The following is a 72,089-nucleotide window of genomic DNA, read 5'->3' as shown; positions in this document are numbered from 1 at the left end:
TTAAAACCTTTCTCAGATCACATCACTCTTCTGTTCCAAACCTTCCCATGTCTTCTCATCTCATTCAGAGAAACAGCATTTATTGTAATGACCTATCAGGTCCCATGTAAGTTCATTGTCCCCCATTACCTATCTGATCACGTTTCCTATGCCCTTCCCCTTGCTCGTTCTACTCTAGTCACTCTGGGCTTCTTGTTATGCCTAGAACAAGCCAGACCCATCACACTATATATCTATAGTAGATATATACTGCTGAACTATGTTCAGGAACTTGCTTGGTGAGTATGGATTTAAGCAAAGGAGGATATCTGATGAGTCAAATATTTTAATGACATCATCTTAAAACAGAGATATACCTGTCATTGGAACCAGAGTGTTACAGACTGTGTGGCCATGGATTGTGCATTGCCAAGGTTAGCTCTCCTTACCTCCATGGCTAGAGAAATAATTCTCCTGACAAATGAACATATACTTTTGTTCAAACATATTGTCACTACTAGATATTAGCCAAAGCTTGCTTTGGTCTAGGAACTGTTCTGCCTCTTCTATAGGGTCACATTGCATCTTTTTTGTGCTGATTGCATAATTTAACTCTCAAAGAACAACTTCATGTGAAATTCCCAATTTTGAAGTTTTTGAAAGCACTGCCCCTTTGTGAAGCAGGGAGTGTTCATGACTGAGTCTTTCACCTCTTCTTACACTGTGGACATCATTCATCACAAATATAACGTCAGCAATTTTATGATTGCCAAACCCAATGGTTATTTTTAGTCCCAATCTCATCTCTTTCTTTTCTGGATTTGATGCTATTTTGAAGCTCCCTTCTTTTCGAAGTTCTGAATCCCCTTGGCTACTGCAACCCCACTCTCTCATTCTCCTCCTACCTCCCTATCCCCTCATCTATCTTCACTGATAAGTGGTTCCATCCTCAGACCACTGGTTGTCTTACTCTCAACAAAACAGAACTAAACAAAATTCAAAAATAATATTAAAAGAGGAAAAAAAATTCAGACATCATCAAGCAGCTACTTCATAAATATGAACCTTAATGGCAAACATTTTTCCTCACTGAAAAAAAATTCTAAATTCATGTCCTACTCAGGTCAATTTTGTCTTAACAAAAATCGTGGCTAGAATTCTGATTCTCATTATAGGCTTCCTCCTAAGAGAAAAGTACCATAAATAGATTTTTTTTCTTGATCCTGGGGTGGGGGGAGAAATGGGTTAAAGAGAAATTCAATAACTAGGGGCCATACCAAAGAGGTTATCAGGAATAATATGTAAACTCCCATGCTACAGTAGAGAGGCAACTAATGAAAACCCAATGGAGAATCCAGAATAACCAGTATTGAAGAGCTATAAAAGCCTCCCAAGTCAGGATGGACCCCAAACACAGCACATAGTGTTTGTATCAGTTAGTTTTTTGTTGTGTAACAAACAACACAAAATCTAATGGCTTAAGACAACAACCATTTATTCACAATTTTGTGGGTCAGAAATTTGGGCTTGATTCAGTTGGGATGGCTCATATCTGTTCCAGGTGTTGTCATCTTTGCTTGCTCATGTTTTTGTAGTTAGCTGCTGGTTGATGGACTCATTTGATATTCAGTTGGCTATTGGTGGGGACAATGGATATAACTAGGCCATGTACTACTCATTATCTATCAGGCTAACCAAGGCTTAATAGGGTCCTAAAGTGAAGCAAGTAAGGGCAAGCCCCAATGCAAGCACACATTTCAAGATTATTCTTTGCATCATGTTTATTATTGTCCCATTCACCAAAGCAGGTCAAATTGTTAAGCCCAGAGTCAGTGAGGGAGGGGACTACTCCACTAGTGTGGATTCAGGGAGGGTGACTATAGTGGATATATTTTCTTTAGGTTTATTTATTTTGAAAGAGAGAGAGAAAGAGTGAGAGGGAGAGAGTGAACGCAAGCTGAGGATGAGCAGAGAGAGAATCTGTGCTGTTATCACAGAGCCTAATGTGAGGCTCAGTCCCACGAACCATGAGATCATGAAGTGAGCCAGGAGCTAAAGTTGAATGCTGAACCGACTGAGCCACCCAGGCACCCCTATAGCGAATGATTTTAAAAGAACATAGTGTTCTTTAAAAACAACAACAACAAGTTCAGAGACCCCATACTATAATTCTCAAAGTAAGTTTTTCATTATAAGGTTAACACCAGTGGAAGAGATTTCTTCTTGGTGCAATTTTGCAGAAAAACATATTTCACTACAATTTTGGATTGCAGTTCCTTTTTCTGGGAGTGTTCCACAAGACGAGCAAACATTTCTAATAAATTTTAACTTGACAAACAAGTGATGTCTTGCAATGTGAGTGCATGGAGCCAAATATCACATGATCACAACTGAGCCAATGGTTCTTCTCTCTCTCTCTCTCTCTCCCTCCCTCCCTCCCTCCCTCCCTCCCTCTAGCTAGCTGCAGGATGATGGATGATCATCTCCCATGCTTGGATACTCAGTCTTAGGCTGCAGTGTTTGGCAGAAATCAATGATTTTTCAGAACGTTGGCAGGTACCTACAACTGGCACTATTGTATTTTTTGTCACTTCAAAGCACGTATGGACAGTCCTTTGCTTTTCCATACAAGAATAAGCTTAGGAATGCTTTGCTTCATTCTAGGTCATGCTGCCTGCAGATATAGACCCTCTCCCATGCTGCCTTATTGCCAGTTACATATACATTACATACAGTGTATGAGAAGAGTTTATTAATATTGTACTATAGTCATCATCCATGCAAGCACATACAATGGCCCCCATGCAGAAAAAGGTTGAAAAGAAAGGCAATAAGAAGAAGGAGATGATTGCGCCAGAAGTTAAGAAGGAAATCACTGAGAAGTACAAACAAGGTATGTGAGTGGCTGAAATTGCAAAATTTTATAAGAAGTCTACATCCTCATCTTGTCTGCAGAGAAGGAGGAGAAAAAATCAGAGGAACCTCTCACTTCAAATGAGATTAGGGAGATGCATAGCACAAATGTGGGAAACAGTGCAAAATTTTGCAGAAAAGCCCCACCCAAATAAAGCTGTAGCAGTGCAAGTAATGAATTTGTTTAATGACAATGCAATGTCACATTTCCTCAAAGTTCTCAAAAGGAGGCAAAAGCAAGTGTCATTGGATAGGTTCCTTGTTACAGTTGCACAAAAAGAAAAAGATTCTATTGAGCCAATAGATAGTAGTGATTCCGTTAGTGACAGTGAAAGTCATCCTACACAATAATCCTCCTCTCTCATCTCCTTCACACCAGCCAGGAAGGTTTTCAAAGGTATGTGCAGGTTAATTTGCTTATTTTGTTTATATTTTGTATTTTCTTTATTATTTTATATTATGTTACAGTATTGTAATCATTTTTTTATGAATGTTTTTGGGTTGTGGAATGAATCTTCTGAGATTCCATTATTTCTCATAGGGAAATTTGCTTTGATATACAAGTGCTTTGGATTACAAGCATGTTTCCAGAATGAATTATGCTCAAAACCAAGGTTTTACCATACTTAAAATATTTTTTTATTCTGCACTGCTTATTCATGGTTTTGGTTTGGTTTTTTTGTTGTTGTTGTTTTGTTTTTTGTTTTTTGTTTTGTTTTTTTTTTTTGTCTCTCTAGTATCCTTTCCTTTAGAGAACCATTTTTCTCCCATTCAGTGGTTCTGATGGGATTGTCAATTATAGGGCCAAATCCTAGTCCCTTCCACCCTGCACTCATGACACAGGTCTGGTAAGACTCAGAGGCTGGTCCAGAGGTGAACACATGACTAATAGAGTGAATCATATGCCTTCCTTGGTAGTAATAGAAAGATTTGGGGTTGGTTGGGGGAGGGAAGGCATGGTAGCAGGAGGAATGAAGGCCTTTTTCTGCTGGAAGATAAATCTGGAGCTGAAAGTCAGTAGCCATATTTCCCAGCACATAGGAACATCATTCTGCAGAATGAAACTAATCAGAAAAAATGCTAAAGATAAGGAAGGCAGCAACCCACTGGTATTTAATTCTGGTTCCAGTTTGTGAGGTCCTGGTTCCTATAGAAATTCCTTCCATTCTGCTTTACCCCAACATCTTTTTCTGATAAATGACCCAATAAACTCCCTTTCCCTTAAGCTAACTTGAGTTGTTTCCATAATTTGCAACCAAGACCTCTGACTGATTTGAAACCCTATGATAGCTATTAAATAAACCCACCTTCTCATTCTGGCCCAATCACCATCTTCAGCTGTCAACTCTTGAGTGCTTCAAAACTTCACGGGAGAAAATTCTGTCATAAAGGAGACATAGAGAAGGAAGGAAAAGGAGCCTGAAGGAAATGAATGGACCACTGGGATAAGGAAACAGACAGGATGAAAAATCACCACTCAGAATGGCCTGACAGAAGAGAAAGGAGACAGATAAATGGGGGACTCTTGCCAGCCAAGAAAGGAAATGAAAGGATAAGAAAGATGACATCAAATGCAAAGAACAGTATTGCCTGATACACTCATAGGAGTAGGAACTCAGAACAATGGCTTTGGGGTTGTCAGTGGTTGTCTTTTGGAAAAATATACTTAGGATCATCATGAGAAAGAAAAAACAAAGGTAAGAGTGAAGAGCAAGCTACTGTGCAGCACATTAAAATGAAAAATGCGTTGTGAGGAGAATTACTTCTTGATAGAGGCACAGTCCTGTTACTTTTAAACTTTGGTATTCTATCAAAAATCCATTAAGTGATACAGGTTTATCCTCACACAGATGCGATATTATATGCAGCTTTCCCCAAAGGATCACATTGTAAAGTATAATCCAGGACAATTATGTTCCAACTCTGCTCCCTGTGGTATATAACTAAATTCCTTTTTGGGCTGCCTATCTTGTTTTCTAACACCACCCTCAATTTCTTCTCCCCAACTTTTACATTTGTTTGACAATGTTTCCCACAATCTCAGTCCCCTCATAGTCATCAACCACCGGGTCCAGACCAAAGTTTTACTTTCAAACACATCCCCGTTCCTTCCCAGAACCATTTCCATTATGACACACACGATGTAAATACTCTACCAAACTGATTTTCAGTGTGTGTGCTATTATCTATGTGATTTGTTCACAATGCTTTAAGTGGAGAGGACAGGGCTGTTGGGAAGCTAAGGGGAGCATGACTGACAGCAGTTATCAACAACCCCCAACCTACTCTAAGTACAGAATCTTTGCTTATACTATGAATTTGCTTGAGCGTGAAATAAAATCATTTATGCAGAAGTGCTTTGGTAAGTAACTCCAAGTTGAAATGAGTCACAATCATTAATTATAAGGTATTCCCTACCTTTATTTGTTTACTCAGTGTAGTTTATTTCCAAATTATATGGAAGTGTTTCATGACTAGTGACCTGCTAGACTTGCACCGCAATGGTCCCACCTAATGTGTCCACAAGAGGTAACCCTTGGCATCATGGAGATGTGTCTGGCATACATGTCCCGGCCCAGCAACTCCTTTGTGGCTGCTTCTCGCAGATGCCTCCAGCATCCAGAGCTACTCCCTCCAGTTTTATTCAGCTCCCATCAACCCCACTCCCCACACTGGCTTTAGCCTCAGGCGCCCTGACCTGGACAAGATACTTATTCAATAAAATAGAGATATTAATATGAAGAAAAGAAATATTATAGAAACAAATGTCAGAATGAGGGGCAACCTGGGGCTCAAGGGGAAAATGGGAGGAAGGCTTGGAAAACAGAAAATCTTCACAGAGTTGGTGAGAAGCATGGGTCTGAGAATCATAAAATCAGATTCAAATCCCAGATCTGCCACTTATATACTCTATGACTGAGCACATGACTGCTGCTCAGTAAAGAGTGAGTGAATGAATGACAAAAGTTAACTTAATTCTCAGAGCTTCAATTCCTCATATGCAAGGTATGGAAGCAAATATCTACTACAGAGGGTTGTTGTAAACATTAAAGGTAACATCTAGTAAATGAATAGGAGAGTCCCTGACACAGAATTATTGCTCAGTAAAGAGTATCTACTACTACTACTACCATTATTATTATCATCCAAAAATGATGACAGGGGCACCTGGGTGGCTCAGTCAGTTAAGCGTCCGACTTTGACTCAGGTCATGATCTCGCAGTTTGTGAGTTCAAGCCCCATGTCAGGCTCTGTGCTGACAGCTTGAAGCCTGATTCCTGCTTCGGATTCTGTGTCTCCCTCTCTCTCTGCCCCTCCCCCACTTGTGCTCTGTCTCTCTCAAAAATGAACAAATGTAAAAAAAATTTTTTTTAATTATGACAGAAAAACATATCCATGATTCCCTTAAATAGTTGACCCACATGACAAGGTATTCAACATTATAATTGATATAAGTGATAAAAGTGACCTAAGTGATAGCAAATAAATTGCAAGAAACTCCAAATTTTTCATTTTTTGCCTTGGGACAAAAAGGAAATATAAACCCGAAGTAGGTCATCATGATCTTGTTTTAAAATTTTTTTTTCAGGAAAAAAAAGCGAGTTCTATGAAATTAAGTCCATAGTCAAAGAATGAGGTCTAGGACTCAGGAAACTAATGCTCAAGCCCTGATTTTGTCTCTAACTAGCTCTTCCTACATTTTGGTTCTTCAGATGAAGAAGCTGGAATCAGAGAAAGTGACTTCTCAAAAATAGTGAATGCTTTCTAGGTCCGTTTCAGTGTGAATCAGAACATGGTTCTGTGAGTTAGCCAAGAGGTGGTGGGAATCAGCACTGATATGGTCTCCTGAAGCCTTTTTTGCTTCAGGAAAAAAGCAAAATGATGTGGCCAAATTGGTGAATCAACTGATAATACATTTATTACAAACTCCACATGGACCATTTCCACCTGACTGCCTTGGGCTGTCAGTCAGCTTCTGGCTTACCTGGGTTTTCTAGCACTGGTCATTGAAGGAGACTTAGGGGAAAGTGGAGTCTGCCTTCCATAAGGAGGCACCACAAAGAAGCATCAACAGTTAAATCAGTAATTTCCTGGTCAGAATAATCTGGAGGACTTTAAAAATTATGGATTCCTGGGGACAACTTCTTAAGATTCTGACTCAATGCATCTGCCATGTAGCCCAGAGTCATGTATTTTTTTAAAAGCTTCCCAAATGTTTATAATGGGCATCCAGATTTGGGAACAATGGTCTCCATAAAGAATCACAAACTCAAATTCCTACGGGACCCAGGCAAATCAGCTTAAGAATAGTTTTCTAGGTCCATATTTCACTTTCCCACTTTTGAGATAGAAGTGAATTTAAGAATTGCTTCCCTTTCCTCTTTTAATCCCACTGTAAGAAAAACAGGACAAAGAGAATAATAAATGATAACTGACAGTCTGAATGCTGGGGGGCAATAGGGAACGGGGGAAAGTGCAGTAATCTGGAAACTTACACTCCATTTAAGAAGAGTACCAGCACTCAGCCCTAGATAATCATTGCCTTGAAGTAATGCATGCCCTAGATACCCAGACCTCTTCATCCAAAGGGAAAAAAATGTCCGGAATCTGAATTTTGATGTGAAATTTGCAAATTTCTTTTTTTTAATGTTTATTTATTTTTGACAGAGCATGAGTGGGGGAGAGGCAGAGAGAGGGGGACAGAAAATCAAAAGGGGGCTCTGTGCTCACAGTAGTGAGCCTGATGTGGGGCTCGAACTCATGAACCGTGAGATCACAACCGGAGTCAAAGTCAGATGCTCAACTGACTGAGCCACCCAAGCACCCCTGAAATTTGCAAATTTCTAAATGTTGGAAATTCATTATTTTATAAATTGTTTGAAAGAAACAAAACCTATGGGCAGAATTCAAAGAGTCAACAAGCCACAAATTTGAGATATCTTATCTGGATTTGTACACTTACTTCCTCCTACAGCAGGTACAGGGCCGTGGAGGCAGTAGTCGTAGGTTAGCTCCCTGTTCTAGCTCTGTACCGAGCGAGTCTAAAACCTTTCCGAGCTCAGATATCTCATCCAGCAAATGGGAGCAAGAAAACTTGATGCGCACAACTGCTCTGAGGATAAATAAAATCATGAACTGTAAAATGCTAGCTCTCATTACTAAAGTTAAAACAGAGAACAGAGTCGCATGCAGTAAAATGTTCTCAGGGAACAGAGACCGAAAAGTTTTGTCTGCGGGTTGATCCTAGAAAAAGGGTTGTGTCAGAGAATTTTGTGTCCAAAAAATGACAAGATCAGAGACTTCAACTCAGCACGGCCTTTGCTTTTGGCCTGATTTTGTTTCCATCCTCTCTTTGTCATATTGTGAAAGGTGATAGCTTGTCTCAGCAGGAGTCTGCAAGGCTCAGATGCTGGATTCCTCCAGTCTCCTGACATCATCACCTGCCACAGCTGGAGGGAGTGTGGACAGAGAAGGAGTCTATTGGGAGGGCAGAGGCAAGTGAGAGGATACAGGACCTGTGCCCTGAATATAATGAATTCAAAGACAGAGGATGGAATGGGTGCTGATTAAATGCGAGGAGGCTCCAAGTCCAGAATGTCGGATTGAAAGCCATTTCACTGATGTGGACAGTCATCTTGGCACCAGCTCGTAAGTAAAGAAGAGAGGCAAATCTGTCATCAGCTAAGCCTTGCAGAAAAGTTTCAGGCCCCCAAACCCAGTAAGTACTGCTCCTGGTGGAAGTTGTCAAGTCAGACTGATAAACTGCTGGGCTCCTGCAGTTTATTGAGCCTAAAATGAGTGTAGAAGGTCAGATTCTCTCAAAGTTACCTTCTCACATCTTCCAGCTGAGAAAGAGCTGGAAATGAAAAGCTAGGACCTGCCTTATTGCTATCTCGTCTCTTCTAGAGGTGACTTCAGGAATTATGCAAAGTTTAATTAAAACAGAAACTCTGGACCTATTTCATGCCATGAACACCCTTAACTCTCTATTGAAGCCTAATAGACTATTTGTCAGAATAAGGTTTGTAAATGCTCCAAATAAAATGTATGAATACAAAGACAACTATATTGAAATAGAAATTATCAAAATATTAAAGATACTTGTGAAATAGCAGGCACGTGGGTGGCTCAGTCAGTTAAGCATCTGACTCTTGATATTGACTCAGATCATGATCTCCTGGTCATGAGATGGGGCCCTGCTTTGGGCTCTGTGCTGAGTATGAAGCTTGCTTGCTTGAGATTCTTTCTCTCCCTCTCTCCTCTCTCTCTGTCTCTGCCCCTTCCTTGCTTGTACTCTCTCTTTCTCTCTCAAAATAAATAAATAAACTTAAAAAAAAAAAAAGATGTGTGTGAAATAGTAATAATAGCACCATTTTCAAGTAGGCTTCATATCCAGAGCAGAGCCCAATGCAGGGCTTGAATTCATGATCCTGAGATCAAGACCTGAGCTGAGATCAAGAGTCGGACATTTAACTTACTGAGCCACCCAGGCTCCCCAGTAGTGCTTCTTTATTAATGAATTAAACAACTGTATCTAGCAGTAAGTCTAAGAACTTCCATAATTAAAGTACTGATGGGTACTAATGAGGATCAACAATATGTTGAGAGATTTACAGCAAACAAAGGCAACTAACAGTGCTCTGTAAAATGAGCCCTAATAAAGATAGACACTTCATGTCAGGGGAGACAGAAAGAGGAGAGTTAACTCTGCCTAGGGAGGGGGAGTGAAGGGGTGGGTTACGGGGAGTAGCGGGGTGCCAAGTAGAGGAGGGGAGAGTAAAGGGGTGATCAGGAGTTTCCAAAGAAAAGTGGGGAAAGACAATCAGCTTTGGAGACTGAGTAGCAAGATGGGATTGATATTCAGACATAAGGATGCTTATAACCAGAGGTTTCAGAAAGGTAAGTTGAGATCCATTTGGGAAGTTCAGAATTTGTTCTTCATACTTGAGGAAATAGGAATCCACAAGAGGCATTAAGAGGAGGCATAACGTGGGGTACTTGAGTGATTCAGTTGGTAAGTGTCCAACTCTTGATCTCAGCTTGGGTCTTAACCTCAGGATCATGAATTCAAGTTCCACATTGCGCTCAATGCTAGGCATGGAGCTGACTTAAAAAAAAAAAAAGGCATAAAGTGATCCAATTTACATGTTAGTAAAGCAACTGGAAGCCATGTGAATTTCTTGTGAGAAAGGTTCAGTGACTGAGAGCAGATGGTAAGATCATCAGGTACACCCCATTAGACAGCTTGCTATAAAGACCCAGACAAGAGAAGACAAGGGACCAAACTTGGAAGGCTGTAAGAATGAAGAAGAGAAAATAGAATCTTGTAAAAGATTTGGATCCAGACTTGAGGAGTAAGAGAAAAAGAGATGTGAAAATAATTTCAGGGTTTCCAATGGGTGCTATTAAGATAAATGGACAGCACAACAGAAAGAAGTAGAACTGAGAAATCAGGTAATTAGGCAGGTTAGGAAGATGCTGACTTTTAAGTGTCTATGTGTAATCTAGGAACAACTGTATATTCAATAACTGGAAATATATAAACTAAAAAAGGTAGTGATGAGTGACAATGAAGATCAACAATATGTTAAGATATGTGTATCAACCATACTGTTATATGAAAACGTATGTGGTTTCTATTATTGATGAAATCATAGGTATCGCTGATACTCCTGTGGTTTGCTGCCTACATTTGTAATGGAAGGGAATTCTATATCTCAATTAGAAGTTAGTAAAGATGTGACCTTTTTACCTTCCAAGTTCAGAGATCACTTAGGGGGAAAAGCTCAAGTTAAAAACCCCTATTTGTAAGGTGATAGACACTGATTCAGTTGGCCCCTCTCTTCCTCCCTCAGCAGACAGGCAAATGAATATAGTTCTTCAAGTCCTTTACTTTGGCAAACTACAAATTTTTGTTGACTGTTTGACAAAATATTTGTAAAGAGGGTAGATCTCATCTAAATATAGAAAACGTATTTATTTTCTACAAACTAAATTTCAAATTCAAGACTCCGTATGACCAAGTTGGTAAGAAACCCCATGTCAGCCATTCTTGGCAATTCTCCTATTCACCCAGCTTTGGGAATCTGTCATAATTTCTCAGTCTCATATCATCCAGGAGGAGACCTGTGGGTTGATCATCTGTCCACATAGGCCACCCATATGATGTCTGCTGTCCCTTTCTGACAGCTCCTTCGGGTTCAATGGTTCTTTGTTGCTTAAGACATAGGAATTTTCCTTTAAGTCAGCCTAAGTCCTTTCTTCTGAAAGGCACCACATGGCTTTTCCTCTCTAGAACTTTCAACCTCTCTGTCATTGTTCTGCCATGTATTTTATCCAAGGCCATAAAGCATAGGGCAGGAAAATGGGGGAAAGGGAAAAATGAACCACAATAAGAAAGTTAATATTTAAAATTACTATCCACCCACATATTTCTAAAATTCCACTTTGGACACAATTTCAGAAGAAAATTGATGCATTTTATATATTAAAAAAATCTCTACATAGAAATTTTATGATTTAGTCAAAATTGCCATTACTCAATTTGTTGTCCCACCTTATTCATCAGATTTTATCCCAAATAATTTTAAATGCCATAGGCAAAAAATAAAATCCATTTTCAACAGGCAAGGAATTATAGCTTTGGGGATATTAAAAATATGTCACAGGAAGGATCTTCTCAATATGACTCAAAATCCAAATGCAATAAAAGCAAATATTGATAAATTTGACTACATAAAAATGAAAGTAATATACATGGAATAAAAAAACACCATAAGCAAAGTAAAAACATAAGATGTTGGAAAAAGGGGAGGTTACAAAATTTGGGGCTTACAAAATTGGGGGTTAATTTCTATAATCTCTGAAGAGCTTCTAGAAGTGAAGAAGGAAAAGACCAACATCCCAATGAGGGAAAAAGAGGAAATAGAAAAATATACAGGAAAACAAAAGAAATATAAATAACCCTAAATATAATACAAAATTCTCGATCCCACACATAGTAAGAAAAAAACAAATTAGAATCTCACAGAGAAACTCCCCATCTGGCCACTATGGAGCATAGGTTTATCCTCCTACGTGAAATTTTAAAAACATTAAAATTTATGATACAACAATTTTTAGGACAGTTGTCCCTGAGAGAATGGAAACAAATGAGATGAGCCCTCTGATTGTTCAGGCTTACTGTTTGGAGAGAGCTTCCATACTGCCATGCAGAGAGAAGAAACCCAGGTAGAGCTTAGGAGTCTCCCTAAATTGAGAAGATGGAGTTGGTAGTCCTATAAAGTCACATGATTAGAATTCACAGCACTACCTGTGGGAAGGGACCTACACAAAGAGCTTCTGCATTTTGCAGATGGTCCCCCTTAAATCTTCAGCTGAATACTACTCACTAAATGCATGTGAGCAAACTACTGAGACAAGAGAAATAATCACACAAAAGCAGCAGGGTGTCAATATACCCAGAGATCACAAAGGGAAGTGAATAGTTTGTGTTCCATCAACCACAGTGGTAAACCCTGTAATGAAGGGAGACTGGATAGAATCTTCAGAAAATTATTGCCTCTGCAGTGGGGAAAAGTTAGTCTGATACTAAAGACTGTTTTGCATAGGTCTGATAAAGTTTAAAAGCAAGACTTAGAAGGAACAAACTATTTCCAAGGAACATAACTGCATCCCACTGAAAAAAAGCTCAAGAATATAGGAATACAAAAATATCCAGGATCCAACGACATAAAACTCATAGTGTCTGGGAGCCACTCCTAAAATTCCAGGCATGCATCAACGGAGGAAAATGCAAAACACATAATGTGTCATAAATTACAAAGATAGAATTAGTGGACAAAAATCATTAAAAAACTGTTATTATAAGTATATGCCTTATGCTGAAGAAAGTAAATTGAACATGGTAAGTAAAGACATGTAAGATTTTTAAAATATTTTTAGAAAAGAAAAAAATATAATTATTGTAATAAAAAAATCGCTAAGTGAGATTAACAGATTATTAGACCCTATAAAATTAAAGCTTAGTGAATTTAAAGACCTAGTAGTAGAAACTAGCTGAAATGAAAAAGAAAAAGAAGACTGGAAAAAAATTGAATAGAGCATCAATGTACGCTGAAGAAAATTTAGGCAACCTAATATAGAAAGTTCCTGAGCTAAAGAAAAAAAAAGGTGTGGAGGGGTGCTCCTGTGTGGCTCACTCAGCTCTAATAATTTCGGCTCAGGTCATGATCCCAGGATTGTGGAATCAAACCCTACATCAGACTTTATGCCAAACATGGAGCCTTCTTCAGATTCTCTCTCCCTCTGCCCCTCTCCTCCCCTACTTGTACTCTCTCTCTCTCAAAAAATAGAGGGAGGGAGGGAGGAAGGGAGGGAGAGAGAGAGAGAAAGAAGAAAATACCCCCAAAAAGAGAAGGGGGTAGAAAATATGAAAATATATGGGAAAAGAATGGTCACAAGTTTCCCAAATATGATAAAAACCATAAAGACCTCAACAAGTCCCAAATACAAGAAATACGAAGCCTACTCCAAGGTCCATCACAGGTAATTGTTTACAGCCATGGACAAAGAGAAAAATCTTAAATATAGCCAAAGAATAAAAACACACTATGTAGAAAGGAATCAAGATAAAATTAGCAGCAGAATTTTCATCAGAAACACAGCAAGCCAAAATTCTTTACAGCCTACAAGAAACCCACTTTCACTATAAATACAGAAATTTATTAGAAGTAAAACAATGAGGGGGCGCCTGGGTGGTCAGCTAAGCATCTGACTTCAGTTCAGGTCATTATCTCAAGGCTCATGGGTTTGACTCTCACGCTGGGCTCTGTGCTGATAGCTCAGAGCCTGGAGCCTGCTTCCAATTCTGTGTGTGTGTGTGTGTGTGTGTGTGTGTGTCTTTCTGCCTCTTTCCCACTCATGCTGTCTTTCTCAAAAATAAATAAACATTTTTTAAAAATTAAAAAAAAACGAGATTTTCTTTAAAAAAACATAAAAGAATGGGAAGAGATATAAGAGGCAAACAATCAAAAGAAGACTGAAGTGACTATATTAATATCTGACAAATTAAACTTCAGGGCAAAAAATACCACCAGGGTCATTTCATAATGGTACAGTGGTCAATTGGTCAAAAGGATATAGAAGTCTAGATACTTATGCATGTTACAACAGAGCTTCAGAACACAAGTAAATCTAAGAGAGTTCAAACAAAAATAAGTAAATTCACAATTATAGTTAGAGAATACATCACCTCTTGCATAAAAATTGTGAGAAAAAGTAGACAGAAAATCAGTAAGGATATGAAAGACTTGAACAAAGACTATCAATTAACCTGATCTAGATAATATTTACAGAACTCCCCAACAACAGAATACACATTCTTTCCAAATGTACATGAAACATTTGTCAATATAGACAATATTCTTGGTTGCAAAATAAGATCCAACAAATTTGAAAGGATTTAGAACACACTACACTCTCTGATCATGAGGCCATTAAATTAGAAATCAACAGAAAATGTGATGAATGCCTGCAAATCATTTTGATAATCTACGAGTCAAAGAAGAAATCAAAAGCAAAATTAGAAATTATTTTTAACTGGCAAAAAGAAAACACAGATCATTAAAGTATGTGGAGTTTGGGGTGTTTGGGTGGCTCAGTTGGTTGAGCACCTGACTTCAACTCAGGTCATGATCTCATGGTCCATGGGTTCGAGCCCTGGGTCAAGCCCGGTGCTGAAAGCTCAGAACCAGGATCCTGCTTTGGATTCTGTGTCTCCCTCTCTCTGCCCCTCCCTTGCTTACACTCTGTGTGTGTCTCTCTCTCTCAAAAATAAATAAACATTAAAAATTAAAAAAAAAAAAAAGTTTGTGGAATTCAGCTAAATAAGTACATAGAAGAAATTTACAGGACTGAAGAATAAGGGTCTAAAATCAAGGACCAAAGTTTTCACCTGAAGAAACTGGGAACAGAAGAGGCATTTGAACCTAAGGTATGAATAAAAAAGGAAGTATAAAGATCAGAAAATGATGAAATAGGAGAAAAACATGGAAAAACACTAACAAAAAAAAAAAGAAAATTGCAGGTCAATTGCCCTCATAAACATAGATGTAAAAATTCTCAACAAAATTGTAGCAAATTGAGTCTAGCAACATATAAAAAGTACCATAAACAATTACTAAGTAGAGCGTATCCCAGAAATTCAAGGTTGTTTCAATATTTGAAAATCAGTCAGTATCATTCACCATTTTAACAGATGTTATTTCAGTAGATGCATAAAAAGCATGTATTTGACAAAATCTGAAATGTACTCCAGATAAAAATTCTCAGCAAACTAAGAACAGATTTCCCTCTATCTAATAAAGTGCATTTATAAAATGTAAAAAATCCATGTAAAAAATCCTAAGAAATATATTTTTTAATGATTTAACAAAGTTGTAGGGTAGAAGAGCAATACACAAAAATCATTTGTATTTCTATATGCTGGCAACAGATAATCAGAAAATAAAATTTGTAAAAATATCTTGGACAGTAGCATTTAAAAATACAAAAATTTGGGATGTATTTGGAAAAAGATGTACAACAGCTGTGTACAGAAAACTACAAAATATTACTAAGAGAATTTAAAGAAGACATATTAAGTAGAGAAATACATTGTGTTCTTAGATCAGAAGAATTCTCACTGTTAAGATGTCAGTTCATCCCTGAATTGATCTATAGCCTAGAAGGATATGGAAATGCAAAGAACAAAATACAGCTAAAACAACTTTGAAAAAGAGTAACAATGTCAAAGGATTTACCCTGATTTCAAGGGTTATTGTAAAGCTACAATAATTAATACAATGTCATATTGGATCAGAATGGAAAAATAAGAGAATGGAATAAAGAGTCCAGAAATAAACCAACACACACAGTCAACTGATTTTTGACAAAGGTGCTAGGGCAATTCCCTGGGGAAGAACAATCTTCTCCATAAACGGTGCTGGAGGAATTGACTAACCACTTACAAAAGGCGGCGGGGGGGGGGGGGGGGGGGGGGGAAGAACCTTAACCTTTACTTCATATCATACACAAAAATTAACTTGAAATGGACCACAGACCTAAGTAAAACTAAAAGTATAAAACTGCAAAACGAAAACAAGAAATTTTTAATAATCTGGATTTGGCAAAGATTTCTTAAAACACAAAAAGCACGAACTATAAAGGAAAAGAATCAACTGAACTTTATCCATTTTAAAACTTGTGTTCTTCATGAATCACTGTTAAAATGAAAAGTCAAACCACAGACTAGGAAAAATATTTTATACATACACACACACACAGAACAATGGACTTTATAAGAAACACTTGCAACTCGGTAAGACAAACAACCCAATTAAAAATAGACAAAAGATTTAAATAGACACTCTACCAGAGAGATTTGGAGAATAAGCACATGAAAAATTGTTCAACATGAGCAACAGTTTCACAGAGAGCAATTTCACACTAATGACAGCCCAGTCTTAATTTCCTGTCATTGTTACTGATTATCTACATGAAAGGAATGTCTTAAGGAGGTAAAGTTCAGTCCCCTGCTGCCTGTTTCACTAGTACCAAACTATCATTTCACCTGACAGCATTTTAAATTTTTAATGTTTATTTTGAGAGAGAGACAGAGAGCATGTGAGCAGGGGAGGGGCAGAGAGAGGGAGGGAAAGAGAATCCCAGGCAGGCTCCATGCTGTTAGCACAGAGCCCAATGCGGGGCTCAATCTCACAAACCGTGAGATCATGACCTGACCCGAAATCAAGGTTTGGGCTCTTAACTGACTGAGCCACCCAGGTGCCCCACCTGACAACACTTTTTTTTTAATCTGAATTTTCTTCAGTATCATCTGCAGATACCTTAATCCTATTATCCCAGGAAGATCAAGGGCATGCAACAGGTTCTCTCTCAATTCCTCTGTACTTCAAATATCTGCAGAATTACTGGGAATCACCTCCTTTGCCCTGCTTCATACACAATGGCAGACCTCCACCCTTGCAAGGGGGCCCCTTACACCAAAGCTCAGCTGGTTCCTGCCTCCCTTTGCGGAGCCTTCTATCACCTCCACTCAGGTCTTCCTCTCCACATGTTCCTTCCTCCTAGTCTGCACATCTTTCCACCCACAGACATGTTCCCCCAGCACGAATGCCCCCCTCCAGCTACCATCCTACATTTTTCCTCTCCTGGGCTGAAAATTACTTGTTGACTTCTCACTCACACTTCAGCCCAGAGAAATCTGTCCTCTATACCTAACACCCTACTATGTTTTATTCAAAATCAGAACCACAAGCAGAAGCAGGATGGACCCTGAGTAGCTGTTGGTTCTGATGAGCTTCCAGATATGTCCATAATTCAACCAGTCTCTCATTCAGTGAAGATCAGCCCGCTGCCTACTGTGTGCCAGGCACAGTTCTGCATTTATCAGTAGTTTCTAGATGTACCAGGAAATAGCGATGCAAAGGATACAGCAGTAAACAAAGAAGACCAAATCTCTGCTCTCTTCGGCTAACATTCTAGTGCAGGGGGACAAACCAAAAAGGCAAACAATAACACAGTTAGACAACATACGGCATGTCAGCTATGAGAAATGCTATGGTAAGAAAGTCGGGGTGGGGTATGCAGTGCAGTGCAAGTGGGAGAGATGATGAGGCAGGATTTTATAGAGAATCTTTGCTGTATGGTGGTAAGGGGAGAAGATTCTGAAGCCAAAGGACCTGAGTTCTTATCCCACGTCTCCCATTTTTTAACTGTGTTTCCTTAGGCAAGTCATTTAAACTCTTGGTGGCTTGGTTTCCTCATCTGTGAAATGGGAAGGATGTTTCAAACTATGACATTTATGATTAAATGAATCCTATATAATGAATCCTATATATACATATATATACATATATACATATATACATATATATACATATATACATACATATATACATATATATATGTATATATATATGTATATATATATATAGGATTCCTATTTATTCCATAGGAAACTGACATTTAATGATTAAATGAATCCTATATAATGTATCCTAGGATTCATTATATAGGATTCATTTAATCATAAATATATGAGAACAGTGCCTGAGGTCACAGTAAGAGCTCAAAATGTTGGTTTATTAGCACTATTGTTCATTCATTAAGTGTTTACATAGCACTCATTAAGCTGATAGATGTTATTACGTATATTAAAATAGTGTAAGATGCATTCCTGACCTCTCAAGAAGCAAGAGTGCACACAAAAAAAAACACAATACAAGGTGGGTACACCCTCTAATCTTTCAGAGGGAGAACATCACACGTTGTCACTACGTACATAATATCAAGGTGCTCCGAAAGTATCTGCTCATCCAGGATCTCTCTTTGCCTTCATTACTGTCATGAGAAATACCATTGCCCCCATTATAACTGTAGGAGAACAGAAACACAGAGATATCACCCGAATCCCTACCCAGTCCTCAGTGGCTCAGCCTGGAGGTGCAGTTGAAGTCAAGTAGCAAGCGTACTGGCTCAGAGTATGACCTTTGACACGGCACAAACTTGTGTTTGAATCAAGGGCTACTTATCAATTAACTGTGTGACACTGGACAAATGATTTCACCTCCTAGAAGCTCAGTTTTCTCATGGGCAAGAAAAGGACAATTAATCCTATAGCTGCATCAGTTTCGTACAAGGATGATATGAGATAATGTATATTAGGCATTCTGCAAATCATTCAGCCCATAATAAGCACCCAATAAAATGGTAGATTTAAGAGAAAACAAGACAGGGGCGCCTGGGTGGCTCAGTCTGTTAAGCATCTGACTTCGACTCAGGTCATGATCTCGTGGTCCTTGGGTTTGAGCCCCACATTGGGCTCTGTGCTGTCAGTTAAGAGCCTGGAGCCTCCTTTGGATTCTGTGTCTCCCTCTCTCTCTGCCCCTCCCCTCTCACTCTCTGTCTCTCAAAAAATGAATAAATGTTAAAAAAAAAAAAGAAAAGAAAAGAAAAAGAAAAGAAAAGAAAACAAGACAAAGCAACACATCTCCCTCTTAGGTCTATCAGCTTGTACTTGGTGAGTACTTTGCATGGAGACTCCAAGTCATCTTTAGATTCATGAGATGACACCACACATATATCAAAGTGTATAGAAATGAAATACAGGGATGGGGCTCCTGGGTGGCTCAGTTGGTTAAGTGTCTGACTTCAGCTCAGGTCATGATCTCACAGTTCGTGGGTTCGAGCCCCGCGTGGGGCTCTGTGCTGACAGCTCAGAGCCTGGAGCCTGCTTCAGATTCTGTGTCCCCCTCTCTCTCTGCCCCTCCCCTGCTCACACTCTGTCTCGTCTCAAAAATAAACAAACATTAAAAAAATTAAAAAAAAAAAAGAAATGAAATAAATACATTCCTTCTCAAACCAATACTTGCATGAACTTCTCATTTGCTTATACTCTATAGTGCCAAAAGACCATCTTTTAAATAGAGGTTGGATTTTTCTTTCTTTTTTTTTTTTTTTTAATTTTTTTTCAACGTTTTTTTATTTATTTTTGGGACAGAGAGAGACAGAGCATGAACGGGGGAGGGGCAGAGAGAGAGGGAGACACAGAATCGGAAACAGGCTCCAGGCTCCGAGCCATCAGCCCAGAGCCTGACGCGGGGCTCGAACTCACGGACTGCAAGATCGTGACCTGGCTGAAGTCGGACGCTTAACCGACTGCGCCACCCAGGCGCCCCTCTTTCTTTTTTTTAAATCTGCACACAAGCTATGCTCGCCAAAGATTTTAAAACAACACAAACTAACAGTGCTTCACTCAAAATAAGAGCTCTTGAAATTTTCTGTATAAACTGGGTTTCATAAATCATCTCAAAGTTTAAGGGAAACCTTCAATATAAAGAATCTTGGGAGTGAATCCTTTCAAAAAAGCAATGGATCTTTGCTAGATTGAACGAGTGTATCTATTTCAGCTACTCCTAGTGTATAGATTTTCAAACATCCAGCTGAGCTAAAGTGGCACATGTGACAGGCCGGAAGCCAGATACCTTTCTCTAAGGTAAACTAACAGGAGAGACTGTAGGGTGGGGATGCAGGGGTGGGCAAATAGGTTTGTTTTCAATGGCAGAATCAAAGCTTAGGAAATTCAACTTCCACAATTTTGGGAAAGTTGTTCATAGAAGACTTTTGGGCTAGAATAGGTTCTTAGAAAGAGGAATCTGCTCTGAAATTATAACAATGACCTGGTACAAACCTCTCAGACTGCAGCACCCTGGAAATAACCGACATCAATAACTTTGCTCCTAAACTCCCCCTACGTGTCTCGGCTTGCAATTGAAAAAGACAGTGTGATTAGTAATAGTGCACATTTGTATGGAACTGCCTGTGATCTTCGTGCGTTAGAGAAGACTTCGTCAAAGATGGCAGTGCACTGGTCTGAACCAGCAGCAGCATGTGAGGGAACCCAATTAAAAGGCAAAATGAAAGATGAGGCCAGATATTTTTAGCAAGTTGCAACAAGACGTAAAGGCACTGATGTAGAAATGGATAAGCTGAGCACACAGGAGATGTGTATTCAAAGTAAATTCTCCTCTAAGTGGCTTTTATGCTCAGTTAAATGCAGTTGAGGCACTTGCCATTTAAAATAATCTTTTCCAGATCAGATTCTTACCATGTTTTGCAACCTGCTAACTTGGATCTTTTTTTTTTTTTTTTTTTTTTTTGCCCCACAGCTTCTAGAAGCTGTTCTAAATCCCTGAAAGAAAAGGAGGAGGAGGGGGACTTGATTGGGGTGGGCTAGACGGCTGAGGGAGGTGATAAAGGAAGAAGCATAATCATTCTCTTACACACTGGAGGATACCTGCTAGGTTGCCCTGCATCATCATGAGTTCATTGGACTGGGCTCGTAGAGAACCAAGGTGGCTCTTGCTGTTGGAATAGTGAGGCCCTTCCAGCCAGTGTCCTCCTAGAAATGGGTGGCTGCTCCAGTCACTAGTTGCCCTAGCAATAGCTTGGATCATGCCCATGGGTATTAGAGCCTGGGTGTTTTGATCCTAGTTCCTCTATTCACTAGCTGTGTGATTTCAGGCAAGTTACTTAACATCTGTGGTACCTATGTCCTTTTCTGTAATACTACAATTGTTACATAGGACCTCATAACTCTGTTGCGCAACTGAAGGAGGTAATACATGCACAGCCCATGGACAGAGCCTGGCACAGAGCAAGAACTCTGCATGTCAGCAATAAACAGATGCCATTCAAGCGGCATCAGGGCCCCTTGCCCTATGGAGGTGTTCTTGGCATGATAAGAAGAGATGGCAATCATAGAGCACTTACTACATACCAGGCAGTCCAAGTTCTAAGTGAGTTACCACAAATCGACTCATTTAATCCTCATGATGCCCCTAGGAAGCAGGTGTGATTGTTGTAACAATTACCCCAAATTAGTCTCCAAGTGAAAGACCGAGGCAGGGTTTGCTCCCAGTCCTCCCAGAACTCATGCATATGACCTCAACACTGTGATGCTGCAGTAACATGCCATTAAAAAAAATAAAACAAAGTGACATCCATAAGCGGGGGGGGGGGGGGGTCAGTTAAACAAGTGGTGTCAGTACACGTGCCAGGTCAGTATACATATGCAAGTACGTATGTCCAAACTATAGCGTTAGCCTAAAAAGACCTGCACAAGTCAACCGTCATTTATTCACACCATGGGCGGTGACGGTTTCTTCAAACTGCAACGTGAAAATTAGCAAAGGAACAGCCAGGGTAATTTCCTATGGTCCCCAAGGCATCAAGTGTCAACTGCTTAAGTCACTGAAACCAGAAACCTAGCCGTCATTTTGAATTCTATCCCTTTGAAGATTCCTCATCCAATGCTCCAACATTCCATAGTTCTATAGATTCTGTATCCAACATTTCTCTTGCTTCCATCCCTTCTTCTGCATTCACAACATTACTTTCGGTTCAAGCTTATCAATTCCCTTTTGGATAACTGGGTCAGACTTCTGACCTTTCTCCCTGACAACGTTCTTGCTCAGCCCTACCCCCAAGAAATCCATCTTCTTTATGGCTGTTGAAAATCCTATGAAAACACAAGACTTATAATATTCAGCCTCTGCATAAAGCCCTAGCATCTACAGAATAAAATCCAAACTCCTTATTAAGTCCCTTTATGAGCTGACCTTTTCATCTCTTCTCTCTCCCCCAGATATAACCACACATGCATCAGTAGATGCTGTTTCCTCTGAACAAAAGCCCTCTCTCTCCCACATGTCCTTCCCCATAGTTTCCACCTCCCGTAGGCTTCATTTGGAAAGCCCCTACTCAATCATTAAATCTCACCTCAAACATCACTTCCTCTAGGAAGTCTTCTGTGACTCCCCTAGGTAGAGTTAGCTGCCTTTACCTTTGTGCCTATAACAGCCAAATCTTAACTTTCCCCCTGCCATTAGCATATAAGTTCTTGATGGCAAGCGCTCTGTGTACACAGTGTATTGTCAGCCCCAGAACAGTCTCTGGCATGTAGTAGGAAATCAACAATATCTATCATATTATTATAGCCTTGTCTTATTGCAATATAGTTGCTTGTTGATGTACCTGCCTCCTCCACAGCAATATTAGCTCCTGGGGGGGAAAGAAAGTTTCTTTCGCTTCTGTATCCCAACACCTATCACAGTGCCTGGCAGCAAGTGAGTGCTCAAAGTTTGTTCAATGAATTCATGCACAGATGAATAAATGAATAAAACACACAGCCCTCTAGGATCCCCTTTCTTGTCAGTAGAGCCCAAATCTACTGTTCTAGTAGTGTTTGTTTAGAGGGAGCTCTCTCCAGAAGCAAATCCAGCTGGAAGATGCCATTATAATACAAACCAGATTCAGAGAGACCAAAATTTACATTAGTTGCATGTGTCATGAACATAAAAATATTTATATGTGGAATCTCAATTTTAATTTGGAAAACTAATAGCTTTTTCAGGATGCCTATTCAGTGTTTTTTTTTTTTCATCAAAGAGAAAAACTTCAAAGAGCTGTGATTTGATGAGTGGACTACAAAGGGCAGAAGTCCCACTCAGGTGAGGGTTTAGAGAGAACTGTTTTTCACAACCGCTCCCAGGAAATGATGCTTTCATTACATCATCTCCTTGTGAGGTGGGTATTAGAGTCACCACTGTTGTGGATGAAGAAATGAACGCAGAGAGAGCTTCAGGTCATAGAATAACCCCCTGGTATAGCGTACCCTGGGGTCTTATATTAGGTCAGGGTGTAGACCAAATATGTCTAGTTATGTCCCTCATACTCCAGAGTGATAGGTTGTCTTGTGGAAAATTTGCTCTAAGACGAGACCTGGCAGAGGTCTTGGTACATCTGCCAAATGCATTTCTGCTCACCTTAACACTTGAACTGGCTCTGGAAACAGAGCAGTGCAATTCCATTTACTTCATTGAGCATCTACCATGTTCATCATCTACTCTGTCCAGCACATAGTGTGATTTCTGTAAATTGGGAGGGGAAAAATGACCCTGAAAGACACATGTATGAATAAATGTGTATATGTAGCATATTGCACTGTGATATAAGGGGATACTTCTTATTCCAGGCTACTGCCAAAATATTTAAAAGCCACCACCTAAAAAGTTATTATGAAATCCAATTTACAGATGAATAAACTGAGGCACAGAGATCTTAAATAATCCACCTAAGACCACATAGTTCGCCAGTGGTAGGACCCATTTTAACAATGTATAACTCAATCCTGGACCAAACAAGCTTTACTGATAAGTAAATGAAACATACTGCCAGAGAAGAGACACACGTGTTAATAATTGTGTTTTTTTTAAATAACAGTAGTTGAACGACAGTATAATGCAACTTCCTAATTTTACTGTGAGACTTAATATTTTCCAGACTTACTGATTTATTAACTGTCATAACCCTAGCCACAGTGTGAACTCCAACTAAATTTTCTTTCCACTTTTCATCACTTCTAAGCTTGGTTGGAACACTTATGCTGTGGCTTCATTTTATTTTTATTTCTTTCCTTGGTTATTCCAGGCACATCATTTCACTGGGTGGAGCCACAGGCTCCCTCCCCGGATCCCTCTACTTTTCTGTGAGGTGCAGCCTTCCTGTGGCTAAGCCCACCAGCCCAGTGCACAACTGGCTGTCTTGACAGACCTGGGTAGCAGAGTGTCTGAGTGGACAGTTTTGCACATGAACAAGGCACCTGGACAAACAGATTTGAACTTGTCAGTTCCAAAGGCAATATTGCTCCTCTGGATCATTTTCCTGGCTACAACCTTGGCCACCTCACAGAGAAATTCCTTCCCAACTCAGTGTCTGTAAATCCCTAAGAATGCCTCTCATTAGCAAGACAGACTTCAGACTGGTTTTGACAATTTGGAAATACCTCTAAAATGATAGCTTAATGATTTTATGTGTGTTTCCTCTTGAGCCTCTACTGTTTCTTCAAGACCCACATATTTTTAACTGTGGCAGAGCAAAGCCCTAATCTTGTCCATTAAATTCTTTTGCCTAATGAAAAACAATCAAGCAATAGTATCTAAATCCAAAAATTTGCGGGGGAGAATGCTATACAGGCAACCCCACCCATACTCATAAAGCCAAGGTTTCCAGTTGAGGGTAGGCATTATTTTGTGGGACTATGGAGCATCCTTGAATGAGGAGCTGTCACACAGAGATGGGTTATGATAGAGCAGAACTCCTTCTAATCGGGTTGGACCTGCTGCCCATGACGCTGGGGTACTGGGGAAAGTTTTGGCCTCTACTGTATTGGGAAAGGGGCAGTGGCTCTTTCAGTCTTGTCTCCGGGAAGATATGGGCTTTAAGGGGAGACAAGATTGGCTACATAAACTTTCAGATGAGTGAAAAAAATTAAAAAAAGTAAGATCCCTTGTTGAAAAATTAATAATAATTTCAAGATGGTGAAAACAGAATGTTAAGCCAGTAAAACTCAGACCCTGTGAGACCACACAGGTTGCATATTCATGAGACTCACCCTGAGGTTGACTTTTTAGCACCCACACTGGCCCTGTCACCTGGAAATTGAGGCATTAAATAAAAGGAATATTCTTCTAACCCCACCCCTGCTACCCTGTGTACGCATTTTTACATGGAGACTCTGTTTATCATGCTCCAATATAGTTATAGAAGAAGCTTTAACTAGCATTTAATATATACAAGGTTCTAGACTAATCGTTTTACGTGCATTGTCTTGTTTAATCCTGACAAAAATCCCTAGGAGGTCAGAACTGTTATTCTCATTTTGCAGATGAGGAAACTAGGTCATAGGGACAATAATTTATTTGCCTAAGGTTATGAACTGGAAATTAGCAATTTAAGAAAACAACAAAGATCAGAGAGGAAACAGATGAAATAGAGACTAAAAAAGATAATAAAAGATCACTGAAACTAAGTTGGTTTTTAGAAATCACAGTGGACAAATCTTTATACTAACCAAGAAAAAAGAGAGAGGACTCAAATAAAATAAGTTGATACCAGAGACACTACAAAAAAAACTACAAGCCAATATGTCTGATGAACATAAATGCAAAAATTCCCAGAAAATATTAGCAAGCCAAATTTGACAATACATTTAAAAATTATTCATCATGATCAAGCAGGATTTATTCCAGCAATGCAAGGGTGGTTCAATATTTGCAAATCAATCAACGTGATACATCACACTAACAAGAAAAAGGATAAAAACCTTATGATCATCTAAATAGATGCAGAAAAATAATTTGACAAAATATAACATACATTCATGATTAAAAAACTTTGAACAAAGTGAGTTTAGAGGAGCATATCTCAATATAATAAAGGCCATATATGAAAAACCCACAGCTAACAGCATACTTCATGGTGAAAAACGGAAAGCTTTTCCTCTAAGATCAGGAATAAGCAAGGGTGTCCACTCTTGTCACTTTTATTCAACATAGTACTGGAAGTCCTTGCTGCAGCTATCAGACAATAAGTAAAAGGCATTCAAATTGATAAGGAAGAAGGAAAACTGTCAGTAATTGCAGATGACATGATACTATATATAGAACCCTAAAGATGCCGTCAAAAAAACTATTAGAACTGATAAAGGAATTCAGTAAAGTTACAGGATACAAAATTAATATACAGAAATAGGTTTCATTTCTATCCACTAATAGTGAAGCAGAAAGAGAAATTAATAAAAACAATCCCATTTATAATCGCACCTAGAAGAATACACAGGAATAAATTTAAACAAAGTGAAGGACATGTACCCTGAAAACTGTAAGACATTAATGAAAGAATGACACAAATGGAAAGATATCCCATGCTCATGGATTTGAAAAATTAATGTTAAAATGTTCATACTACCCAAATCAACCTAGAGATTCAATGCAATCCCTGTCAAAATACCAATAGCATTTTTCACAGAACTAGAACAAATAACTGTGATCTCATATGGAACCACAAAAGACCCCAAAGAGCCAAAGCAATCTTGAAAAAGAAGAACAAAGCTGGAGGTATCACAATCCCAGATTTCAACATATACTATAAAGCTGTAGTAATCAAAACAGTATGGTACTGACACAAAAATAAACACATAGATCAGTGGAACAGGATAGAGATCCCAGAAATAAACTCACATTTATATGGTCAATTAATCTACAACAAAAAAGGCAAAAATATGCAATAGGGAAAAGACAGTCTCTTCAATAAATGGTTCTGGGAAAACTGGACAGCTATAAGCAATAAAATGAAACTGGACAAGTTTCTCCCACCATACACGAAAATAAACTAAAAATGGATTAAAGATCTAAATGTAAGACCTAAAACCATAAAACTCCTAAGTGGAAAGGTAGGCAGTAATCTCTTCAACATTGGCCTTAGCAACTTCCTTCTAGATAGGTCTCCTCAGGTGAGGGAAACTAAAGCAAAAACAATCAAATGGGACTACATCAAAACAAAAAATTTCTGCATAGCAAAGAAACTATCAAGAAGACAGAAAAGTAACCTACTGAATGAGAAAAAAATATTTGCAAATGATGTATTTGATAAAGGGTTAGTACCCAAAATATACCAAGAACTTATACAACTTAAAACAAATAATCCAATTAAAAATAAAAAGACCCAAATAGACATTTTCCAAAGAAGACCTATAGTTGACTAAAAGACACACGAAAAGATGCTCAACATCACTCATTGTTAGGGAAATGTGAATCAAAACCACAATGAGATATCACCTTACCCCTGTCAGAATGACTACAATAAAAAAGATAAAAAATACCAAGGGTTGGCAAGGATGTGGAGAAAAAGAAACCCTCAAGCTCTGTTGGTAGGAATGTAAACTGGTGCAACCACAAATGAAAAATAGAATCACCATATGCTCTAGTAACTCCACTAGTAGGCATTTGCCAAGAAAAACCCAAAAAACTAATCTGAAAAGATGTATGCACCCCTATGTCTACTCCAGCATTATTTGCAATAACCAAGATATGGAAGCAACCCAGGAATCCACTGATAGATGATCAATAAAAAAGAAATGCTATCTATATACAACAGAATACTACTCAGTCATAAAAAGAATGAGATTATGCCATTTGCAATAACTCTTTGCAAGTGAAATAATTCAGAGACAAATACCATGTGATTTCACTTATATGTAGAATCTAAAAAACAAAGAAATGAACACAGACTCTTTTTTTTTAATGTTTATGTATTTATTTTTTGAGAGGGAGGGAAGGAGGGAGGGAGAGTGAGAGAATGCACATACGAGGGGCAGAGAAAGAGAGAAAATCCAAAGCAGGCTCTGTGCCATCAGTGCAGAGGCCAACAATATGCTTGATCCCATGAACTGGTGGATCATGACCTGAGCTGAAGTCAAGAGTTGGACGCTTAAGCAACTGAGCCACCCAGGCACCCCCAAACACAGACTCTTAAATACAGAGAACTGGTGGTTGCCAAAAGGGAGGTGTGGAAGGGGATGGGTGAAATAGATAAAGGGGATTTAGAGGTACAAAATTTCAGATATAAAATAAATAAGTCATGGAGATGAGAAGTGCAGCATAGAGAAAATGGTAAATAATATTGTAATAATGTAATATGTGACAGATGGTGACTACACTTAATGGTGAACACAGTAATGTATAGAATTGTTGAATATGTTGTACCCCTGAAATTAATATAACATTGTTAATTATACTTCAATTTTAAATGATGAAAAAAATTAAATGAAATTTTAAAACAAGAAAGTTATGAGTAAATCTTAAAAGTTCACATCACTAGAAAAAATTTTTTTAATTAAGTGTGGTTATGGATGTTAACTAAACTTATTCTGGTAATCATTTCACAATATGTACATATATGAAATCATTATGCTGTATATCTAAACTAATACAGTTTTCAACATCAGTTACATCTTAATTTTAAACATAGAAAATGTTGTTGAGGTTGTGGAGAAATTGGAACCCTGGTGTATTGCTAGTGGGAATGTAAAATGATGCAGCCACTTGGAAACGGTGTGGTGTTTCAAAAGAAAAAATTAAACATAGAAATACCATATGATCCAGCAATTCTGTTTTTAGGAATTGAAAGTGAAAGGCGGGGACTCAAACACTTATTTGTATACCCATGTTCATAGCACTTGTTCACAATAGCCAAAAAGTTGGAGCACAAGTGTCCATTGATAGTGGAATGGATAAACAAAGTGTGGTATATACATACAATGGAATATTACTCAGCTTTAAAAAGGAAAAAATACATACAAAAGAATATTATTCAGCTACACAGTATGGATGAACTTTGAAGACATTATGCTAACTACAATAAGCAGTCTCATCACAAAAGGATAAATACTATATGATTCCATTTATATGAGGTGCCTAGAGTTGTCAAGTTCATAGAGACAGAAAGTGGAAAACTATTTGGGGAGGGAGGATGGGGGAGTTCCTGTTTAGTAGACTCAGAACTTCAGTTTGGGAAGATGAAAAGAGTTTTAGAGATGAATGGTAGACCAGTTGCACAGCAATGTGAATGTACTTAAATGCCACTGAACTCTATAGGTAAAAATGATTAAAATGGTAAGTTTTATGTTGAGTATTTTTACCACCATAAAAAAACACTGTTTTCAGGGGGGGGGGGGTGCGGGGTATTCAGCCTAAAGATGGGACTGGAAGTAGGCAAGAGAGGTACATGCTACTGGAGAAAAATTTAAGGACACATGAAAGAACTCAGTAATCAAGATAAATACTAATTTAATGCAATCTTTTAAACTTTTTTTGAGATAATTGTAGATTTGCATGCAATTGTAAGAAACAGTATTCCTGGGGTGCCCAGGTGGCTCAGTTGGTTGAGTGACTGACTCTTGATTTTGGCTCAGGTCATGATCTCAATTTGTGAGTTTGAGCCCCACATCGGGCTCCATGCTGACACTGCAGAACCTGCTTGAGATTCTCTCTCTCCTTCTTTTTCTCTCTGCCCCTCCCCTGCAAACCAAATAAATAAACTTAAAAAAAAAAAGGAATAGTGCTCCTGGTACCTTTTACTCAGTTTCTTCCAATAGTAACACTTTACAAATCTATAGTAAAATACTGCAGCTAGGTTACTGATGTTGATACAGTCAAGATACAGAGCATTTCCATTTGCATAAGGTTTCCTCATGTTGCCCCAACTTCCCTCTTCCCACCTATAGTCTAAAAGATCCTCAAAGCCCCATCTCCCCATCTGGAGAATTAGAAGAAAAATGTGGTGTGACCCATTCCCTGAAACACCTTGTATCTCTGATGTTATTTCTACCTCTGGTAATGTGATTTACATATGCTTTACAAGAATAGCCTTTGGAAAACCTCTTTGCTAATAGGAGGACATTGTCAGAGTGATGGTTCCTTCCCCTTAAATCCTTCACTAGAGCACACTGTCACTGCTCGAATTTTGTTGCTCTAGATGCTGCCCTGATCCCTTGAGACAGACACTGCTTGTTGCATGCCCAACAGACATCTATGCATTTGCCTTTTCCTCTCCTAACAGAATCCTACTTTTATTTGTCCTCCTCTGAACATCCTGTTTGTAGAAAGGCTAGTCTCATATTTAAGTCCACAGAGAATTTTTTTTTGTCTCAGCCAATCATGAGGACCCATGTCTTTTGCTACTGGTGTAGACATAAACATGTGATAAAATTTGAGCCAGTGATACATAGGAACTAATGTCTGGAATAAATGGCCATCTTGCTATCACTCTGAAGACAAATGAAGCCCAGACATCCAGGGCCTACATTTGCCCTCTCTTTGGACAGGTGGTAGGTGATAGAACCAATGCCGTTATTATTCGATCTGATGGGATTGTAAGTTTTTTTTGTTACTTACAGCTAAGAGCATCTTATCTGATAGATCCTAATATCCTATTTATATAGGATATTAAGAATCTTAACTAAGAATACAGAATCTTCTGTATTCTTTTTCCTCAGTGACACTAGAGGTATATCTGATACCAAAGTCCATGTTTAGTCTCTCTATTGATCCATACACATGTTACCAATTATTATATTTTAGGACTATTTTAAAAATCCTTCTACAAATTCTTTTAGTATTTCTTCCAGGTATTACAATGGCTGGACATTTCCCTGGCTATCAACAGTTTGAAAACTACATGCTTCTTACTAGGAAAAAAATCCCAGCTGTCCTAGATACAAGTCCCCACAGGGGATTTGTGTAGACTGGGAAAAAAGCCTTACAGCTAATCAACAAAATGATACTGCATCACACTAGCTTCACCCTTGTCTGCCCACTGTGTTACTTAAATAACAAACACATGAAAGGACAAATGAGCTGATTCTCTAGGGTTAGCCAAGCAGAAGCAGAGCCTAAACCAGAGAAATCCCAGATTTACTCAGCATGGCCATATTTTCCTGGGGTGCTTTAGACAACTTACGGATGACACAGCTTCAGACCTTGGCTATTTTGGTTTAGTTACACATGGTGCAAGAAATTGCCACAAGGATAATGATCAGTTGGTATGAGTGTGGTTCTCAGTGCCTGCAGAGTTGCTTGTTTTCACTCTGTGGTGTTGGACCATCCTCATCCATTCCCCTTATACCTATAAACCCTGTTGGTCAGTCAACACAGGCTTTGTTAACATCCACAAAATGGAAGGAGAGAAACTAGTGTTTCTGAAACATCCATGGGCATGCAAACCACCTGCAATATTGTTCCAATGCAGATTCTGATTCATTATGTCCTGAATAGGACCTAAGTTCTGCATTGCTAACAAGTTCCCAAGTGCTGCTGATGCTACTCATCTGTGGACCGCTTTGAGTAGCAAGAGTAGTATCACCAGTACCCGTGATTGAATTCCATGGGATTAAATTCAGGCCATGATGAGGTGGGGTTCCTTTTTGTTAGGGGGCTGGCATGGACCTGGTTAAACAGAATTTGTGGTCAGTCAGACCCTCCCCAGTGGATGGAATCATAATATGTGGAAAAGTAGAAGGTTTCCATGAGAGAGTGAAAAGGACTGAAGATGGAGTATGTCCTGGCATTAATAGATTCCCTGGTTTCAGTGGCTCCTGAAACCCTATTGAATCCATGAGAATTGATTGCTCAACACTTCATCAAATTGCCAGAGCCAATAACTTCTTCTCTTTGCTTAAGCAACTAGAGTTGGATTCCTATTACTTACAACCAAGACTCCTAACAAAAATTGCAATGAAATAGCTAAGTAAATTATGATATGTCCCTGCAGAAGAATCATACAGCTTTCAAAGCATTTCAGAAAACATTGAGATGAGAAAATAAGTTTTGCAAAGTGCAATACCAATGTACATATAGAAAATAATAGGTATACAAATCTTGAAGAATATTAAAAGCCATTTCTCAAAAACATAAATAAATGGTGCTTCTATGGGCTGAATAATGGGCCCCCAAATATGTCCAATGTCCATGTTCTAATCCCTTGGAAAAGGGACTTTGCCAGTGTGATTAAATTAAGGATCTTAAGATATGGAAACTATCCTGTATTATCTGCATTGACCCAATATAACCTTAATGGTCCTTACCAGAGGGAGACAAGAGAGTAGAGTCGGAGGAGGTGATATGCTGACAGATGCAAAATTGAAGTAATGTAATTTGAAGATGGAGGAAAGGCATCTCAACCAAGAAATGTGGCTGGCCACTAGAAGTTGAAAAAGACAAGGAAATGTTTTTGCCCTCAGAGCCTTCAAAAAGCCAACACCTTGGCTTTAGCCCAGTAAAATTGATTTCAGACTTCTAATCTCTAGAACTGTAAGGTAATAAATTTATGTGCTTAAAGCCACTCAATTTGTGGTAATTTGTTGGAGCAATAAGAAATAATAGTAATTGTCTCCATGCTTTCCTCTAATCAATGTGCTACTTTTATAAGAAACAACTTAAGGAATATTGCTCAATATAAAATAAGGGGTGATACTAATAATTTTTTTTTTACATTTTAACATAGCTTGCTTGCTATTATATTCTAGGACTACAGAATACAATCACAGTACTGTCTTTTTTAAAAATATTGTTAATGTTTTAATATTTTTGAGAGAGAGAGAGAGAACACAAGTAGGGGAGAGGCAGAGAGAGAGGGAGACACAGAATCTGAAGCAGGCTCCAGTCTCTGAGCTGTCAGCACAGAGCCTAAAACAGGGCTTAAACCCACAAACTGTGAGATCATGACCTGAGCCAAAGTCAGATGCTTAACCAACTGAGCCACCCAGGCACTCTTATCAAAGTGCAGTCTTATTTCAACTCATATTTCAGGAGAATCTCACTTTGTAGTAAGAGAATTCTGACCCCTCATTCCCTTGGAGAATCTCCAGATTTCTGCTGGTAATACCCAACAGTGGGCTTAAAGTGCACCCCAAAACTGACACCTGATGAAAGCCAAAAGATCCACTAACACATTCAAGTCTCAGAGCACATCAAAGGCAGAGCAATGCCTAACATCACTTGGAATCTCCACTCTCCCTGCAGTGTATTCCTAGCATTGTGACTCTAGAATCACATTCGGAATCCCAAGAACAACAAATGGCATGACTACCACATGCATGCTGTAGTCTAGCGTAATATTAAAGATCCTGAAACTCTGAACGCTGCTCATGAAACAACTAAAAGAGGATGAAGAGTTCTGGATGGGCATTCCCATCCCCAGGCAGGGACCACTGGCCTCTCTTCTGAACCCTCATGGCCCTCTGTGTATGTGTTTTTGGTTTTTGTTGTACTTTGTCCACGCTCTCATAATTATCTGTTTATGCATCCATGTCCCAAACTAGACTTTGATTTCCTCTATGGTAGGGTCTACGTTTGATTCCTTTTTTGATTTTCCAGTCTAAGACACTGCCTGGCATAGACAACTCATTTAATAAATGTTTGTTGAATTAAATTGAATCCTAGCTTCATAAACAGAACCTTAGAACTCATACTTACCCAAGATGATAATAATTCAACTTTCTTGAATTTATCTTCAAAGAACTTGCTAAAGTAGAGTAACATGATAACATCACGACCAACTCTCTTGTTGGGTTTGAACATGAGATTCCTTCTAGGGGAAACCTGTCAATCTCTGTTTAACTTGAGTCTAGATTTCAAAGGGTAAAATTCAGATAGTACCCTGGACCTCCAAATGAGTTCATGATATAGGAGAGTTTTATCAAGTCCCCTATTTTCTCTTACCCAGGATTCATTCAAGGTCAATACTGGTTGATGACAGCTCTCTATCTTTCTCTTCAAGAGGCTTTGCTAAATGTGGATGGAGATATAAAGAAACTCAAATTATTGGTCCCTTGGGATCTTCTCAAGAGATTACTGAGTGGCTGGCTGGAGTTCCTTTAGCATAGCATAGAATATAAATGTTTTGGCTTCAGAATCAAACTGATCTGGGTTTAAATCCCAACTATAACTTTCAATAGCTGAGAGACATTGGGTGTGTTATTTTATCTGAACTTTATTTCTCTCAGTTAGAAAGTGAGGATAAAATATCAACTTACTGAGATTGTGCAGCATAGAGCTTCTATGCAAGTACTCAAAAACTACTAGTTACCATTGTCATGAATAATTATTATTCCACACAAGTGGCTCCAGAGAGGGTAAAGTGTGATGTTGCATACACCTACCTGGCCCAAACTTAGAGGACACATCTCCCTACATATTTCTTTTCTCTGATGTAGACCATCTAACAGTGAGGCCATAAGTAAAAGTGGTTTTATCTTGGTCCATAGAACTGCCATCATCAAACAGAGAAGACCAATACCTAACGGACAAATTGCTGTGATATTCCCATTCTCGGTAACTTTATGCTTATCTATGAAGTTCTTCCTCTTCTTTGGAAATGAAACCATGATTAATTATTTGTGTTCAGCCCATCCTAACCCAAGGCCACCAATATTTTAGGATTAAAAGTCTCAGAAGCACCACAGTTGAGAAATTTCTGTGTCTAGCTAAAATGGAGTAACAGGAACTAGATTTATTCTCCCACCTGAAATAACTTAAAAAACAAACTAATATATGAAACAATGGGTTTCAAGATATCGGACATCAGTGATGCTCCTTGAGAAATCAAAACAAAGGAGATGCTCCCTACAATTACTGTGACTTTCCACCTGGAGAGTTTCCAGGTTGCACGGCATGGAAAGGAAACCCAAGTAGAATTTATCAAACTTTCTGAGATGAAGAGATGAAGTTAGGAGTCCAGAGAGGACAAGGTGGCTAGAGTTCAGAGGACAGAGATGAATGAGCTGCAGAGAGCAAGCTTGGGAGAGCTACAGACGATGTCTCTTGAGTCCTGATCAGTACATATATGGAAATAAACTACCCAGACCCGGTAAAAAAAACAGACATGAAGGAATTATCAGGAGCACACTTGGAATTCAAACAGGATCAAATAATATTTCCTGTTCTTATCAGCCAGAATAGAGAATATAACTCATAGGATATTGGGTAGCTACTCCAAAGAGTTTTGTTTCAATAGTGGGGCACAGTTTGCCTTACACTAAATACTGCTCTGGTGTCACCTAACAAAATTTTAAATTAAAGCTTTTAGTTTTATGATTTTAATCACTTTATGATTAAATGGTTTCCAAGTAGCTTAACTGCATTAAAAAAATCTCAAGAATATTTGTAGGAATACAAAAATATCCACCCACCCTACAAGGTACAATTGTCAATGTTTGACATCCAATAAAATATTCCAGGAATGTAAAGAAGCAGGAAAACATAACCTATGATAAGGAGAAAAACCAATCAATGGAAATAAACCCACTAATAATATATGGAATTAGTAGTAAGGGACATTATAATAGTTAATACTTCCCATATGTTTAAATGCTAGAGAAAAGATAGAGCACGGAGGCAAGACATGGAGGAAACTCAAATGTAGATCACTAAGCGAAAGAAACCAATATGAAAAGGCTATATACTGTATGACTCCAATTATGTGACATTTTGGAAAAGGCAACACTATGGGGTCAATAAAAATATCAATGGTTTCAGGGGATGAGAGAGTGACGGATAGAAGAGGCAGAGCACAGAGGACTTTTAGAGCACTGAACATGCTCTGTGTGATAGTATAATGACACACAGATATATTATTATATATTTGTCCAAACTTTTAGAATGTACAAAACCAAGAGCGAACCTCTTGGTAGACTATGGGCTTTAGATAATTATGATGAATCAATGTAGGTTCATCCAAAGTAAAAAGTGTGCCATCCTAATAAAGGATATCAATCGTTGGAGGAGACTGCATGTTCAGGAGAAAAAGTCATATAGGAACTCTCTGTACTTCCCTCTCAGTGTTAAAGTCTTTAAAAAATAATAACTATCACCCTAGAATCCTACAGCTAACAAACATATATTTCAAACATGAAGATGAGTAATGACTTTTTAGACAAAAAAAAGCTGAAATAATTACTCACCAGCTAACTTGCACTATAAGAAATGTTAAAGACCTTTAGAAAGAACGAAAGTAATACGGATGGAATGTGAATCTACACAGAGGAAAGAAGAGCTATGGAAATAGTGCTATGTAGGTAAATATAAAGACATTTCTCACTATTTAAATCGCTTTAAAATATAATTGACTGTTTAGATGAAACAACATATTCTGCGGTTTATAACACAGAAGCACCTGATGATAATAGTACAAAGGCCAGGAAAGTTGCATATAGCTGTATATAGTTGTAAAGTTCTACTACACTTGAAGAAGCAAAATACTTGTGGACAGCAGGCTGTGCATTATTAAAGATGTATAATGCAGAACCAATAGTAGTCACTGAAATAACACAATAAAGAGTAATTGTCAACAAACTGATAAAAGGGATAAAATAGAAACATAAGAAATACTCAATCCAAAGAATGAAGAAAACTAGGAAAAGGGGAAGAACAGCTGCGACAGGTAGAAAGAAAATTTTTTTTAAATTTTATTTGTGAGAGAGCAAGAGTGAGAGAGAGCAATCAGGGGAGATGGGCAGAAGGAGAGAGAGAGAATCCCAAGCAAGCTCCATGCTCAGCTCATAGCCCAACTCAGGGTTCAATCCCAGGATCATGACCTGAGCTGAAATCAAGAGTCAGACCCTCAACTGACTAAGCCACTCAGGTACCTCGAAAGACATTTTAAAGTCAGTCCCATTACTTAAGAAAAATCAATGCAGAGGATTTTTAGGATAAACTACTCTGTATGATACCATAATGGTAGGTGCAGGTCATTATATATTCATCTAAACCCCAGAATGTACAACATCAAGAATAAACCCTGTTGTGGACTTTAGACTCTGGGTGATAAGCATGTGTCAATGTAGGCTCATCAAGTGTAACAAAGGTACCACCTGGTAGGGGATGTTAATAATGAAGGGAAGCAGGGCACCTGGGTCATTCAGTTGGGTAAGCGTTGGACTGTTGACTTCAGCTCAGGTCATGATCTCATGGTTTGTGAGTTCGAGCCCCACATCTGGGCTCTGTGCTGACAGTGACTGAGGTATGTGGGGAAGTCTCTGAATTTTACATTCAATTTAGCGGTGAACCCAAAACTTCTCTAAAAAATAAAGTTTATTTTAAAAAAGAAAAGCAAACAGGAAAAACATGAAAATCCCATTTTATTCCTCTTATTTCCACTCCCCTGTGATAGCCTGATTAGCAACTTTTCCTTCTACTTTCTATCTATACACTTACATACCTTACATACGTGCATGTACACATATGCACATGCAGCTTTTTTGTTTTTTAAACACACGTGGAATATTATAGTATTGTTCTGATACTTGTTTTACCTTATGTGCCTTAAAGCTCTTCCTATGTTAATACATGTATCTTTACCTCAATCTTCTTAATGGCTACATAAATTCTATAGAAATGTGCCATATTTTATTTAGCTTTTAAACACTTGACTTTCATTTTCCAACTCATATTTCTATAGTGTTTTAATTTTTCCTATAAATGTGTAATGCTTTGTATGGCGGGGGAGGAAAAGTTAAAAAACAAACAAACGTAGGAGCATCTGGCTGACTCCATCGCAAGAGCATGCGACTCTTGATCTCAAGGTTGTGAGTTCAAACCCAATATTGGGTGTGTGGAGATTACTTAAATAAATAGAACTTTAAAAACAAAAATACCATCTCTCGGGTCACCTGCGTGGCTCAGTTGGTTAAGCGTCCAACTCTTGGTTTTGGCTCAGGTCATGATCTCATGTTCATAGGATCAAGCCCCAAGTTGGGCTCTGCGCTAACAGCTGGACCCTGCTTGGGATCCTCTCTCTCTCTCTGCCCCTCCCCTACTCGCTCTCTGTCTCTCTCGAGATAAATAAAACTTAAAAAAAATTTTTTTTTAAATACCATCTCTCAAGAGCTGGCAGTCTGGACATCCTCAAGCACTGGAAATGCCACAGTCCCTGGCACCCCAAGAATTTTAGTCATGCCCTTCCTCTGAAGGCAAGTCATTTCAATCATTTCACATCCCTCAAATTAGACCCTCCAGTTCTAAAGGCCTTAAGCTACATGTGAGTTTTAAGAACACTCAACCTGTTATAACCAATCTTGTCATTTATAAAACAAGGTTAATAATATTCATGTCATAGGGTTGTCATGTGAGGAGACGGCACACGTAAAGGGCAGCCCCTAGGATATATAGCTGGCTGTCTCCCAAGAAAACCAGAAACTACAGAAGGGAAGTCTAAGATTCTTTTTTATCTTTCTTAAATTATTTTAGATTTAATGTACACAAGAATCATAATCACCTGGGGTGCTTATTAAAACCGTACATTCCAGGCCTCACCTACAAAAGTTTGTATCTAGTTGGTCTGAGTGAAGTCAGGAATCTGCACGGTCAGCAGGTGACGCTCCGGGTGTTGCTGACACAGCTGGCCCATAGACCCCGCTGGAGAAACTGTCGGGCTCCACTGGAGCTAAGTCAGAACAGGAGCTACTATGGCTGCTAGAATGATGCCCAAACTTAACGAGGTGAAAATGAGGAAAAGAGTGGTCCAGCTCGCATTTTAGTCCCGTTCTGTGACTTCATGAGGAAGGGCATGAAAATACTCAGACAAGAGCACCAAAGGGCAGTTAATCTTGAGCAAATACTGAGGATGTAACCTAGGAATGCGTTAAGTCTCTTACATTTCTGGCCTAATACTAAGAAGTCTTTAGAGATGACTTATGTAATGGCTGGGGATATGAAACCAAGGCTACTGGCCCCTGATCTTAACTGTCAAAGTTTGAGTACAAGCAATAGAACTCTGTTTGGCCTATATTTGGCAGTGTATGCTGCATTCAGTTAGCCAACTGTGCCTGCTTGATTATCTTTCTTAGAAAGAGAGGAAAAGAGTGCAAGTAGAGGAGAGGGGCAGAGGGAAGGAGGGAGAGGGAAGGAAGGGGAGGGAGGGAGACAGAGAGAGAAGGAAGGAGGGGAGGAGGGAGAGAATGAATGAATCCAGAGCAGGCTCCATGCACAGCACAGAGTCCGACTTGGGTGCTTGATCCCAGGACCCTGTGATCATTACCTGAGCCAAAATCAAGAGTCAGATGCTTGACTGAGGCACCCAGGTGCCCCTGTGCCTACTTTATAATCAAGCTTCAAAAGGACTCTTTTTTTTTTTTCACCTGAGTTGGCATAATTTAAATAGGTCAACTTTTACATGCACTATATATACAGGTATTAAGAAAGACCAGCACATCCTTAGGTCAATGGTTCATTTAAGAAACATTTATTGAATACACCCTTGTCTCTGGTATACATCTTCACAAGGCTACTTTGAGATTTTCTTCAAATGTCACTTCCCTTGGCAGGCATTATGCTCCCAGGCACAGTGAATTTTTTGAAATGATTTATAAATGTATTCATTCATTTATAGTTATACCTTGACTTGTGCCCCCAGAAATTCAGATTGATGTTAAATATTATACAAAGGATTTTATGGCTTGAAGGAGTTTTATTATAACACTAATCTCAATGTAATAAAATTCACTATTTACATACCTATTCCCCAGATAGATCACAAACTTCATGAGGAGAGACTGTATCTTACTCATCATTGAATCTCAACATATTAAGTGTTCAGTAAATGAATATAGACACACATCTATAAGCACAACCAAGTGAAGGCTAAGTGAATGCTGGCCTTCAAAGTAGTACCTTGGGATACAGCACATATTTCCAATAACACACTGTATAGAATCCCTTCCCAAGCTGAGATGATCTTCAAAACAAATTTCAAAAGTACACCAAAAAAAGAACTAATTTAGTTTTCCTTTTGATTTTTCCATAAAACATCTCTTCTCCAAAATGGATCACACATGGCTATAGGCCGTTTCCAGTAGTCAAATTTCTCCTTAAAGGATTAAGAATCTCCACAACCAAAGGTATAAATCTTGTTATAGATGACCTCTAAATATTTTAATCCTGACCTACCTCAGTGACTCCACCCATCTCTCATTCCACCCATTCCCAGAAAGCTACTTCGATTTAGAAACTTGAGCTCAAACCCCAGTCCCACCACCTGTTATCTTATTCATGGGCAGGTTATTTGAGCTCTCAGTTTCAGTAGTGGTTAATTTTACGTGTCAAGTTGGCTGGGCCATGTGGTACCGAGATAATTGGTTAAACATTATTCTGGATGTGTCTGTGCTTCTGGATGAGACTAATATCTGAATTGGTAAATGAAGTAAAGCAGATTGTTCCCCCCAATGTGGAGTAAGAAAGAATTCACTCTCTCTATTTTCTAGCTGACAATGCTCTACTCCTGCACTTGGTCTGGAACTGTACCTCTGGCTTTCATGGGGCTCCAAAGAGCAGATCATGGGACTTCTCAGCTTCCATAACCATATAAGCCAAGTCCTTGTGATAATACCTCCTACCTCCCCTCCATACACACACACACACACACACACACACACACACACACACACACACACTACCGGTTCTGTTTCCCTGGAGGACTCTAATACACTCCGTTTCCTTTGCTGTGACATATGGAAAGTAAGAGCCATATATTTTAACACTATGCTAAATATTTTGTATCTCTTATCTCAGTTAATACTTCAGCTGTCATATGATGTAGGTACTATTAATATGATCATCCCTTTACATTCCTGCTTATTGAAAGTTTTTACTTCCTTGAGGCATTGACTTCACTTGAACTAGTATCTCCCCACCACCAACAGACCAAGAGGAAAGAATTTAATGGATCCCAGCTAGTGGTTTGTCCCTTTGGGAAACAAATTCTCTGACAAGGCTAACCAATGATCTGACCTACATGATGGGCTTGTTTGGCCACCTTCCCACACCTGGGACATTCAGCATTGTTCAGGGAAAATCGGTAGTGGTGGGGAGATGTTGGTCTCTTGTTAACACAATGGCAATTTATACTTACAAATCCACTCTTGTCAGGGTGGTAGAGACCTAGACTCCCTGAGACTCAGAAGCTATGGACTTGGCAAGTTCACTGAGGTTGGACTTGTATTTCGACAGAAAAGGTAAAATGCACCAGGGTGTGTTCTTCAGATAATAGTGATCTCCTATGCACTGGTCTTCTGCTGTATTCAAATCCCTGGAACTGTGCCCAGCACCTGGCTATCTTTAAAATAATATGTGAAATGGGTGGCTAAATCCAGTAACTCTAGGCCTCCCTAAGAGGGGCAGCTCCAAAGATCAATAGCTCTGAACTAGTCTTTCTATGGCTGTATGATCAAGACAGAAATCCACACATCTAGAAACATGTTCAGTAAATGTTTTTGCCCTTAACAAATTCTTCAGTCCTTCTCTTGAGGTGTAGAATAAAAAAAACCCTGGAAGAGTACGGATGAGACTTCTGGAGGAGGCTGGAGCTCCCTCTAGGGGTGAAAATAAAGTATCCTAAAAAACGCAGCACTGGTTCTGCAGGTTGTTTTTTAAGAAGAAAATGTTTTAATGTCATAAAATATACCAACATCACCATAACAACTTCACAGAGTGATAGATTTAACAACACTCCTTTGCGTACATGGTCATTCAAATGTTAAGTGCCAGTTATATACCTGGACTGTGTAACGTACATGATATTTGGATATTTAAGTTGAGGATATGGGAATATGGAGAAATAGGAACTCTTGTACATTGTTGGTGAGAATGTAAACTGGATACAGCTGCTATGGAAAGCAGTATGGAGGCTCCTCAAAAAATTAAAAAATAGAACTCTCATATGATTGAGCAATCTCTTTTGTGTTCATATCCAAAGGAAATAAAATCAGGATCTCAAAGAGAAAACTATACCCCCATGTTCATTGCAACATTATTCATAATAGCCAACATATGGAAACAACCTAAGGGTTCAGTGACAAGTGAATGGGTTAAAAAATGTGACCACACACGCATACGCGCGCGCGCGCACACACACACACACACACACACACACACTGGAGTACCATTCAGCCTTAAAAAATGAAAAAATTCTGGCATTTGCGACAACGTTGATGAACCTGGAGGTCATTATGCTAAGTGAAATAAGTCAGACACATAAAGACAAATACTGTATGGTATCACTTACATGTGGAATCCAAGAGAGTCAAAATCATAGAAGCAGATAGTATTGTCAAAAAGAAAATCACAGGCATAAATGGGGTCACTTATGCTAGGCCAAATCACCAAACAGAGGCTTGATACCTAAATTAATCACAGTTTCATCCTCCCTCAGCAATGTAGTCTTCACCAGTCAGTCAGGAATTTTCTAACCAATACCAATGAGGTAATCTGTCACATGGGCCCTCTCTAACCCCCAAAGGAAGAGGAGATAATCTGCATAAGACTCCCTGCTCTTCCCCAAAGGGAAAGTGACCTTGCCTGAAACAATCTTTTTTCTTTTTCCTAATAACGTCTTGCCTCACCCTCCTTCCTATAAAAACCTTCCATTCTGTACAACTTCTCAGAGCCCCCTCCACCTGCTAGATGGGGTGCTGCCTGATTCATGAATCCCTTAATAAAACCAATTAGATCTTCAAATTTATTTAGTTGACTTTTTGTTCTTTAATAGAATAGTAGTTGCCATGGGCTAGGAGTAAGGGGAAAATGGTGAGATATTAGTCAAAGGTTACAAAGTTTTAGGCAGTATGAAAAAGTTCTGGAGAGCAAATGTACTGCATAATGACTATAGTTAATGACACTGTCTTGTATACTAGAAATTTGTGAACAGTAAATCCTAATTGTCACAAAAAAGTGTTAATTATATGAGGTGATGGATATGTTAACTAGCTTGATTATGGTAATTATTTCACAGTGTATATGATATAAAAACATTACATTATAATGCTCATGTCAACATCACAGAAGCATAAGATGCTCTTCCTTTTCATCCCCCCTTTTCAACAAAGAATTAGACATCCATGCACAAACAAAAACACCTTGGTAGGAGCTGTGGGTTACAGCAACATACCCAAGAGGAGTCTCTCTCACCACCCTGCCCTTGGTACAGGGTAGAACCAGTGAGGCAGCAAACCTGCCCCAATTCCTCTGGCTGTGGTTGGGAAAAAAACTAGAGAGCACTAACCTGGGCAGGTAACCATGGCTGAGAGAAAAAAATCCAAAGTTCATCCTACCCGAGGAGAGATCCCAGCACCTCATTAGAACAAACAAACAAAAAAAGAGTTTGTAGTAGCAGAGGGATAAGAACCTCCCCTATCCCCACCTCCAAAACAATACTGCATGAGGCTGAACCAGCAGGTGGCAGCAATCTCTCCCACAGAGGAGGAGGAGAGTGGTGAGTGAATGCCTGGCTACCTCAGTGGTGTGGTGTGGGATGCAACTGAAGAAACCCTTTCTCTCCAACAACACCAGAGGACTGATATGTGGCCTCCATGATTGGGAGGAAGGAAGAGAATATCAAAGGGCATTAAAGACTAGCTCAGCAGTAAGTTCACCCACAAGCCTCTGGGAGTGCCATATTCTGGGATCTTTGGGTAAAGGAGATATTAAAACTTGAGCTACAGTACCACTTTTGGAATACCAAAAAGAGGTGTCCAGTAGTCAGCCTGGTGAGTTGTAAGAATCAGAGAAGACATAAAGGCTTGAGAATTCTGCCACCAGAGGGAGTAAGAAGAGTGGAAAAGGTATATCCAAAGGCAGAGAAAAACCCGCATAATAACAGCATCACTGAACAAAATACCCCAACAGAAGAGAGCTGGCAAATATCTAAATGGGTATCTGCTACTTCAGAAACAAAACACGAAACTACAGAACCAACACAAAACTATAAGTAACATGAAGAAATCAAAAAACTTGCACAGACAACCCCCATCAAATCAACCTATGGAGGTCTACACCAAGACACAGAACAATAGAAATGGTAAAAAGTGGTGATAAAGAGAATTTTTAAAGCAGCAAAAGAAAACAGTTACATACAAAGGAAACCCCATAAGGCTAGCAGCTGATTTTTCAGCAAACACTTTGCAGGCCAGAAGGGAATTTTATGAAATATTCAAAGTGCTGAAAGGAAAATACCTACAACCAAGAATACTCTATATAACAGAGCTATCATTTAGAATAGAAGGAGAGATAGAGAGCTTCCCAGACAAAAAGTTAAAGGAATTTATCACCATTAAACCAACCATATAAGAAACGTTAAAGAAAATTCTTCAGATAGAAACAAACCCATAATCAAAAGTAAGAAAATTATGGGGAAAAAATTTCACAGTTACCTAAAACATAATAAAAGTAGATCAATTACTTATAAAAACCAGTATGGAAATTAAGCACAAAAGCAGTAAAATCAAGTGTCTATAAAAATTGGTCAAGGGATTCACAAAAAAAAGGATATAAAGTATGAGATCATAGACATAAAACATGGGGGAGGTTGTAAAAATTTAGTGCTTTTAGAATGGGTTCAAACTTAAGTGACTATCAATGTAATATAGACTGTTATTTGCATAGGTTGTATGCATATATGTATGCATATGTGTATAAACCTAATGGTAACCACAAATCAAAAACCTATAATAGATATGCAAAAATATCCAAGGAATCCAAGCATATCACTAAAGAAAGTCATCAAATGACCAGAGGAGACAAATGTAAAACCAGTACTAAAATGGCAATAAGTACATATCTACTAATAATAATTTTGAATGTAAACAGACTAAAAGCTTCAATCAAAAGATATGGGATGGACCAAATGGATAAAAAAGCAAGACCCATCTATATGCTGCTTACAAGAAACTCATTTCAGACCTAAAGACACATGTAGACTGAAAGTGAAGAGATAGAAAAATATTCCATGCAAATGGAAAAAAAAAAAAACTGGGTAGTAATTCTTGTATCAGACAAAACAGATTTTATTTATTTATTTTTTAACGTTTATTTATTTTTGAGACAGAGAGAGAGACAGCATGAATGGGGGAGGGGCAGAGAGAGAGGGGAACACAGAATCAGAAGCAGGCTCCAGGCTCTGAGCCATCAGCCCAGAGCCCGACACGGGGCTCGAACTCGCGGACCGCGGGATCGTGACCTGAGCCGAAGTCGGACACTTAACCGACTGAGCCACCCAGGCACCCCCAGACAAAACAGATTTTAAAACAAAGACTGTAACAATCACTCAACATGGGAGAACCTAAATCCCTAGCAACTATTAAGAGACAAAAAGGAAGAAATTAATGGTAATACAATAACAGCAGGGTTTTTACCACACGGTTTACATCAATGTCTAGCTCATCCAAAAAGAAAATCAACCACGAAGCTCTGACTTTGAAGGATACATTGGACTTGATGGGTCCAACAGTTATATTCAGAACATTCCATTCTAAAACAGAATATATATTCTTTTCAAATACACATGGAACACTCTCCAGAATAGATCTCATGTTAGGCCACAAAACAAGTCCAACAAATGCAGAAAGACTGAAATCATGTCATGCATATTTTCCAGCCACAACTGTATGGAATTAGAAATCAACCCCAAGAAAAAAATCTGGAAAGAACACAAATATATGGATGTTAAATTCCATGCTACTAAACAATGACTGGGTTTACCAAGAAAACAAAGGGGCGCCTGGGTGGCTCAGTCAGTTGAGCATCCGACTCTTGATTTCAGCTCAGGTCATGATCCCAGGGTCATGGAATTGAGCCCCATGTTGGGCTCTCCACTGAGCGTGGAGCCTGCTTGGGATTCTCTCTCTCTTCCTCTGTCCCTCTCCCCAACTTGCACGTGCAACTCTCTCTCTCTAAAAATAAAAAATAAGAAGCAAATTTAAAAAATGGAAATGAAAACACAATGACCAGGTGCTTGGGGATGCAGCAAAAGCTGTTCCAAGAGGGAAGATTATAACAACATAGGCTTACCACAAGAAGAAAGAAAAATCTCAAATAAATAGCCTAATTTTACACCTAAGGAGCTAGAAACAAACAGACAAAGCCCAAAGCCAGTAGAAGGAAGGAAATAATAAAAATTAGAGTAGAAATAAATGAAATAGAGACTTAAAAACAATAGAACAGATCAATGAACCCAGAAGATGGTTCTTTGAAAAGATTAAACTGATAAACATTTAGCAGGATTCATTTAAAAATTTGGGGGGGACTCAAATAAAATCAGAAATGAAAGAGGAGAAATAAGAACTGACACCACAGAAATACAAAGGATTGTAATAAATTATTTAAAAATTATATGTCAACAAATTGGAAAACCTAAAAGAAATGGATAAACTCCTAGAAATACATAACCTTCCAAAACTGAATCAAGAAGAAATGGAAAATTTGAAAGCAATGCAGTTGAATCAGTATTCAAAAATTCCCAGCAAATAAAGATCCAGAACCAAATGACTTCACAAGTAAATTCTATTAAACATTTAAAGAAGAGTTAATACCTATTCTTCTTAAACTATTCCAAAAAATTGAAGAGGAAGGAGCTTCCAAATTCATTCTATGAAGTCAGCATTACCTTGATAGCAAATTCAGATAAATACACTACAGAAAAAAAAGAAAGAAAGAAAACTACAGGCCAATATTTCCAATGAACCTAAATGCAAAAATCCTCATAAAATATTGACTAACCAAATTGAAAAATACATTTAAAAAGTCATTCACCATGATCAAGTGGGATTTTTTTCCAAGGATGCAAGCATGATTTAACAGTTATAAATCAATGTGATACACACATAAAAACCATATGATCATTTCAATAGACACAGAAAAAGCATTTGACAAAATACAACATACATGATAACACTTCAGCATAATAAAGGCCATATATGAAAAACCCACAACTAAAATCATACTCAATGGTGAAAAACAGAGCTTTTCCTCTAAGGTCTAAGGAACAAGACAAGGACAATCATGTTCACCATTCTTATTCAACATAGTACTGGAAGTTTTAGCCACAATAATCAGACATGAAAAAGTGGGGAAAAAGGCATCCAAATTGGCAAGAAAGAAGTAAAGCTGTAACTATTTGCAGGTAACATGATAGTACATACAGAAAACCCTAAAGACTCCACAAAGTAACTGCTAGAATTCATCAATGAATTCAGTAACATTGCAGGATACAAAATTAATATACAGGAATCTGTTGCATTTCTATACACTAATAATGAAGTAGAAGGAAATTAAAACAATCCCATTTACAATTGCACCTAAAATAACAAAATATGTAGGAATAAACTTAAGGAAGTGAAAGACCTGTACTCTGAAAGCTATAAAACACTGATGAGAGAAACTGAAGATGACACAAACAAACGGAAAGATATTCCATGGTCATAGACTGGGATAACAAATATCGTTAAAATGTCCATACTAGTGAAAGCAATCCATAGATTTAATGCAATCCCTATCAAAATACCAGCAGCATTTTCACAGAACTAAAACAATACTCAAATTTGTATGGAACCACAAAAGATCCTGAATAAGCAAAGCAATCTTGAAAAAGAAGAACTAGAAATATCACAATGACAGATTTCAAGATATACTACAAACCTTAGTAACCAGAACGGTATGTTGCTGGCACAAAAATAGACATCTAGATCGATGGAACGGAATATTGAGCCCAGAAGTAAACCCAAACTTTTATGGTCAATTAATCTAAGACAAAGAAGGCAAAAATATTAAATGCTGAAAAGGTAGTTTCTTCAACAAATGAAGTTGGGAAAACTGGACAGCTACATGCAAAAGATTGAAATTGGACCACTTTCTTATACCACACATGAAAATAAACTCTAAATGGATTAAAGACCTATATATGAGACCTGAAACCATAAAATTTCTAGAAGAAAACATAGGCAGTAATCTCTTTGACTTCAGCTGTAGAAACATTTTTCTAGATATGTCTCCTGACAAGGGAAACAAAAGCAAAAATAAACAAATAGGACTACACCAAAATAAAAAGCTTCTGCACAGCAAAGGAAATGATAAACAAAACCAGAAGACAACCTACTGAATAGAAGACATTGCAAATGATATATATGTTGAGGGGTTAATATCCAAAATACATAAAGAACTTATACAACTCAACACCCCAAAACCAAACAGTCTGATTTAAAAATGGGCAGAGAATCTGATTAGACATTTTTCCAAAGAAGACATACAGGTAGCCAACAGACACATAAAAAGATACTCAACATCACTCACATTGGGGAAATGTAAATCACGACCACAATACACCTGTCAGAATGGCTAGAATAAGAAAAAGACAAGAAATATCAAGTGTTGATGACGATATGGAGAAAAAGGAGCCCTTGTGCACTGTCGGTGGTGCACACTGGTATAGCCACTGTGGAGGTTTCTCAAAAACTTAAAAATAGAATTACTATATTATTCAGTAACTCCACTACTAGGTATTTACCCCAAAAAACAAATACACTAACTTGAAGTGATATGTGCACCCCTGTGTTTATTGCAGCACTGCTTTCAATTGCTAAGATATAGAAGCAACTCAAGTGTCCATCAATAGATGATGGATAAAAAAAAGATGTGGTATAGGGGTGCCTGGGTGGCACAGTGGTTAAGTGGCCAACTCTTAATTTCAGCTCAGGTCATGATCTCCTGGTTCGTGAGTTCAGGCCCCATGTCTGTGCTCACTATGCACAGCCTGTTTCAGATCTTTGTCTCCCTCTTTCTAGTCCTGTCCCACTCATGCGGTCTGTCTCAAAAACAAATAAATGTTAAAAAAAAAATTAAAGATGTGGTTTATATACACAATGGAGTATTACTCAGCCATAAAAAAAGAAATCTTGCCACTTGCAGCAACATGGGTAGACATAGAGTATAATGCTAAGTGAGATAAGTCAGTCAGAGAAAGGCAAATACCATATGATTTCACTCATGCAGAATTTAAGAAACAAAAAAAGAGACAACAAAAAAACAGACTCTTAAATGTAAAGAACAAATTGGTGGTTGCCAGAGAGAAGGTGGGAGAGGTAATGGGTGAAATAGGTAAAGGGAATTAAGAATACTTATGATGAGCACTACATAATACATAGAATTTTGAATCCTTATATTGAACACCTGAAACTAATATAACACTGTATGTTAGTTATACTTAAATATATATATAACATAAATTAAATTGTTAAAATCAAAGAAAAAAGAAAGAATCAAGGACACCTGTCATTACCAAAAGATAATTCCTTAATAACCAAACTCAAAGGCATGGATTTTGCATTCTAGCTGAGAAAGAATTCCAAATAACTTTTCTCAAGAAACTGAAAAACGAGAAAACTCAGAAAGACAAAATCATGAAAAAAATACAGTATCAAAAGGAGATATTTACCAATGAGATAGAAGAAAAAAAAAAAGAATCAAGCAGAAATTCTGAAGCTGAAGGACGTGATGAATAAAATGAAAAACACAATACAAAACACCAGCAGTAGAGCAAATGGAAGATAGAATAAGTGAGTTAGAGGATAAGGATTTTGAAATAACCCAGTTAGAGGACAAGAAGAGTGGGAAAAGAATGAAGAAATCCTCTGTGATCTATGGGACACCATTAAAGAACAAACATTAGAATAAATGGGGCCCAGATGGAGATGAGAGGGAGAAGGGGACACACAGTTCATCTAAAGAAGTAACAGCTGAGAAGTTCACAAAACTGGGGAGAAAAATCAGACATCCAGGGGACAGAGGAATGACATATCCCAAGTGTTGAAAGAAAAAAAAATTCTCTCGCATAGTTATCGTCCAGACATAAAGGAGAAATAAAGACTTTCCTAGGCAAACAAAAGTTGAGGGAGCTCATCACCACTAGACTTGCCTTACAGAAATGCTGAAAGGAGTCCTTCAGGCTGAGTAAGAAAATGTTAACCAAGGTCATAAAAACATACAAAAGTATCCAATACACTGGTGAAGGTAAATATACAGTCAAAGTTAGAATACTTTTTAGTATAGTATAGTACACAGTATAGTATAGTATAAAGGTCAAAGGAAAAGAATATTAAAAATAATTATAGTTACTATAATTATAACTAACACACAGGATAAGAAGAGGTAAATAACGACATCAAAAAAGTCAAATGGAGTAAAAAGGTGATAACTTTGTAGATGATAAAAGTTGTTATCAGCTTTAAATGGGCTGTTCTTATGTAAGACTCACAGTAACCACAAAGCACAATTTTAGAGTAGAGGCACAAAAGATAAAGGTAAAACAGAGCATACCACCATGGAAAATTCACCATTTACAAAGGTACACAGAAACAGTGGGGGAATACAAAATATCCAGAAAATAATTAACAAGGTGGCATTAGTAAGGCCTTATGTCAATAACTTTAAATGTAAATGGATTAAATTTACCTAATGCATAGAGTGACTGGATATATTTAAAAAATAGACTCAACTAGGGGCACCTGGGTGGCTCAGTCAGTTAAGCGTGTGACTTCAGCTCAGGTCATGATCTCACAGTTCGTGGGTTTGAGCCCTGCATCGGGCTCTGCACTGACGGCTCAGAGCGTGGAGCCTGCTTTGGAATCTGCATCTCCCTCTCTCTCTGCCCCTCCCCTGCTTGCACTCTCTCTCTGTCTCTGGAAAATAAATGTTAAAAAAAATTAAAACAGACTCAACTAAATGCTTCCTATTAGAGACTCACTTCAGCTCATATAAACTCAGAGCGAAGGCATAGAAAAAGATAGTTCATTCAAGTGGAAATCGAAAGAAAGCAGAGGTAGCTATATACTTACATCAGAAAAAACAGACTATAAGCCAAAAATGTAAAAAAAAAAAAAAGAGGAACATAAAAGGTCAATATATAATGATAAAAGAGTCAATTAAGAAGATGTAACAATTGTAGATATTTACATATTCAACATTGCAGCACAAGAATATATTAAGCAAATACTAACACATCTGAAGGGAAAAACAGACGATACATTAATAGAATACTTCAATACCCGCTTTCAACAGATAAATCATCTTGATAGGAAATCAACAAGGAAATGTTGGACTTGAACCATACATTAGACAAATGGACCTAATTGACATTTATAGAACATTCTATCCAACAGAAGTAAAATAGGCATTCGTCTCAAGCACATACAGAACATTCTCCAGAGTAGATCATATGATGGGCTACAAAACAAGTCTTAGCAAATTTAAAGACTGAAATCATACCAAGTGTCTTTTTCTGACTTCAATGGTATGAAACTAGAACTCAATGACAAGAAAGCTGGAAAACCTACAGGTATATGGAAATTAAACTGCATAGTGTTGAACAACCAGCAGGTCAATGGAAAAATCAAAGAAAAATAAAAACATCTCAAAACAATCAAAAAGAGAAACAACATACCAAACCTAGGGGATGCTACAAAAGTAGTTCTGTGAAAGAAGTTTATAGCAATAAATGCATATATTAAGAAAATAGAAAGATCTCAAACAACCTAACTTTATACCACAAGAAAGGAGAAAAAGAAAAACTAAGCCCAAAGTAAGCAGAAGGAAGGAAATACCTAAGATCAGAGCAAAAATAAATGCCCAAGAGACCAGGAAAACACAGTATCAACAAAACTAAGTTTTTTCAAAAAGATAAAATTGACAGACCTTTCTTTACCTACTGAGAAAAAAAGGTCAAAAAAATCAGAAAAGAGGAAACATTACACCTGATACTACAAAAATATGAAAGATTATAAGCAATTACTATGAACAATTAAATGTCAACAGTGAAATAAATTCTTAAAAAAGACAATTTATCAAGATTAAATAATGATTAAAAAATCTGAACAGACCGATAGCCAATAAGGAGATTAAAACAGTAATCAAAAACCTCCCGATAAAGAAAACCTGAAGACTGGATGGCTTCACTGACAAATTCTACCAAACATTTAAAGAAAAATTAAAACAGCAATCACCGTCAAACTCTTTTCAAAACATAGAAAAGAAGGGAATACTTCAAACTCATTTTATGGGGCCAGCATGACCCTGATATCAAAGCCAGATAAGGACACTACAAAAAAGAAAACTATAGACTAATATCCCTGATAAATGTAGATACAAAAGTTCTCAACCATATAAGCAATCTATTCAACAACACATTTAAAGAGTTACAGGGGGGGCGCCTGGGTGGCTCAGTTGGTTAAGCGGCCGACTTCGGCTCAGGTCATGATCTGGTGGTCCGCGAGTTCGAGCCCCGCGTCGGGCTCTGTGCTGACAGCTCAGAGCCTGGAGCCTGTTTCAGATTCTGTGTCTCCCTCTCTCTGACCCTCCCCTGTTCATGCTCTGTCTCTCCCTGTCTCAAAAATAAATAAAACGTTAAAAAAAAAAAAAGAGAAAAAAAAAAGAAAAAGCATTTGACAAAACACAATGTCCTTTAATGATAAAAGTGATCAACAAACTGGGCGTAGAAGCAACATACTTCAACATAATAAAGGTCATATATGACAAGCCCACAACTAACATCATATTCAACAGTGAAAGACTGAAAGCTTTTTCTCTAAGATCAGGAAGATGACAAAGGGTACCAACTCTAAGATCAGAAAGATGACAAACAGTACCAACTCAATACTTTCACTCAACACAGTACTGGAAGTCAGCTAAAGCTACAACTTTCCAAATTAGAAAGGAAATAGTAATATTGTTGTTATTTACAGATGACTTAATCTTATGTATAGAAAACTCTAAAAGACTCAACAACAACAACAAAAACATTAGAAATAATCAGCTAGGGGGCACCTGGATGGCTTAATCAGTTAGCATCCGACTCTTGGTTTCAACTCAGGTCATGAGATCATGCTGTCAGCACAGAGCCTGCTTGGGATTCTCTCTCTCTGCCCCTCCACTGCTTACTCTCTCTCTCTTCCTCTCTTTCTCACTCTCAAAATAAACAAAATTTAAAAAAAAGATAACAAGCAAGTTCAGTAAGTTCACAAGATGTGAAATTAGCATCTAAAAGTCAGTTGCAATTCTGTAAACTATTACTTTTTCAGATGTTTTGTTATTAAAGAAAACTATCCCATTCTAATAACATCAAAACAATAAAATACTCAGGAATAAATTTTTTTAATGTTTATTTATTTTTGAAAGAGGGACAGAGTACAAGAGGGGGATGGGGCAGAAAGAGAGGGAGACACAGAATCCGAAACGGGCTCCAGGCTCTGAATTGTCAGCACAGAGCCCGACGCAGGACTCGAACTCACGAACTGTGAGATCATGACCTGAGCCGAGGTCAGACACTCAACAGACTGAGCCACCCAGGCGCCCCAGAAATAAATTTAATCAAGGAAGTGAAAGATTTGTACAATGAATATTATGAAATTTTGATGAAAAAAATTGAAGAATACAAAAACAAATAGAAAAAAATTCCACGTTCATGGATCAGAAAAATAAATACTGTTAAAATGTCCATACTCTTTCAAGCCTTCTATACAGTCAATGAAATCCCTATCAAAATTCCAATAAGCATTTTTATAAAAACAGAAAAATAATCCTCAAACTTTTATGAAACCACAGAAGACCCTGAATAGCCAAACCAATCATGAGAAAGAAAAAGCTAGATTGAGGAGGGCACCTTTTGGGATGAGCACTGGGTGTTGTATGGAAACCAATTTGACAGTAAATTTCATATATTAAAAAATAAAAAAAAAAAAAAAAGAGCAAGAAAAAAAAAAAAAAAAAAGAAAAAGCTAGAGGCATCACACTTCCAGATTTCAAATTACATTACAAAGCTACAGTAATCAAAACAGTATGGTTCTAATAAAAAATAGACACATAGACAAATGTAACAGAATCAAGAACCCAGAAAAAAAAACCCTGCATTTACAGTCAAAATATTTGACAAGGATATCAAGAAACTTAATGGGGAAAGGATAGTCTCTTCAACAAATGGTGTTGGGGAAACTTGATAACCAAATGCAGGAAAATGAAATTCAACCCCTTTCTTATACCATTCACAAAAATTAATTGAAAATGGATCAAAGACATAAACATAAGACCAGATACTACCAAATTCCTAAAAGAAAACACAGAAAAAAATCTTGCCATTGGACTTGGCAGTGGTATTTCTTAGATGTGACATTAGAAGCACAAGCAACAAAAGCAAAAAACAACGGGTACTGTATCAAACTAAAAATCTTCTGCAGAGCAAAAGAAAAAGCAAGCAAACAAACAAAAGGCAACATGCCAAAAGGGAGAACATTTTGTGAAACATCTCAGATCAGGGGTCACTATATAAAATATATTAAAATTTCATACAACTCAGGGGGTGCCTGGATGGCTCAGTCCAACTCTTGATATTGGCTGAGGTCATGATCTCACGGTTCATGGGTTCAAGCCCTGCGTTGGGTTCCCCACAGTCTGCTTGAGATTCTTTCTCTCTGTCTCTCCCAAAATAAATACACCTAAAAAATTTTTCATACAAATAGCAAAAAAAAAAAAAAAAAAAAAAAAGTCTAACAACTGGGGACAAGAAACAGATATTTTTTTCCAAAAAAGACATCCAAATGACCAACAGTTGCATGAAAAGGTGCTAACATTACTAATCATCAGAGAAATGCAAATCAACATCATAATAAGATATCACCTCATACCTGTTAGAATGACTATCATCAAAAAGACAAGAGATGACAAGTATTGATTGGCAAGTTTGTGGAAGGAAGGAAGCCCTTATATACTATTTATAGGAATGCAAATTGGTTCAGCCACTATGGAAAACAGTATAGAGTTTCCTCAAAAAAATTAAAAATACAACTGCCATATGATCCAGCAATTCTACTTTTGGGTATATATCCAAAGGAAATGAAAACAGGATATTAAAGAGCTATGTGCACTCCCATGTTTATTGTAGCATTATTCACAATAGCCAAGATATGGAAACAACCTAGTGGCTATCAACGGATGAATGAATAAGGGAGATGTCATACACACACACACACACACACACACACACACACACACACACACACAGGAATATTATTCATCCATGAAAACGAAGGAATTCCTATCATTTGTGACAACATGGATGGAGCTTGAGGGCATTATACCAGGGGAAATAAGTCAGAGAAAAACAAATACTGTATGATATCAATTATATATGGAATCTAAAAAAAGCCAAATTCATAGAAGCAGAGAGTAGAATGTATTACCAGTTAAGAGATGATGTCCTAGAAATCTAATGCACATATTGTGATTATAGTTAACAGTACTGTATTATATACTTGAAAACTGCTAAGAGAGTAGCTATTAAATGTTCTTGCCACACACCAAAAAATGATAATTATATGGCATGTTAGATAGAGGTGTTAGCTAACAGTCCAGTGGTAAATCATGTTGCAATATATAAATGTGTCACATCAACATACTACATATCTTAAACTTATACAGAGTTATGTATCAATTATATCTCAATAACTTTTAAAAATCATTCACTACCTTAAATATATGCAATTTTTATCAAGTATACTTCAATAAAGCTGGAAAAAACGGTAAAATTTTTAAAAATATTTTAATATATGGCAACATCACCAGAATGATGTCACAGAGAAACATCTAACATGCTTAGATTACACGGTCACCCAGCAAATATTATGTATCAATTATATAACCAGGCACTTTGTAAGGTACAGCGTGTTTGGGTGTCTCAGTTGGCTTTTTTTTTTTTCAAAATCACTCTTATGTTGTACATTATGTAACTGCCATCATTCTGTGTATGTTGTACATAATTGTTTTATGGGATGTTAAAATTAAACTGAATCTCAAGAGTAATCTATTATTACCATCCAGAAATTCCTAAAATTCCCCCACATTACATAATTGCTAACAGTAAGAGCATGGCAGAGCTCCTTGTTTGTTTTTAATTTTAATGCACTAAAATTTTTTGCAATATGCTTTCTAAAGTAGACTGGAGAGAAAAATAAAATTTTACAAGTTTTCTTTAGAACATAATCCTACAGAAAAGCAAACCCATTTGCCATGGTACTCCCCCAAATGATACCTATTTCCTGTAATTTCACCAAAGGACCAAGCCAGATGAAAGACACAAAAAGAATGAGCAGCAAGCAGTGAATGAAGAGGAGTTGCAGAATTCTTAATTTTGATGGTGAGTATGGCCTTCACATGATGATAGTAAAAGACCGGTTGATCATACTGAGAATTGGCAAGAAATCACACCGTATTTTTATACAAGTTCTGATGAAAGTGAAAAAAAATCCAAGTGAAAATTAATTCAATTCTAATGCACAGATAGCAGCAGTAGCCATCTGTTCCTTACCTACCAAATTTTACTCACCCATCTGATGGCAGTGCTGCACTTTTCCTTGCAGAAACACTTCCTAGCTATTCTCTGTTGTTTAGATGGGGTTAACTCCACCTCCAGAGCCAGCGTTGGACATGTGACAAAGAGCTACCCATCAGTCACATATTCTTGGCCTTCACTGTTGGTTCAGAAATGTACACATTCTTAAAATTTTTGCTGGAGTAAAAGCAGAAGAGAGGACTTCTCTTCCGCTCCATCTTGAAACTGGGAGGCCACCAGGTAGAAGTAGGCCACCTGAGAGTAAAAGCAGAACAAGCGAAGGCAGAACTGAGAGATGGAGTAGGAGAGTGGTCCAGATGAAATCAAGTACGTGGATCCAGCTGAGACTGAAGCGAAGCCTCTCCCTGGACTTTTTGGCTACAGAACCCAAAAGGTTTTGCCTTTTTAAAGCCAGTTTTCTGTCACTTGCAACCATAAATGTCTTCACTGATTTAACTTGCATTCTTCACCCCCGTAAGTTTGTGCATTGCTCCCATTCTCTGTCCCATTGGCTCTAAACCCAGCCTATTCTGGAGGTGCTTGGGTGGCTCAGTCAGTTAAGCATTCGACTCTCGATTTCAGCTCAGGTCATGATCTCATGGCTGGTGAGTTTGAGCTCCATGCCTGGCTGTGTGCTGGTGGCCTAGAGACTCCACAAAATAAACAAACACTTGAACCTAGCCTATTCTGTCCTAAACTCAAATTAGGACTAAGATAATGGTATACTCCCACAGCACACAGCTTCCTTCAAAATAAGATCATATCTTTATTTGTTTAATGTTTTATTTATTTTTGAGAAAGAGAGAAACAGAGTGGGGGAGGGGCAGAGAGAGAAAGAGACACAGAATTTGAAGCAGGCTCCAGGCTCTGAGTCGTCAGCACAGAGCTGGACACAGGGCTTGAACTTGTGAACCACGAGATCATGACCTGAGCCTGAGTCAGATGCTTAACCGACTGAGCCACCCAGGTGCCCCTTAATTTTTTTTAATTATTTTTTTATGTTTTGAGAGAGAGTTATACCCTTTTCAAAAGGGTAAGTTGTGTATCTGCAGGAAGAAGAGCTTCTAATTCTCACAAATCCTCTGCTTGATGCCCTTTGATTAAAAATCTTGTTTATTCACCTGAAATATATATTTCTATAAATCAGAGTGCATGCCACTCTGATGAAACTTGCAACTCAGAATCTCCATGGACATATCACTCCTGCCCCAGGAAAGTAGTTCAAAGGCCCAACCAGTCACCATCACCAGGAGTGCCTTAGAGAGCATGTAACTTAGTGATTGTTCCATAGACTCTAGGTTCAAATCCTAGTTCACCACTTGCTAGCTGAGAGACCCTGAACAAGTCACTTAACTTCTTTGCTAAGTTTCCTCGTCTGTAAAATAAGGACCTTCTCCATGCAATTGTAACAATTATATAAGATAATGGATGTAAAGGGCTTAGACCGCTGCAAAGTAACACTGTAGACCTACAAAAAAAAAAAAAAAAAAAAAAAAAAAAAAAGTCAACCATTATGGTTTTGATCATTTGAGGGATCACCAGGTTGCCTGAACAGAGGTCTGACTGTGGACTGAAACACACGTACACACTCTCCCCACCCTGTACCCTGCCTCATTACAAAGAACACTTTATCAGCCTGGGGTAGAACTGGGTGAATGATTAAAAAGTGTCACCTTCTGGTAAAGAGATAAAAACAGTGTGGTGCCTGGCTTTCGATAGGGAATAAAGGGAAAGTGAAGCCCTTTACTATGACTGCAAGCGAGAATTAGGGATAATCTAGTCCAGAGAGATAGGACATCTGTCATTTTGGCAGATCCCAAAATGAGATACAGTATTCCTTTTAGTATGTCTGCCTACCTTTCTCTAACACCAGCTCATTCCGTGCATATGTATACAGTGCAGAACATAGACACTTTTCCACAACATAAGTGGGTTTTAAGCTCCCTGGTGTGAAAACTTTGTTCCCTGAAGTATCTACAAACTACAAGACCAAGTGGCACATGGTAAGCTCTCAATGAGCATTTGTTTAATGAGTGGATATGATCATTTCCCTCTTACACAGCTGTTTAAAACATGGGTGAAAAATTTCAGACCCTGGGCCAATCAGATTCCCACTTGCAGGAATTACTATTCAGGTTTTGGAGAGAATAGATTCAGGAACAGTCAGCCCTGGCTTTGTAACGGGATATAAAATCTGAGGCTAAGGGCAACGTTGAATGATGGGGGAGGTGGCATGGGCAAACAGGGCAGGGGCAACTGGCCGAGGGGGGGAGGGGGGTAGAAATGAAGTAAATATGCATAAAAAAAATACAGAGACAAAAGAACCTTGCAACCCTGGAGAGAGAGATATAGAGCTGGAAAGAGTAGCTACCTTAGGTCTGCATTTCCAATTCCTGATTCCTGTATTTCCAGTTTCTGATTCTTCACAAAACTCAGCTTTATTCCCCTCCCTAGGACTTTAGGGCATATTCCTGTGTCCTCCTTTTGAATCTCCCCCCCCCCTTATCTAGTCTACATCCATGTGAACTGGTTTCAGTTTGTACAATCAGATAACCTCTAAAACACTAGGAATTTGCCAAGGTGAGCAAAGAAAGATGAAAATGTTTGGATCTGATTCGAAGCTAAGAACATTTAGTAACTCTCAACTGAAATATTATAATGGCTTTGGAGCCCACACCTAATTTACATAATGAGGTAAATGTTTACTTAGACTCATCCCCTAAGAGTCATCTCTGCCTTTCTAAAGAATTCAGAAGGCTGTTACAGATTCAAAGAGCTTTTCCTCCCTAGTGCCTAATCTATCTGTTGTACTAAAAGTGAATTTGCCAAAAAATGTTTCTGACAAAAGTGAAATGCAATATTTAGAACTTCCATTAATTTAAATAATTTAAGAGTTTTTATTCAGCAGGCTGGATAACGGTTTTCAGAATATGTAATTTGATTCTCTTAGGAGAACAGTTACCCTCAGGGTTTTTTCACCATAATCTGTAGAATTCTGAAAGAATTTTGTTTTCCTCCCTTTTCAGTTGTGGGACAATAAGCTGATTGACTCTGTGGATAGGACATGGAATACCTTGGAAATTCTGATCTTCTACCCAACACTTGCCCCATCCACAACGCTCTCCATTTTGCCTCATGGCAACTGCATCCTTCCAATTTGCTCTGGCTAAAAACCCAAGGCATCTTTAACTCCACTCTTTTCCTTCCACTCTGTTATGGGTTGCATTGTCCCAAAATGACTCTGTTATGGGCTGCATTGTTCCAAAAGATTGTCCCCAAAGATATTGAAGTCCTATCCCCAATACCTCAACATGGGAGATTATTTGGAAATAAGGTTGTTGGAGATGTAACTCATTAAGAGGATGTCGTGTCTCAATAGGGAGGGCCCTTAACCCAAGATGACTTTTGCCCGTAGAGGCAGAAAGGAAACACAAGCACAGATGAAGAGCACCACATAATAGAGGGCCACAGCTGCCGGCCAAGGAGTGTCAAGGACAGCTGTCATGCAACCAGAAATCAAGAAGAGACAAGGAAGGATTGTTCCCTATGCCTTTCAGAGGGAGTATGACCTTGTCAACACTTTGATTTCAGACTTCAAGCCGCTAGAACTGGGAGACAAATTTTTGTCATTTTACACCACCCCATTTGTAGTATTTACCTTTTTATGGCAACTCTAACTAATGTAAACCTACATCCAGTTGGCAAGCAAATATCCTCGGCCCTACCTTTAGCATCCACCCAGGATAAGGCTGTTTCTCACCACATCTAAACTGGTCTCCCAGTGAAAGTCTATTCTCAACATGGTGATGCTTTTAATACCTACATCAAAAGATGTTACTTTCTGCTCTGCCTGCAGTGCCTCTTTGAGTAAAGTCCAGAGTCCCCGAAATATTCTAGGTCTTCTTATGCCAACACTCTGTCCAGTGAGTTCTCCCTCTACCTAGGATCAGTCTCCCTTCCCCCGACCTTTCCACTCGCTCTCATTTAGCCACACTGATCTCCCTGCTGTTCCTTGAATAGGTCATCCAGCCTCCACCTCAGAGTCTTTGTACTGGCTGTCCAGTCTCCCCTCTGCCTAGAGCACTCCTACTCCTGCCTTATAGGTCCTTCAAATCTCTGCTCAAATGTCATCTTCTAGAACGGTCCACTTTGACCAGTCCATTTAAAATTACTCTCTGGGGGCACCTGGGTGGCTCAATTGGTTGAGCATCTGACTCTTGATTTCAGCTCAGGTCATGATCCCAGGATCCCGGGTTCAAACCCCATGTCAGGCTCTGCACTGGGTGTGGAACTGATTCTCTCTCTCTCTCTGCCCCTCTCCCCTGCTCACACCCTCTCTCTAAAATTAAAAAAAAAAAAAAAAAATTCCAACATCACCCATATTCTCAACCACCCTTGCCCATGTAGCCTTTTTCATAGCACTTAACTTTTAGTAAATCATAGAACTTATGTGTTAAATGTTTACTGTTCATCTTCAATCTCCACCTCCTCAGAAGAATTTAAGAGCAGTACGAGTGTTTGTCTTTTTTATTCTCAAGTGTACCCCAAACATCAATCTAGTAGGCTCTTGATAAATACCTGCTGCAGAGAGGACCACCAAAAGGAGACCTCAGCTACAGCACAGCTCAGCCCTGCACTGGGCAAATCAGTGGTGTGCTGGCACTTCCCCTCTCCAGCCTGCCCCTCTTCCCAGCTCCCTGTTTGGGGATATCACATTGGTAGCTTGGAATCAGCCATGGTGGAAATATTCATACCACAAAAATTGACAAGCCCTACTAATCAGGCCTTTGTTTTTCCTTCTTCCTTCAGAAGAATTGTTAAACATGTGCCAGCACATCACCACTGCTAACACTGTGAAAACTGTTACAAGGACAATGGAGTTTTGGCTGTGAGACCAACTGATAAATCAGAATTTATCTCATTTGGCTTGCTTTACTCATCAGAAGCTAAATACTATTGAAAGTAAATTCCATGCCCTCGCCAGGATTGACATGACCATGTTTATCTATTGTGAGCCTTACCAAAAAGAGCAGTGGATTAAATAGTGTCATGATCAAACAATGTATTATGGCCACTACTACTGAATCTATATTGAGGACACAAATAAATGTGGATAGATCACCCATTGAAATAATGTCTCAGTTTCACTCTGTTGCTGAATTTAATAGCACAATTATTAACTTGGTGTTAAACTTCAGTTTAATTGAAGAAATGCTTGACAAGGCCCAAGCATTGTAATAAAAAATGATGACACTAAAGTAAATAAGATAGGACCTTAGTTCTCAAGGTGTCCAAAGTCTAGCGGGAGAAAATGGCACCAATATTATATGGCAGGAACTAAAGAAGATATATATATATATATCTGAGCATTCAAGAGACAGAGACCTACAAATAATCAAGATGATTTTTGCCATCATTTAATTTTTTTTGCTATTTTTTTGAGTATCAACACAATATAGCAAAACACAAGCCTGATGATGACAGTTTAGATACAATGCAAACGGTCATTGGGCCCTGCCTTCTACCCACCCTGAAAGGGGTCAGGCTAATGTTCATATGTTCTGAGTGGTGATGGAGAAATAGAGGGGAAGGTAAAGTAGGACAAGGTCAGGGATAGATGGCCACACCATCTCAGGTGACAAGGCAGAGGCTGTTGGATCTGCAGGACTCTGGCTCCATGTTTCAGAATCAGTCCAAAGGAAGCAAAACATCAACTAACCAGGAGATTCCTGGAAATCCCAGCCACGCACAGGACCCAGAATTAAGGGGATCATGTATTCAGCTGTTGGGATCATCCTGGTTCACCCCCATTATCCTAATATTGGTCAAGTTTAACATTTGTCCCGGGTAAAAGTAGACCAGTTCAGAGGCTAAATAATAGTCCTGATACTAAGAGCAGACATATGCCATCAGATGGCACCAAAGGAAACAGTACCTTGGGATTCCAAACCAGGTAGCCCAGTCATCTCTTTAACTTTGCAGTATCAGGAAGCTATATTTTATTCCAGTCCAAAACCCCACCTATTCTGGAATTTGGAACATATCATGGGTGCCTTTTTGTAATTTGTGTTTTCCTTCCTCCACTCTTTCATCCTTCACCTGATAACACCTCTCCTCTCTGTTAGAAATATATTCACACACCCTCACTGTGACCCAGCCCCAGAAGTGGCACGTGACAAAGGACTGGCCGGCATTCTCAACTCCAGATCTTTTCCCCATAAGCCTAAAAGCAGTGGGCCATTTTTCTGGCCTTGTCTAAAGATCCTGCCTGAGAATAAAGCCAATAAGAATATGTGAGGCATGGGGCGCCTGGGTGGCTCAGTCGGTTAAGCGGCCGACTTCGGCTCAGGTCATGATCTTGCGGTCCGTGAGTTCGAGCCCCGCGTCGGGCTCTGTGCTGACAGCTCAGAGCCTGGAGCCTGTTTCAGATTCTGTGTCTCCCTCTCTCTGACCCTCCCCTATTCATGCTCTGTCTCTCTCTGTCTCAAAAATAAATAAACATTAAAAAAAATTAAAAAAAAAAAAGAATATGTGAGGCACGATGCAAAGGAGTGGAAGGAGTTACAGAAGTAAGCTGGAACCAGCTGATAATAGAGCTTTTAAGTCAGGTTTTCAAAAAAACTGAACCTTATTTATGGTTCCATATCTTCTGAAGAACCTCACTCTGAAAGAGATACTACATAGTTCTCAAAACTGTCCCTCTCCAGGGGTACCTGGGTGGCTCAGTTGGTTAACCACCCAACTCTTGGTTTCAGCTCAAATCATGATCTCACAGTTCGGAAGTTTGAGCTCCATATCAGGCTCCACACTGACAGCACAGAGCCTGCTTGGGATTCATTCTCTCTCTCAAAATAAACAAGCTTTAAAAAGAAAAAAATAACCTGTCCCCCTCCTAACCCATTTCCATGGCTACTGCCTCTCATTTCAGGCCGCCATGATCTCTCACGCAGACAACCACAAATCTAAATGGGTTACCCATCTCTGTAATAGGCCAACTTATAAGATATCAGAAAGCTTATTGTATGTAAGTTCAGCTTAAACTCACCTTTCATGAATAGTTGAGATAAAAGGCTTATGTAGTTCCCTATTAAAGTTATCAGTAATTAGTAACCACCCTATCTCACTTCTGTGACCTCCCCTGCTTACTAAATAGATAACTTAGGATGCAAAATGCTCCCCCACCCTCTCTACCAAGATCTGGCCTAGGCAAGACCAATGTGTAAAAAGCCATGTACTCACTGCCCTACAGCATCTCAGGTGTCTAACTATGATTGGTCATTTTAAATCCTGTTAGGACAAAGACCTTTAAAATTTATAGGTTCCCACCAAAACTAATGTCTGTGTATCACACTATATTTGGCTACCATGAAATGCTATAGATTGTAATTGGTTAACCAAATAATGATGTGTTCTGACTTGCTAAAATCCATATAAGCCCATTGCTGCCTTTGTTAGGGACCATTCTCTGCACTTTTCTCCTTAAGATCAGGAGATCAGGTTTGGCCCAGCCGTGAATCTTGCCTCGCTTCTATTTGGCGTCTGGTGGGTTTTTTCGATATCACCCTGTTTCAATCTCCAGGGTCCACCCCCTTCCCTTACCCCTACATGTCCTCCCACACTCCTCAGAGTTAGCAAAGCAACTGATTCAAAATCCAAATGTTATCGCATTACTTTCCACAGTGGTTCTGCATTGCCTACAGGGTCAAATGGAGGTCAAGACCTACAAAGACTCACAGAGCAGACTCCTGCCTACCTGCTCAAACATACCAGCCTCCTCCATAACCACCCTCCATTTGTTCTCTAAACCCCAGCTCTACACAACATTCTACTCTGAAGCCTTCTGTGCTTCAATGCCCTGCACAACTACTCCAGCTGCATTTCCTGTCTCAGTCTTAGAACTACCTCTTCTACGAAGCCCTGCAACTTCCAAGACACCCTAAGATGGAACTTAGCATGTCTGTCCACCTGTCACACTTTATTGCCTTATTGGTCAAGGTGTCTTCCTCTAGCATTAGATCTAAGCCTTTTGAAGAGTTGCTGCTCCCTGAGACTACTTTTCCCTCTTGACCTTCAGCCCATTTCACAGCTAATCTTCCATCCTCCCCCCACCCCCCACCCCCCAGGAGTTTCTCTTTCTTCACTCTGGTCTCCTCAGCCCTCCTTCAGGAAAATCTTTGGGTCTAATATTTATCAAGCCTAGATGGTAATGAAAGCAAAAGAATGCATCTTGAATTTGTGAGCGAGCGGTTGTTAATCTTTTCTTCTACCAGAACAGAACAATTACTCTGACAGAATTTCCCCCATATCATTTCCGTGGCTCTAGGATAGGTCATTTGCTTTACAAAAACACTTCCTTTCAGCCCTTCAATACCCAGCAGAATACAACTGAAGTAAGTGTCATCAAATGATGCTGAGAGGCATTTTCCCAAATAGATTTATCTGCTTCATGTTGGGCAGTTGCAGATGTTGAAATTAAGTGAAAGTGTAAAAGTAATTAATTCTTTGCAGCTAAGTTTAATTCCATGCTATAAATGAGTCTTTGATTGTAGTAACAACCAACCGCACTATTTTCTTAGTGAAAAAAGAGTTTCCAACATCTGTTTACATCAGAATCCCCTTTTCCTTCTGAGTTTTATCAGAATTGTATTTTTTGTTGTGAAAGAAATGTTTTTTGGTCAGGGTTATGGGGATGTAATTTATACACAGTAAAATTCATCAAACTGAGGTGTATGAAAGTAAGCAATGAATACAATTCTGCAACAACCACATAAGATAATCTTTCCATCACCCCAAAAGGTTTTATTTTAAATTTATTTTTTGGGAGAGTGCAAGCGGGGGAGGGGCAGAGAGCATAAGACAGAGGATAAGATGGGAATGGAAACTGGTGCAGCCGCTCTGGAAAACAGTGTGGAGGTTCCTCAAAAAATTAAAAATAGACCTACCCTATGACCTAGCAATAGCACTGCTAGGAATTTACCCAAGAGATACAGGAGTGCTGACGCATAGGGGCACTTGTACCCCAATGTTTATAGCAGCACTTTCAACAATAGCCAAATTATGGAAAGAGCCTAAATGTCCATCAACTGATGAATGGATGAAGAAATTGTGGTCTATATACCCAATGGAATACTACGTGGCAATGAGAAATAATGAAATATGGCCTTATGTAGCAACGTGGATGGAACTGGAGAGTTATGCTAAGTGAAATAAGTCATACAGAGAAAGACAGATATCATATGTTTTCACTTTTATGTGGATCCTGAGAAACTTAACAGAAGACCACGGAGGAGGGGAAGGGGGGGGAAAAAAGTTAGGGAGGGAGACAAACTATAAGAGACTCTTAAAAACTGAGAACAAACTGAGGGTTAATGGGGTTGGGAGGGAGGGGAGGGTGGGTGAGGGGTACTGAGGAGGGCACCTGTTGGGATGAGCACTGGGTGTTGTATGGAAGCCAATTTGACAATAAATTTCATATTAAAAAAAGAAAAAAAGAGGATATGAAGTGGGCTCTGCGCTGACAGGCTGACAGCAGTGAACCCGATGCGGGTATGTTGGGCTCAAACTTCAAACTGAGAGATCATGACCTGAGCAGAAGTTAGATGTTCCACTGACTGAGGCACCCAGGTGCCTCCACCCCAAAATGTTTCCTGTACCCCTTTGTCATTTATCTCCCCTCACTCCCAGCCCCAATGATCAGCCAGTGATTGGTTCCTGTCCCTATAATTTTGTTTATTCCAAAATGTCATGTAAATGAAATCATAAAGTTTGTAGCCTTTTTATTCTGGATTCTTTCACCTAGAACAATTATTATTTTGATATTTATTCCTGTCACTACCTGTATCAGGAACTGATTTCTTTTTGTTGATGAATAATATTCCATCCTGTGGATGTAACAGAAGATTCATCCTCACCTGTAGATACTTTGTTTCCAGTTTTTAGTGCTAGGAATAAAGCTGTTATAAATATTTGCATATAAGATAGTGTGACAATATATATCTATTTATCTTCAGTAAATACTTAAGTGAATGTTTAACTTTACGAGCAACTGCCCAACTGTTTTCCAAACTAGCCGTACCATTTGGCTTTCCCACCAGCAAGGTATGAGAGTTCCTGTTACAGAGCTCCACATCCTTGCCACAGTTTGGTTTTTTGGTTTAATGATTTTAATAGGTGTGTTGTGGTACCTCACTGTGGTTTTGAACTTTATTAGTTTTAATCCTTTGATTGGAATACTACTAAAGCCAGTAAGTCTAGAGATCTAGAGAGAAAATACTGCTATTAGTGCAAGAAGTGGTTCCCAGTTGTAATTATGGGACCTGAAGAAAGCACTTGAAATGCTAAACAAATTTGAACCACTGATCATATTTCTTATTTTGTTACTGAGAAGGACTATGCTCTTCTCCCATAGGAAAATTACCAACCATTGTTTTATAGCATGTCAACATTTGTAATTAAAAGCAACAAATACTTATTGGAACCATATTTTATACAAGGCTATATGTGTAAGTCATTACTTGTTTGGTCCCCAGTATCCATTCTTCTCTGTTTTCTTAGTTAGACCTGGGTATGGGGCTAACTGGAATCAAGATTACATTTTCAGTTTCCCTTACAACCAACTGCGGGCACGTGTTGTGAAAGGGTCACGTGGCAACTTCTAGGAACCTCCCTTAAATATAGTTGGCATGAGGCCATTGTTCTCTTCCTACTTTGTTCCTTCCTCCTGACAGCGAAAGCTAAAGAAACCACCTTGACAGTGAGGCCATGCACAGAGAAGAAGATGAAGCAGCCTGAGTTCCTGAGAATTTTGTAGATCACACCAGCCCTGGACCATCTACCTTGGGACTCTTACAGGAGATAAATAAATTTGTATTTTGTTGTGGTAGATTGAAAATGTGTCCCCAGTTCTTCACTTCATTATCCATATCCTTTTCATCATCGTGGGCTGAGTGTACTGTGCACCCTCTGACTTTGGGCTCAGCCAGTGTAACCACTTCATGGGTAGAATAGTGTGCTGGTTCTGAGCCTGAGCCTATGAGGCTCAGCATTTCTGCTTGCCATTTTGTGCACCTTCCTTTACCAAGAGAATAGTCCTGGTTAGCCTGCCCCTCTCCCTCCAATCCCAGGAGGAAGGAGGCCATCCTAGGCAACCCACAGACCTTCATTGAGAAGCAGAGTTGCCTCAACTACCACAACTGGAGAAGTATCCAGTCAAGCTCAGCCTAGACCCACAAAACCATAGCCACTAATTGTAAACAATTATTGACTTAAACCGGTGAGTTTTGGCATGGTTATTTAGGAATACCTAATTGATACACTTGTTCAAGCTATTGTCATTTTGCCTCGTTATTTAGAAACTAACCAAATCCTAATTATCTTATATTCCTTTGTACCTGACTTAAAGTCCAAGCCCTCCAAGAGTATACAATCAACATGGTTAAATAGGAACCAATAAAAATAGAACTACCCTTATGACTCAGCAATTGCACTACTAAGTAACCAAGGGATATAGGTGTGCTGTTTCAAAGGGACATACGCACCCCAATATTTATAGCAGCACTATCAATAACAGCCAAAGTATGGAAAGAGCCCAAATGTCCATCGATGGATGAATGGATAAAGATGTGGTATACACACACACACACACACACACACACACACACACACACAATGGAGTATTACTCGGCAATCAAAAAGAATGAAATCTTGCCATTTTCAACTATGTGGATGGAACTGGAAGGTGTTATGCTAAGTGAAATTAATCAGTCAGAGAAAAATATCATATGGCTTCACTCATATGAGGACTTGAAGAGACAAAATATGAACACAAGGGAAGGGAAACAAAAACAATATAAAAACAGGGAGGGAACAAAACATAAGAGACTCTTAAATATGGAGAATAAACAGAGGGTTACTGGAGGGGTTGTGGGAGGGGGGATGAGCTAAATGGGTAAGGGGCACTTACAAATCTACTCCTGAAATCATTGTTGCACTATAAGCTAACTAATTTGGATGTAAATTTAAAAAATAATAAATTAAAAAATAAATAAAAATAAAAAGAAGTATCAAGAAGAAAATAGGAACCAAGTTAATTTAATGAGGAAAGTTTTAAAGGCTGCTGTAACAAATGGATATATCCATATAAAAAATTAAAAAAAGAAATTTGACCCTGCATTTCATACACAAAAATTAATTTGAGATGGATCATAGACCTAAACATAAAACCCAATGTTAAAATAAGTTTCTAGGCCAAAGATGGAGCCGCTCCTGCCCAGGGTGCCACACCCAGCGAAATGAAGCTCAGATAACTTCCATGTCCCTATAAACCTTCTGCTTGACCCCATAACACCGTACATCCCGTCAACCAATCCCCAGACACCAAGCCAACTCTGGACTCTACTTCTTTCCTTGATCCTTCTCACCCCAAACACAGTTGACTATGAGGCCCCAGCCAATCAGATATTTTTCTCTTCCTTGTTCTTTACTCTTTACCCTGTACAAGTCTTCTGTCTTCCACCCCATTTTGCACTTCTCCAGAAGGAGACCGTCTGCTTCACGAAGTGTTGAAGTTTGTATCACCCAAACAGTTTTCTTTAATCATCTTTTAACACCAGAAACATAAAGGTCATATTTCCTACTCTAATTATACTGAGTGCTCACAACATGCTGCTTTGAAAAGAGGAATTTATAGAATTCACTAAATACTTACATGCCAGGTGCTGAGAAACATTTTGGCGTGCATGATTTTATTTAATTCTCAAACACACTGTGGCCCCCTATCCCTCCACATTTGTAGGGGATAGCTACTTTTCTTTACCTAACATCCTTTCCCCTTATTTTGCTAATGGCACCCGAGTTTCCTCGGAGGACCAACTTCTCTCTTACACTTACTCTGTGGTTTCTCCAGTGCTGGCCTCAGAATCTGGTTCCTCTAGCAAACATTTGAGATCCTGATAATGATCCCAGTTCCTGGAACCGCCATCTCTAGGACTACGCTATTATTCTGCTTTTATCTAGATGGGTGGTTCCTAAATTTTAGCATGCATAAGAATCACCTGGGGAGCTTATTAAAACAGAAGTTTCTGGACCCCACACCCAGAGATTTTTGATTGGTAGTTCTGGGGCAGGGTTTAGGATTTGCATTTCTAACGAGCTCCCAGCTGATGCTAATGCTGCCGCCGGTCAGAGGAGCTGAGAGCTTGCTAAAAATGCAAATTCTGGGCCCTACCCCAGACCCACTGAATCAGACTCTCTAAGGAAAGACCCAGAAATCTGAGTTTTAATAAAATCTCCAAATGATTCTTGTGCAAACCAAAGTTTGAGATGCACTGTTCCATTAGTGCTCTTGAACCCTGGCTACATAGTAGAATCACTTGGGAAACTTTTAAAATATTCAGAAGCTCAGGCATCTCTCTTAGAGAGTCTCATTTGATTTTTAGAAACATCTCATTAGAGACAACTTTGCAGCGAAGGGATGAGAAAAGCGGTTCTGAATCATAATGTTTTCCTTAGGAAGGAAAATAGGGCCCGTGTCTGTGCCTGCGGAAGTTGGGTGGGTGGAGAATGGGGGTAAGGGAACAAACACTTATTTTCTTAGATCATTAAGCAGCCTTCCAACATACAAGTTCTTTTTTTTTTTTTTTTTAATTTTTTTTTCAATGTTTTTATTTATTTTTGGGACAGAGAGAGACAAAGCATGAACGGGGGAGGGGCAGAGAGAGAGGGAGACACAGAATCGGAAACAGGCTCCAGGCTCCGAGCTATCAGCCCAGAGCCCGACGCGGGGCTCGAACTCACAGACCGCGAGATCGTGACCTGGCTGAAGTCGGACGCTTAACCGACTGCGCCACCCAGGCGCCCCCCAACATACAAGTTCTAATGGCTGCGTAGTATTCCATTATGACCTATGCACTTTCTATTGAACATACACTAAGTACCAGACACTGATTTATTTACAGTCTGTATCAACTCTGTTTTACCCACAAGAAATCTGAGGTGGAGAGAAGCTGCATTGATTGTTTGGACCTGAAACTGCCTGACTCCCATACCAGAGGTTCTCAATCTGGTTCCTCATGTGAGGCACACTGAAATTACACAAATGGGTAATTTCCCAGGTGGTGGACACGTGGAGGTTGGGGGAGGGTGCAATACTCAGAGTATGGAAGCTCCTGCATGTTCCCCATACCTTGCCCTATGCACCTCTTCCATCTGACTGTTCCTGGGTACGTCCTTGTGTAATAAACCAGTAATCTAGTATGTATGTATGTATGTATGTATGTATGTATAAATAAATAAATAAATAAATATCTGGATTCTACACCACACTAAAGGAATCTAAATCTCTTGGGGGAGGGGGCATGATCTTTTTTTACCCCAAATGACTCTGATGCACGGTAAGGATGAAGCATTCTGCTTCTCATGTTGATGGTATCTATACCTATTTCTGACCACCTTTTCCCTTTTTCGCTTTAGCAGTGTCATTCTCTCCTCCCTCGTCTGTCACTTCACCAAAGTCCTTAAGGAAAGATTCAGATGGTCTAGAGTGTGTTCAGCCAGAATGTGGTAGGGACCAGATACATGATGACGGTCTGTGACATTCAGAGAGGCTCAAGTCCTTTCTCATTGCAGAAGTGGTGGGGGTGGTAAGGGCCGTCCTCCCAGGGCGTCAGAAGAGCGTGTGTATCAGTGCAAAGCATAAAGACACCGTTGAAAGGACACCGAATCAGACAGTAATTTTGAGCGTGGTCTGATGATGGCCCCCTTACAATCAGCTGGTTTTGGTCAACAGAGACAGATAGGAAAGGCAGTGTAACTCTGCCCCTTGTGCGTTAGCAGTGTCCTCTGGGAAACAGAACTGTAGGATTGATGAGGGACCCAGCCAGTAGCCTTGCACTGTAACCACACTTGTTCTAAAAAAAAAAAAAAAATGTGTTTTATGTGCAAGAGAGTGTATACATGTGCACATGCAAGCAGTCTCAGTGCTCCCCATACACACACATTAGATTACCTCTATCAGAATAATTCATAAAGCAATGAAGAGAAAAGTAGTAAATAATGTTTAGAGGCAGATAAACTTAACAATATTTCAGTTAGTGTACATATTTTCCAACCAACATATTTCTAAACATTTCTTCCTTTTCACCAAAATGGACATTTGTTTTTCTTTTTTCCTAACTGATGGCTATTTCCAAATTCCAAAGTGCTCAAGGAACAAAGTTCTGAGCAATGTGTGTCCTGTATTGGCAAGCTAAGTTAGATGGCCTTTATTTTGTCATACAGAAGCGAAATGGTCATACTGACAGCCACGAGTTAGGAAGGCTGGAGACCCTGGATACAGGTATAATAAAAGAGTTCATTTCATCCAGTTCAATTTCACTCATTCATTTATTCACTCACCCATTCAACGTTTACTAAGTACCTAGGTGCCAGAAATTATGTCAAGCCCTACTAGAAAACAAGGGTAGAATAACAAAAAGGCTTTTGAGGGGTGCCTGGGTGGCTTAGTCAGTTAAGTGTCTGTCTCTTGGTTTCAGCTCAGGTCATGATCTGAGGTCATGATCTCTGCTGGATGCAGAGCCTGCTTGAGATTCTCTCACCCTCTCTCTTGACCCCTCACCCACTTGCACACGTGCATTCTCTCTCTAAAAAATAAATAAATAGATAGATAAATAAATAAAAATTAATTAATTAGTTAGTTTTAAAAAAGGCTTTGGTGTTTAACCAAAGAAAGGCCTAGTAACAGATCTGAGTGTTTTAGGAAGTGGTGATGAGACAGAAAAACCCAGAAGCTGTCAGCATCACTGTCATGCTACCCACCTGACCCACTCTCCGGGCTCACCACCATTTAAGAAACCACAAATGTGGACACTACATGCTAACAATAAACATGGGTCTTCTAAACTCCCCTGCCATTGCTTGACGGTTTCTTTTCATGCCTCTGCTCTTTCTGAATATGGAAAACTCTGTACGTGCCACTATATCTGTCATAACATCACATTGCTAAATGACATCCTGCTCATGTTGCTCACCATGTGAAAGTGTCACGTGTG

General features: G+C 38.8%; 1 long non-coding RNA gene across 2 annotated transcripts; it reads left to right on the top strand.

Annotated features, from left to right (window-relative positions):
- The first annotated feature begins 32,968 nt into the window (after positions 1-32,968).
- LOC122234882 lies at positions 32,969-66,857 on the top strand. Of its 2 annotated transcripts, XR_006212854.1 has the most exons (4): positions 32,969-33,095; positions 34,118-34,184; positions 55,768-55,848; positions 66,771-66,857. It is a non-coding gene; the product is annotated as an uncharacterized LOC122234882 (long non-coding RNA). The 2 variants fall into 2 exon arrangements; XR_006212853.1 differs by lacking the exons at positions 55,768-55,848; positions 66,771-66,857 and having other exon boundaries at positions 34,118-34,310.
- Positions 66,858-72,089: the final 5,232 nt, after the last annotated feature.

The sequence above is a fragment of the Panthera tigris genome, chromosome F2 (assembly GCF_018350195.1).
Source record: "Panthera tigris isolate Pti1 chromosome F2, P.tigris_Pti1_mat1.1, whole genome shotgun sequence".
Classification (NCBI taxonomy): domain Eukaryota; kingdom Metazoa; phylum Chordata; class Mammalia; order Carnivora; family Felidae; genus Panthera; species Panthera tigris.
Note: the sequence above shows the minus strand (reverse complement) of the source record. Positions and strands in the feature narration are given on the sequence as shown.